Source organism: Somniosus microcephalus, chromosome 7, assembly GCF_052327205.1.
Source record: "Somniosus microcephalus isolate GS21.2 chromosome 7, FLI_Smic_1.0, whole genome shotgun sequence".
NCBI classification, from domain to species: Eukaryota; Metazoa; Chordata; class Chondrichthyes; order Squaliformes; family Somniosidae; genus Somniosus; species Somniosus microcephalus.
This window is the reverse complement of record NC_140993.1, coordinates 55,008,865-55,080,953: the sequence shown is the minus strand read 5'-3', so window position 1 is coordinate 55,080,953 and position 72,089 is coordinate 55,008,865.

Below are 72,089 nucleotides of genomic sequence, written 5' to 3'. Positions count from 1 at the left end.
GCGTGAGTACGGACGGTGTACTCACGCGTGGGCCCGTTGGAAGTGCCGGATTTCAGCATGCACAGCGCATGCGTGGGAAACCGGCATTTCCTCCAAGGGTTTCAGAGGTCCAACGCGTGCACACAGGACTCTGCGCGCACGCGTTGAACTTTCTTCCTTTTGACAGGTTTGCCCGTGTGCAAGGGCCTGAACTTTTTACACATATAAAAAGGAGGCGTAAGGACTGGATTGTTGAAGGTAAGTGGTCTATTATTTAAAATTATAACATTTTTTCCACAGCTTTATTGTTTTTAAGGACTTTACAGTAAGGTAAGTTTATTATTAGACCCGATTGCTTAAAAAATTATTTTTTGCAAAAATTTGATTAATTGTTTAAAATAGTTTTTTAAAGTTATTTATAGTTTATTTAATTATTGGGATTTTTTTAAAATTTTATTTAAAGTTAAACTAGTCTTTTGGGCGCCTGTACTTTTCATGAGCTTGACAGTTCTTACTATCAAACTCATGAATGAAGTTTCCCCTCCCCTGATTGGCTGCACAGTGCTCACCTGATCCCAGCCGGCACATCGCACTAACTACGCCACTGGATCAGGCAAGCACATCGCGCCGACATCTGAACCGGGCCAGTGACAGGAATTCCAAGCAGGCCCAGGCTTCAGATGTCGGCGCGCCGGGTGAGTGCACATCGGGGGCTTGCACGCGCGGCAAGCCCCCGATCCTAATTTCTGGCCCAATGTCTCTTCACTTCTCTTTTGTTCTCTCCCAGCCTGGCCTCTTAATCTATTTCATTTCCTGTGCTTCTTCAGTCTTGACAAAGGGTTTGACCCGAAACGTTGACTCTATTTTCTCTCCACGGATGTTGCCTGGCCTGCTGAGTTTTTCCAGCATTTTCTGTTGTTATTTCGGATTTCCAGCATCTGCAGTATTTTGCTATCGTACCAATGGTTAATGTCTTTCACCAAGGTAGCATCCTCCAGACTTGATGGTGACAGCTCATGTCTCTATATCTACACACAGCACAGAAGAAAAGTGCACCAGAGCTCTCGATTTACATAGCCTGTTCACAACCGATCATCACCTCTGTTCCACATACACTGAATTATAATAATCACCTCTGTTGGAAAGTCCAGATCACGGCCACTGCTTTCAATGCTTCTCAATGTTGAATAACAATAGGCGATTTGGTTGCAACAAAATTTAGTGGTCACCTTCAATTACTGAGAAACTGGCTTTTTCTCTTTCCCAGCCTACTCTTCCCTTCCTTATTGAAGGAACCACTATCTAAACATGCTGCAGCATTGCTCATTCACGTGCTTCCATAAGAACAGGAATAGGCCATTCAATCCCTTGATCCTGTTCTGCCATTCAGTTAGATCATGGCTGATCTGTACCTCCACCCCATTTAGCCACCTTTGCTCCGTATCGCTTAATACCCGTGGCTAGCAAAAATCTATCAGTTCTGACGAAAGGTCATCGAGCTGAAACGTTAACTCTGTTTCTCTCTCCACAGATGCTGCCTGGCCTGCTGAGTATTTCCAGCATTTTCTGTTTTTATTTCAAAAATCTACCAATCTCAGTCTTGAAAATTTCAATTGACTCAGCATTTACAGCCTTTTGGAGGAGCAAGTTCCAGAGTTCCAGAGTTCCACTATTCTTTGCATGAAAAAGTGCTTCCTGATTTCACTCCTAAATGGACCAGTTCTAATTTTAAGGTTATGCCCCCTTGTTCTGAATTCGCTCACCAGAGGAAATACTTTCTCTGTATTTACCCTATCAAATCACTTTATCATTTTAAACACCTTGATTAGATCAACCTCAGCCTTCCAAACCAAGGCCACGATTTTGCCAGCCGAGGCAGGTCTGGTGCGGGCGGGGTCGGTGTCGCGGTCCCAGCCCGCTGCCTACTGCAGCCTGCACTCTCCAAGCGATTTTTCATTGATTGGGCTTGTTAAGCCCGCCCTGCGAGGTACCCGGCCAATTAATAGGAGGCAGGTCTGATGACGTCATTTGATGAAGCGTCATCAGCCAATTTCCTTAAAGAAGCCATGTCCAAATTGATCTTGACAGTTCTGGTGTTAGTGTTCTACAGCATTGAGGTGCTGCAAACACTGACAAGCACTGCACAAAGGTGCATAGCTGCACCCAGGCTCTCCCATTACTCCCTCCAGGGAGGTCCTCTTCCTTTCCCATGGATGGAAGAGACCTCCCCAGGAGATCAACGCAGCTTGGTTGCACAGGAGGGCACAAGCAGGGATGTCATCAGGAGGACCATGCTGTGGTGGCGCAAGCCTTTCAATGATCTCAATAGATCACGAAATGTTACTGCCAAGCCACACTCAACCTCATCCTGCTGTGCCACTCATCACATCCCCAACACTCTGCCTTCCCTACCCTACTCCTACGCAAACTTACCTTGCACCTCCACCCATCCCTCTCTATCTACATTATCACTTCCCCATCTCACTATCCACCCCTCACATTCACCCTCAACCTACTGCAAGCATACCAACTAACAACACACAAGGGTAGGCACCTGGATGGTTTAACCAATGTTCATGTGAAGTTTCTGTTATTGTGTTGTCAAACAATGAAATCTATATTTTCAACACTTTACCTTATTGGACAGATCTGTGCTCACCTTTGGAATTGCCTTAGTGAGTTCCAGTGAATGTTGAGACATAACTCCACCCCTCCCCCCCCAATTGTGATGAGTGTGAAGGAATGGCTTGGACATTGTAGGGATGCTTTATGGTGCTGGTGTGGGATGGTGTCAACCTGGTGCATCATGTGGCAGCCAGGGTTTACAGGGTCAAGTGAAGTAAACCTAGCCATGGTGATGCCATCGCTGGCCTCCCGGGCAGCAATGTTGTCAGGTGTTGATGCCCTGTGTCCTGTGCAGCATCAGGTGATTGTGGAGAAGGACATCAAGGCAGCATTTGACCGAGTGTGGCATCAAGGGCTCCTAGTAAAATTGAAGTCAGTGGGAATCAGGGAAAACTCTCCACTGGCTGGAGTCATACCTAGCAAACAGGAAGATGGTTGTGGTTGTCAGAGGTCAATCATCTCAGCCCCAGGACATCGCTGCAGGAGTTCCTCAGGGCAGTGTCCTAGGCCCAACCATCTTCAGCTGCTTCATGAATGACCTTCCCTCCATCATAAGGTCAGAAGTGGGGATATTCGCTGATGATTGCACAGTGTTCAGTGCCATTTGCAACTCCTCGGATAATGAAGCAGTCCATGCCCGCATGCAGCAAGACCTGGATGACATTCAGGCTTAGGCTGATAAGTGGCAGGTAACATTCATGCCACACAAGTGCCAGGCAATGACTATCTCCAACAAGCGACCCTCTAATGACCGCCCCTTGGCATTTAATGGCATTATCATCACCGAATCCCCCACCATCAATATCCTTGGGGGTCGCCATTGACCAGAAACTTAACTGGATCAACCACATAAATACTGTGGCAACAAGAGCAGGCCAGAGGCTGGGCATTCTGTGGTGAATGTTTCACCTCCTGACTCCCCAAAGCCTTTCCACCATCTATGAGGCACAAGTCAGGAGTGTGATGGAATACACTCCAATTGCCTGGGCAAGTGTGTCAGCCAGTGGCTCAGTTGGTAGCACTCTCTAGGTGGGAGGGGCTAGGAGTGAACCAGGTGTTACTGGTTGCCTGATTGCAGCAGGGAGTTGGAGTGAGTTGGTAAAAAGTTGGTGGTGGGTTTTGGGGTTTTTGTTTTCAGGTTTTAGGACCTTTTTGGCCCACAAAAAACAGCCAGATGGCTGCTGAGGGGTCTGGAGTGCCGGGCCCCTCAGAGGACAGTGTTCCCAAGAGGAACTTAATTAGGGAAGAAACTGGTTGGAAGGGAAAGAAAAAGGCCCAAAGATTTGGGCCGGAACCCCAGGAGGTTTGGAAAAGAAAACACGGTGGTGGTTCAGTGCGAGGATAAGGAGATACGAGCTTGGGATATTATCCAAGCAGTACATGAGGACTGTGGCGAGGGAAGCTGCTTTGCCTGCCGACCAAAGCCGAATGTTGGGTTCGAGGAGATGGTCAGTGGCCGAGAGGAGGTGGAAAGACTTTTACTCAGTCTGAAAGTTGGCGATAAGTTCTTGGAGGTATCTCTGCTATATTCGGAAGAGGTGGTGGTCTCATTCTTAAACTTGCCAGTTTATATAGAGGACAAAGTGCAAATCAAAAAGTTGGAGTTGTGGGACATAACATAAGAACATAAGAAATAGGAGCAGGAGTAGGCCAATCGGCCCCTCGAGCCTGCTCCGCCATTCAATAAGACCATGGCTGATCTGATCCTAACCGCCAATCTACTATCACAGAACCATCTCCTGAATCTAACAGAATTAGACACACGAAATAGGAGCAGGATCAGGCTACACGGCCCCTGGGCCCGCTCCGCTACCCACAGGGCCATGACCGATCCGAACCTAGACTCATGTCCAAATTCCTGCCCGCTCCCCGTAACCCTTAATTCCCTTCACTTCTAGGAAACTGTCTATTTCTGTTTTAAATTTATGTAATGATGTAGCTTCTACAGCTTTTTGGGGCAGCATATTCCATGGACCTATCACCCTCTGAGTGAAGAAGTTCCTCCTCATCTCAGTTTTGAAAGAGTCATAGAGTCACAGAGTCATAGAGTTTTACAGCACAGAAAGAGGCCCTTCGGCCCATCGTGTCTGCGCCGCCCATCCCTCCCTGTCCAGTCTAATCCCATTTTCCAGCATTTGGTCCATAGCCTTGTATGCAATGGCATTTCAAGTGCTCATCCAAATGCTTCTTGAATGTTGTGAGGGTTCCTGCCTCTACCACCCTTTCAGGCAGTGAGTTCCAGCTTCCAACCACCCTCTGGGTGAAAAAGTTCCTCCTCAAATCCCCCCTAAATCTCCTGCCCCTTACCCTGAATCTGTGCCCCCTTGTTATTGACCCCCCTACTAAGGGGAAAAGTTCCTCTTTATCTACCCTATCTATGCCCCTCATCATTTTGTACACCTCAATCAGGTCCCCCCTCAGCCTTCTTTGCTCCAAGGAAAACAACCCCAGCCTGTCCAGTCTCTCTTCATAGCTGAGGCGCTCCATCCCAGGTAACATCCTGGTGAATCTTCTCTGCACCCTCTCCAAAGCAATCACATCCTTCCTATAGTGAGGCGACCAGAACTGCACACAGTACTCCAGCTGTGGCCTCACCAGCGTTTTGTACAGCTCCATCATAACCTCCCTGCTCTTATATTCTATGCCTCTGCTAATGAAGGCAAGTATCCCATAAGCCTTTTTAACCACCTTATCTACCTGTTCCGCTGCCTTCAGGGAATTATGTACATGTACACCAAGGTCCCTCTGACCCTCTGTACTTCCTAGGGTCCTACCACTCATTGTGTATTCCCTTGCCTTATTTGTCCGTCCAAAATGCATCACCTCGCACTTTTCAGGGTTAAATTCCATTTGCCACTTTTCCGCCCATCTGACCAACCCGTTAATATTGTCCTGTAGCCTGAGGCTTTCCTCCTCGCAATTTACCACCCCACCAATTTTCGTGTCATCCGCGAACTTACTGATCATACCCTTTACATTCTCATCCAAATCATTAATGTAGATCACAAACAGCAAGGGACCCAGCACCGATCCCTGAGGTACCCCACTGGACACAGGCTTCCAGTCACAAAAGCAACCTTCGACCATCACCCTCTGCCTCCTGCCACTCAGCCAGTTTAGGATCCAACGCGCCAAGGCCCCCTGGATCCCATGGGCTCTTACCTTCTTGACCAGTCTCCTATGCGGGACCTTGTCAAAAGCTTTACTGAAGTCCATGTAAACCACATCCACAGCATTTCCCTCATCCACACACCTAGTCACCCCCTCGAAAAATTCAATCAGATTGGTCAGACATGATTTACCCTTGACAAAGCCATGCTGACTATCCCCGATTAATCCTTGCCTCTCCAAGTGGAGACTAATTTTGTCCCTCAGAATTTTTTCCAATAATTTCCCTACCACAGATGTTAGGCTCACTGGCCTGTAATTCCCTGGTTTATCCCTGCTACCCTTCTTGAATAATGGTACTACATTAGCTGTTCTCCAGCCCTCTGGTACATCCCCTGTGGCCAGAGAGGTTCTGAAAATTTGTGTCAGAGCCCCTGCAATCTCCTCCTTTGCCTCACACAACAGCCTGGGATACATCTCGTCCGGGCCTGGGGATTTATCCACTTTTTGGCCTGCTAAAACCGCTAGTACCTCCTCCCTCTCGATGCTAATATGTTCAAGTATGTCACAGTCCCCTTGCCCGACTTCTATATCTACATCGTCTTTCTCCATAGTGAACACTGAGGCAAAAAATTCATTTAAAACCCCACCTACTTCATCTGGCTCTACACACAGCTTGCCACTTTGGTCCCTAATGGGCCCTACCCTTTCCCTGGTTATCCTCTTATAAGAGCAGCCTCTTATTCTAAGACTATGCCCCCTAGTTCTAGTTTCACCCATCATCGGGAACATCCTCCCCGCATCCACCTGATCCAACCCCTTCACAATCTTATATGTTTCAATAAGATCGCCTCTCATTCTTCTGAACTCCAATGAGTAGAGTCCCAATCTACTCAACCTCTCCTCATATGTCCATCCCCTCATCCCCGGGATTAACCGAGTGAACCTTCTTTGTACTGACTCGAGAGCAAGTATGTCTTTTCTTAAGTATGGACACCAAAACTGTATGCAGTATTCCAGGTGCGGTCTCACCAATACCTTGTACAACTGAAGCAATACCTCCCTATTTTTATATTCTATCCCCCTAGCAATGAAAGCCAACATTCCATTGGCCTTCTTAATCACTTGCTGCACCTGCATACTAACCTTTTGAGTTTCGTGCACCAGGACCCCCAGATCCCTTTGTACTTCAGTACTTTCCAGTTTCTTGCCATTAAGATAATAACTTGCTCTACGATTTTTCCTGCCAAAGTGCATAACCTCACACTTTCCAGTATTGTATTCCATCTGTCAAATCTCTCCCCACTTACTTAGCCTGTCGATGTCCCCTTGCAGGTTTTTTATGTCCTCCTCACTCACTACTTTCCCTCCCATCTTAGTATCATCTGCAAACTTTGATATGTTACACTCGGTCCCCTCCTCCAAATCGTTAATCTAGATTGTAAAGAGTTGGGGACCCAGCACTGACCCCTGCGGAACACCACTAGTTACTGATTGCCAGTCTGAGAATGAACCATTTATCCCAACTCTCTGCCTTCTGTTAGATAGCCAATCCTCTATCCATGCCAGAATATTACCCCCAATCCTGTGATTTTTTATCTTAAGCAATAATCTTTTGTGTGGCACCTTGTCAAATGCCTTTTGGAAGTCTAAATACACTATGTCCACTGGTTCCCCTTTATCCACCCTATATGTTACTTCCTCAAAGAACTCCAGCAAATTTGTCAAACATGACTCCCCCTTCATAAAACCGTGCTGACTTTGTCCTATTAAATTATGATTATCCAAATGTCCTGTTACTGTCTCCTTAATAATGGACTCCAAAATTTTACCTACCACAGATGTTAGGCTAACCGGTCTATAGTTTCCAGCCTTCTGTCTACTGCCCTTTTTAAACAAGGGTGTTACATTAGCAGTTTTCCAGTCTGCCAGGACCTTTGCTGAGTCCAGGGAGTTTTGGAAAATTATTACTAATGCATCCACAATCCCCACCGCCACTTCCCTCAAGACCCTAGGATGTAAGCCATCCGGTCCAGGTGATTTATCCGCCTTGAGTCCCATTATTTTACCGAGTACCACCTCCTTTGTGATTTTGATCGTGTTTAGCTCCTCCCCCCCCCCCCTATAGCCCCCTGTTTGTCCAGTGTTGGGATATTCTTAGTGTCCTCTACTGTAAAGACTGATACAAAATATTCATTCAGTGTTTTTGCCATCTCCATATTTCCCACCATTAATTTCCCGGTCTCATCCTCTAAGGGACCAACATTTACTTTAGCCACCCTTTTTCTTTTTATATAACTATAAAAACTCTTACTATCTGTTTTAAATTTTTTGCTAATTTACTTTCATAATCTATCTTCCCTTTCTTAATCAATCTTTTTGTTATTTTTTGCTGTCTTTTAAAGTTTTCCCAATCCTCTATCCTCCCACTAGATTTGGCTACCTTATATGCCCTTGTTTTTAGTCGAATACTATCCTTAATTTCTTTACTTAGCCATGGATGGCTGTCTTTTCTTTTACACCCTTTTCTTCTCAGTGGAATATATATTTTTTGGAAGTTGTAAAATAACTCCTTAAATGTACACCACTGATCATGTATCGTCTTACCCTTTAATCTGTTTTCCCAATCCACTCTACTCAATTCCGCTCTCATACCTTCATAGTCTCCTTTATTCAAGCTTAGCATGCTTGTTTGAGATCCAACCTTCTCACCCTCTAATTGAATATGGAATTCAACCATGTTATGGTCACTCATTCCAAGGGGATCCTTTACTAGGACATTTTTTAATTAATCCTGTCTCGTTACACAGGACCGCATCTAAGGTTGCTTGCCCCCTGGTCGGTTCAGTTACATACTGCTCAAGAAACGCATCCCTAATACACTCAATGAACTCATCCTCAAGGCAGCCCTGCCCAATTTGATTTGTCCAATTAATATGATAGTTAAAATCCCCCATAATTATAGATGTTCCCTTATTACAAGCCTCAACTATTTCCTGATTGATACTCCGTCCAACAGAGTTGCAACTGTTCGGAGGCCTATAGACTACGCCCACTAGTGTTTTTTTCCCCTTATCATTCCTTACCTCCACCCAAACTGTTTCATTATCCAGATCTTTTGACCCAATATCATTTCTCTGAATTACAGTGATTCCTTCCTTTATTAACATAGCTACCCCACCTCCCCTTCCTTCCTGCCTGTCCTTCCTGATCGTTAAATAACCTGGTATGTTTAATTCCCAGGCATTGTCACCCTGCAGACATGTTTCTGTAATGGCCACAAGATCATACCCATATGTAGTTATTTGTGCCATTAACTCCTCTATTTTGTTACGAATGCTACGTGCATTCAGATGGAGAACTTTCAAATATGTTTTGTGACACTTAGTTCCTGCTTTTGCCCTTTTTATTACTTTGCCTTTTACGTCATACCTTCTGCCCCTTCCTGACACACTCTGGTTTTTAATTTCCCCACTGCTACCTAAGTCTATGACCTTCTCTGTTGTCATTTTTATTATTTGCTCTCTAGGAACCTCCCCCCCACTAGTTAGTTTAAAGCCCTCTCTACAGCCCTAGTTATATGATCCGCCAGGACTCTAGTCCCAGCACTGGCCAAGTGAAGCCTGTCCCAACAGAACAGCTCCCTCCTGCCCCAGTACTGGTGCCAGTGTCCCAGGAAGCAAAACCCATTTCTCCCACACCAGTCTTTGAGACACGCATTAAAATTTGCTCAGCAATAAAGAGGAGGTACTATCCAGGAACACAGGTAGCAGATGGAACCCATTACGTAAAGGTGCAGTTCCCAGAGGGGGTGAGGTCATTACCGTACAGCGTGAAATTCGAGACACTGGAAGGAGTGCAGTACTTTTGAGTGCTGCATGATAACCAAGTGAAGGTTTGCTATTATTGTCTTGGACACGACCATCTTGTAAGAAACTGTCCAGACTTGTACTGTTATAATTGTGGCAAGTCTGGACACATCGCTCGGAGCTGCAAGGCGGTGAGCTGTGGGGTGTGTCACAAAGGCCCCACCCGCTGTGAGTGTGAGGCAGAAGGAAGCTCTATGAGTGATGAGGAGATGGGAGAAGGAGCAGGAGAGGTGAGTGGAACGGTCGGAGGAACGGAGCAGTCGGAGGACACAGCTGGTAAACTGAAGGAGAAAAGAGCACAAGAAGAGGCAGTAAATTGTGGAGCAGAGAACAGGATGGAGATGGCGGAAAACACACCAAGTACTGTGGAAAAGAATAAAGACAGCAGCAGGCAGCAAGGGTCGAGTGCAGACTCGAACCTTAATATGGTTCAGCTCTCCCTAAAGAATCTGGTGTCCATGGGGGGAGAGGAGGCGGGAGCGGGGTGCATGGTAAATGTAAGTACTCCAAAGAAAGACAGGAGTCGGACATCTTAGTGAGCAGAGGGGGCAAGACAAGGAGAGGGTGCAAGAGGCAGGAGCCTTAAAGGGGCAGCAAGACGGGATCGACGAGACAAAGACGCCAGAAGGGAACAATATAGGTGTGCCATTGTCCCATAGAGAGAAGGAACAGGAAGCAAGGGTCAGAGGTGGAGATGTGGTCGAAGGGAGCGGCACTTTTGGAGAAACCGCGATAGCAGGAAGACTCTCTATGGGAGATGATGTATCTGACGGGGAGCAGGATTATGTATCTGACGGGGAGCAGGCACAGAGGGTTGCAGAAGAGCTTGAGAGTGAGGAATTAGAGGGGGACAGAGACATGGAAGTCGGGGGTGGGGTGGCATCGTGTGGAAAGGGAAAGGTTAGTGAGGGGCAGAAGGAGGGAGAAAGGGAAGCTCCTGGGCCCAAACTTAATGCTAGGAAGAGGCTGAAACAGCAGGGAAGGTTCAAACAGGAGGTGAAAAAGATTCGGAGGCTGCAGGAAAAAGCAACAGCTGGCCGAAAAGTTGGGAAGGAGCATGTGAGGAGGGAAGGGCCAGAGATTAAATGATGGGGAGATTATCAGGCATACTTCCCCTCTTTGGAGCCATGATTACATTGGTCTTGATTAATGTGAACGGACTGAGGGGTGAGAAGAAATTGCAGCAGTTGTTGCAGGGTTTTAAAGGTACGGACTTGTTGTGTCTGCAAGAAACCTTTTGGGATGAGGATATCCTAGAAAGAGTTCAGAACGTTTGGAAGGGAGAGGTGTTTGCAAGTTGTGCAAACAATAACCGTAGAGCGGTGGCTGTTTTAGTGAGTCCGTCTATAAAAGAGAAAATTGCCTTGGTGGACAAGGACACTGAGGGGAGATTTTTATGGCTAAGGGTAAAAATGGAGGGATTTAATTGCGATCTCTTTAATATCTATGCACCGAATGACCATTGCAAGCGTTGCAAGTTTTTTCGGGGTTTATTCACTGAGGCGGCAGAGATGGAAAATCCTTGTATAGCGGGGGATTTCAATGTATTTTTATCTCGGATGGACATTTCAGCCCAGATGACCTTTAAGGATGATAACTCCAGAGGGATGATTGTAAAAATGATGGCAACTTTAAATTTGAGAGACTTATGGAGGGACCGGAACTCCATAAAAAGGGAGTTCACCAGATCAGGTTGGGTGGGTGATGTTTTAAAACAGAGCCGAATAGATTTTGTGTTAATGCGGGAAGGGTTAAGTTCTGAGGTGATGGAGATTTATTATAAAAAATTATTTTTTAGTGATCACTCGGCTTTGGTTCTTAGAATTAGGAACAGCAGAGTTAAGATCGGTTCAGGGGTGTGGATTTTAAACAATCAATACCTGAAAGAAATTGCTTATAAAGAAGGGATTATAAATATAATAAAGAATGCTCAGAAGGAACCTTTGTTCTTGAAAGAAAGAAGAGTTTGGTGGGACAATTTCAAATATGAGGTAAAAGTTTTTTCGGTAGGTTATGGGAAAAAGAGGGCGGCAGCTAACCGGCGTCGAGAAGAGAATATAAACAAAAGGTTTACGGATGTCTGTAAAGCAGTTGACGGAGAGGATAAGGGAGAGGAGACTAAGTTCCGGGTGCTAAAGGAAGTGTGGGAATTATTGCAAGCTGAAAAATACAAGGGGGCTGTTAGATCCATGTATCTTAATGTTGTGTCCTTCAATAATCAGACAACAGACTGCAGGGAACGATTCAACAGGTGTTTACTGAATGAGGGTTACTCTAGAACTAACTGTACAGATCACTACTCAGGGTTTATATACAGGTGTGGTCACTGCCGGTACTACAGTATACAGGAGCTGTAAAAAGTAGTTCTCCCCTTAAAGGTACATACATTACAATTCCTCCCCTTTTAGATTAACAGTACCATAACACTCATTTAACAATTAAATATCAAACTAATTACTGTAGTGTATGTGCCTTTAAGAGCCCCATGTGTACTGTAATGCCGGTAATGGCCACTCAGGCTATATAAGCCTGTATATTGTGTTGTATCAGTTAGTTCCCCTCCAGACTTTGTTTAGTAAACACCTATGAAACCAACTCCTGTCTTCAGTGTCTCTATCAACACACAGACACAACAGTGGCGACGAATTGGAAACGGACTTACCTGCAATTCGGCAGCACCTCAAGGACATCGATTCCTCTGGCGTCCAAAGTTGAAGAAAAATCAAGATAAAGAAAAAGCTGTGGTTTCACCAGCTAGCCAAGCTGGTGGCAGGTACTGCAATAATCCTTCCTGGGCGTCGGGCTGGGGCTCCAGCGGCTGGCTCTACAGCTAGGCCAAGCAGCGAAAGCGGAGGCAAGCAGTAACAGACGGGGAGGGAGCACTCGGGAGATGGCCGGCGCTGCAAGCAGGTCGGCGTTCAGACCTAGAGAGAGAGTCCGGCGGGAACGAGTCTCCAACTGTAAATAAATAAATAAAAAGAACGGAAACCGCGGGAAACAGCGTTGTCATCGGCAGCAGCGGTGGGGAAGCGCGGGAAGCGCCATATCTTTTCTAGGATGCCTAAGTCTGGCAATATTGATGCTTTTGATAACGAGATAGAGGATTGGACCACATATGTGGAAAGACTGGAGGTATATTGCACCGCAAATGGTATAAAAGATGAAAAAAAAGCTTCAGTACTGCTAAATCTAATGGGCGCAAAGACATACGGGCTGTTACGAAATTTAATCACTCCAGCCAAACCAAAGGACAAGAATTTTAAAGAAATTGTTGATACCCTACAGGAGCACTTAAACCCAACACCGCTGCTGATAGCGGAACGATTCAAATTCTTCAAGAGAAATCAACACAAGAATGAAAGTAACGCTGATTACCTCACCGAATTAAGAAAGCTATCAAAACACTGCCAATTCGGGGCAGGACTTGCAGATTATCTTCGAGACAAATTCGTCTGCGGTCTCTTAAATGAAGGAACACAGAAAAGGCTGCTTTCTGAAAAAGATTTAACACTGGACAAGGCTTTCAGTATGGCTATATCATACGAAGCAGCTGCAAGAGGAGCTGCAGAGATACAACAAAAGACACAGGACTTTGGCACCCATGAAATGACACAGGGTTTCGAGAGATGTTATCGCTGCGGCAGATCCACCCATGACCAGAGGGACTGCTGGTTCAAGGACAAATCATGCAGTCAATGCGGAAAGATTGGACACATTGCACGGGTATGCCGATCTGGACAAAAATAATCCACAGACAGGAAAAAAAAAATCAATAAAGAAAAGTACAGAAAGGTACAAATGATGACGGACAGTAGCTCCGAAGACCAGAAGAGCAATAGCGACTCCGGAAACAAGAGACTAAGCTGTCTCAAATTACATAATGTAATTGCCAAAGATGATTACCAGTCCATTTGGGTTACCCTCACGATAGCAGGGTCCCCAGTTAAAATGGAGCTAGATACAGGATCAGCTCTGACCGTCATAAATCGACGGGATTACGAGCGGCTATTTCCGCATATACCTTTAAAAGACACATCCATTATCTTGAAAACATATACGGGGCAGAAAGTATACCCCAAAGGAAAAATAAGGGTGCCTGTTGTATACAACGGCAAGGAAATTCAAAAGTTGTATTTATACATTCTACAAGATGGTGGTCCACCGCTGTTGGGACGTGAATGGATCAGGAAAATACGTTTAGACTGGCACTCCATTCAGGCACTGACGGTGACCAGTAAGAAAAAAACCGATGATGACGTCATACCTGAACGATTAAAAGACATCTTGGCCAACGCCAAAGAAGTGTTTCAAGAGAAACTAGGAACCTTGAAAGGCATCACCGCCTCAATTAAAGTGGAAGATGCAGCAATTCCCAAGTTTTTTAAGGCAAGACCGGTGTCATACGCAATTCATCCAGCAGTCGAGGCAGAGCTGGAGAATTTGGAAAAGGCAGGCGTATTATCCAAAATAGATTGGAGCGAGTGGGCAACACCCATCGTTCCAGTCATGAAGAAAGCATTGAATAATGATAAATCTGAAGAACAGAGAAAAATTTGCATCTGTGGAGACTTCAAGGTGACTGTAAACCCGGTCCTTCACACGGTACAGTATCCTTCCGAGGATAGAAGATATTTTCGCCTCACTATCCGGAGGGAGACGTTTCACCAAAATTGACTTGACACAGGCATATCTACAGATGGAGGTTGAAGAGGCCTCTAAAAAATATCTCACGATAAATACACACAAAGGTCTGTACCAGTACAATCGACTGGTTTTCGGAGTAGCATCCGCTCCAGCTATCTGGCAAAGAGCTATGGAGCAAGTCCTCCAAGGGATTCCGGGGACTCAATGCTACCTAGATGACACCCTTGTAACAGAAGAAAACGACAACGAGCACCGTGCCAATTTGGAGCAGGTGCTCATTAGGCTGAGAGAACAGGGCCTACGAGCAAATCGCCCCAAGTGCGAATTTTTCCAAAATCAAATATCATATTGTGGCCACATAATTAATAAGGAAGGGTTGCATAAGGCACCTGAAAAAATTGAAGCGGTCATAAAAGCCCCAGCACCTGAAAATGTTTCACAATTAAGGTCGTTCCTGGGATTAATAAATTATTATCATAAATTTTTACCGAACTTATCAACTCTTCTACACCCTCTTAATGAACTGCTACAAACAGGAGTAATTTGGAAATGGAGCGAAGACTGTAAACGTGCCTTCCATAAATGCAAAGACTTAATCACGTCCAAAGAAGTTTTGGCTCATTACAACCCATCACTGCCAATCAGACTGGCGTGCGATGCATCCCCTTACGGCGTAGGAGCAGTATTATCGCATAAATTCCCTGATGGCTCGGAACGGCCGATAGCTTTTGCGTCACGCTCATTGAACTCAGCTGAGCGTAACTATGCCCAAATCGACAGGGAAGCACTCAGCCTGGTATGGGGAGTGAAGAAATTCAACCATTACCTACACGGACAAAAATTTACCTTGTTGACTGACCATCAACCCCTCATCTCCATATTCAACCCTAAAAAGGGTGTTCCCATTATGACAGCGCAAAGGCTACAGAGGTGGTCCCTTTTTCTAGGGGCACACCAATACAACATAGAATACAAAGGATCAAAACAGCATGGGAATGCTGACGGGTTATCGCGCCTACCGTTGCCAACGTTAGAAGAAGCACCTACCGTAGACCCAGTGGAGATTTTCCACTCTACCATAGTCGAATGTCTACCAGTAACAAATTCTGCCATTGAAAGGGAAACTAGAAATGACCCGACTCTCTCACGAGTCTACGATTTAACAGTGAAGGGATGGCCAGCACATGGCGAACCACTGTTGCCAGCATTCTCGCAAAGAAGAGAACAGCTGTCAGTGTGCCGAGGAACCTTGATGTGTGGATCCAGAGTGGTGATTCCACCCAAACTCCAGGATAAAGTTCTAAAGGAGCTTCACGAGGGGCATCTGGGTGGAGTGAAAATGAAGAACCTAGCCAGGGTGTTTGTATGGTGGCCAGGTATCGATGGAGACATCAAAGAAATGACCAAGAACTGCCTAGGATGCCAGAAGGTCCAAAACGCTCCACCCCAAGCCCCTCTACATCCATGGGAGTGGCCCTCATCTCCCTGGCAAAGGGTACACATCAACTTTGCTGGTCCATTTATGGACTCAATGTTCTTAATCGCGGTTGATGCACACTCCAAGTGGCCGGAGGTAATAAAGATGTGCTCCACCACCACGGAAAAAACCATCACAGTATTAAGGTCCATATTTACCAGGAATGGGCTGCCGGAACAGATCTGTTCTGATAATGGACCGCAATTTGTGTCCGAAGAATTCAGGAAGTTCTTAAAAAAACAATGGGGTTAAGCACTACACGTCCGCCCCATACCATCCCGCCACCAATGGATTGGCTGAAAGGTTTGTCCAGACCTTCAAGAAGGCCATAAAGGCCATGGGTAATGAAGACATAAAACTTCAGCACAAGGTGGATAACTTCTTGTTCGCATACAGGAATGCAACACATATGGTTACAAACCAAACTCCCGCCATGATGTTCTTCAATAGAAGCCTAAGATGCCGGCTGGATTTGATCAAGCCCAACATCAGAAGGGACGTGGAGAACCGGCAATTTCAAGGCATGAATGAAAGGCCAACTAGAACCTTCCAGATAGGTCAACAAGTTTTGGCCCGGGACTACTGTACCGAGAAATGGCAGCCTGGAACTATCTGCACACGACTAGGACCGCTGATGTATACCATGGACATCGGAGAAAGCATAATAAGGCGCCATGCTGACCAAATCATAGAGTCATCCGAAAATGGACAACCTACACCAGAACTCTATACGCCTAACGATGAAGTAGAGATACCCATATCTGCCTCCGATCCAGTGATACTGGAACCCGATGAACCCGACACTGGCATTCAAGCCGAATCAGCCTTGCCAAAAGAACCTACTACACCACCAGAAACTACTACACCACCGAGGCGTTATCCGGACCGAGCCAGGAAGCCTCCAGAGAGACTGACTTATAATTAATTAACTGCTGCAATGTGTAGGTTATTTTTCTTGTACAGGTAGACTATCCTTTTTCCGAAAACCTCGGGACCAGCCGAGTTTCGGATAAAGGAGAATTTCGGATTTCGGAAGGTGGGTCGGCGGGGGTCCGCGGGGGGGTCGGCGGGGGGTCGTGCGCACGACTTACGCTGACGCTCAGCGTAAGTCAGTCGGGGTCGGCGGGGTCCGCGGGGGGGGTCGGCGGTTGTCGGGGCTGGCGGGGTCCGCGGGGGGGTCGGCGGTTGTCGGGGCTGGCGGGGTCGGCGGTTGTCGGGGCTGGCGGAATCCGCGGGGGGGTCGGCGGTTGTCGGGGCTGGCGGGGTCGGCGGTTGTCGGGGCTGGCGGGGTCGGCGGGGGGTCGTGCGCAAGACTTACCCTTTATCCGAACTTCCGCAACCGGAACCCTCTAAAAACCGAAGGTTTTTTCGTTCAGCGTAAGTCGTACGCACGACTTACGCTGAACGAAAAAACCTTCGGTTTTTAGAGGGTTTCGGTTTTCGAAAGTCCGGATAAAGGGTAGTCTACCTGTAACATGTAATTAATAATTACTTAAAATATTATGCACTGGTTGGCTAAAAGGGGAGGAATTGGAGTGTATGTGCCTTTAAGAGCCCCATGTCTACTGTAATGCCGGTAATGGCCACTCGGGCTATATAAGCCTGTATATTGTGTTGTATCAGTTAGTTCCCCTCCAGTCTTTGTTTAGTAAACACCTATGAAACCAACTCCTGTCTTCAGTGTCTCTATCAACACACAGACACAACAATTACAATTAACACATTTAACATGCAACATTAGCTGAAAATAGTCTATTTATAAATTCAGTCTTTGGGGAGGCTTCCTGATCCTTTCTGGATAGCGCCTTTCCCGAGTGTCTTGCTCTTGGTGCGGAGGCGATTCTGGCCCCCTGTCGTCGGTTGGTTCATCAGCTTCCGATGCTACTGTTTCTGGGGTAGATGCTACCTGTATGTCGGGTTCATCACCAGGTACGTATGGGCGAGGCATGGGGTTGACTTGTTCCTATGACGCCAGGATCTGGTCAGCATGGCGTCTCACGATGCTCTCCCCAACGTCCACTGTGTACATTAGTGGGCCCTGCCGTGTGCATATCGTTCCTGGCTGCCATTTTTCTGTTCGGTAGTCGCGGGCCAAGACTGGTTGCCCTACATTGAAGCTCCTTGTTGGCTTCTCATGGATGTGCTGGAATTGCTTACTCTCAACATCTCTTCGTACGTTTGGTCTGAGCAAATCCAGGCGAGATCTTAACCTTCGGTTAAAGAACATCATGGCTGGGGCCTGGTTGGTGACTGCATGTGTCGCATTCCGGTAGGCGAACAGGAAATTGTCCACCTTGTGCTGCAGCGGAATGTTGTCATTGAACATAGCCTTTATTGCCTTCTTAAAGGTTTGTACGAACCTCTCAGCCAATCCATTTGTTGCTGGATGATACCGGGCGGATGTGTAATGCCTTACCCCATTCCTTTTCATAAATCTTCGAAACTCTTCGGACACAAACTGTGGTCCGTTATCAGAGCAAATCTGCTCTGGCAAGCCGTTCCTGGCAAAAATGGTCCGTAGGACTGCAATAGTTTTCTCCGTGGTGGTGGAGGACATTTTGATCACCTCAGGCCATTTCGAGTGCGCATCCACGGCTATTAAAAACATTGAGTCCATGAATGGACCAGCAAAATCAATATGCACCCGTTGCCATGGAGATGAGGGCCACTCCCATGGGTGTAGAGGGGCATGTGGTGGTGCATTTTGGACCTTCTGGCATCCTGAGCAGCTCTTTGTCAGGTCCTCGATTTGCTGATCGATCCCCGGCCACCACACATAAGACCTAGCAAGGCTTTTCATTTTCACCCCTCCCAGATGACCTTCGTGAAGCTCATTGAGCACTCTCTCCCTTAACTTGGGTGGAATTACCACTCGAGATCCACACATCAAGGTCCCCTGGCATACTGAGAGCTGTTCTCTTCTGGATGAGAATGCTGGCAACAGTGAGTCGCCATGTGCTGGCCATCCCTTCACCGTCAATTCATATACCCGAGACAGTGTCGGGTCATTTCGGGTCTCCTTCTCTATACCAGCGTTAGTTACTGGCAAGCATTCAATTATAGTCGAATGAAATATTTTGACAGGATCCACTGCTGGTGCTTCCTCCGCAGTAGGCAGTGGCAGGCGTGATAGCCCATCAGCGTTTCCATGCTGTTTCGTGCCCTTATACTCGATTTCATATTGGTGCGCCCCTAGAAAAAGGGACCATCTTTGTAGCCGTTGCGCCGTCATCACCGGAACGCCCTTCTTTGGATTAAAGATGGAGACAAGTGGTTGCTGGTCAGTCAGCAAGGTGAACTTCTGCCCGTGCAGATAGTGATTGAACTTTTTCACTCGCCACACTCGGCTGCGGGCCTCCCTGTCAATCTGGGCGTAGTTACGCTCGGCTGAGGTTAGTGATTGTGACGCAAAGGCTATTGGCCTCTCTGAGCCGTCCGAGAATTTGTGCGACAGCACCGCTCCAATGCCGTAGGGTGACGCATCACATGCCAACCGAATTGGTAATGCCGGGTTGTAATGGGCCAATACCTCTTTCGATGTGATTAGTGTTTTGCTCTTCTGGAAAGCTCGTCTACATTCGTCACTCCACTTCCATGGCACCCCAGTTTGCAGTAGGGTGTTCAGTGGGTGTAGTATTGTAGACAAATTTGGTAAGAACTTATGGTAGTAGTTTACCAGCCCGAGGAACGACCTCAGTTGTGACACATTTTCCGGTGCTGGAGCCTTGAATACTGCCTCAATCTTCTCTGGGGACTTATGTAACCCCTCTTTATCGATAACGTGGCCACAATACGAGATCTGTTTTCTAAAAACCTCGCATTTGGGGCGGTTAGCTCGGAGCCCATATTCCTGCAATCTAGTGAGCACCTGCTCCAGGTTGGCAAGGTGATCACTGTCATTTTCGCCCGTGACCAGGATGTCGTCCAAATAACACTGGGTCCCTGGGATCCCTTGCAGGACTTGTTCCATTGCCCTCTGCCAAATAGCCGGAGCTGACGCTACCCCGAATACCAGCCGGTTGTATTGGTAGAGACCTTTATGGGTGTTAATTTGAGGTATTTTTTTGATGCTTCTTCTACCTCCATTTGCAGATACGCCTGGGTCAGATCAATCTTAGTGAAGCGTTTCCCTCCAGATAGCGAGGCGAAAATATCTTCAATCTGAGGAAGTGGATATTGTACGGTGTGAAGGACCGGGTTCACTGTTACCTTAAAGTCCCCACAGATGCGAACCTTCCTTGGTTCCCCAGGCGTGCTGCTCAACGACTTTTTCATCACAGGGACGATGGGTGTAGCCCACTCGCTCCAGCCTACCTTGGACAGTACACCTGAACGTTCCAGACTCTCCAGCTCTGCTTCGACGGCTGGGCGGATCGCATAAGGTACCGGTCTGGCCTTAAAACATTTTGGGCTTGCATTTTCTTCAATTTTAATCATCGCTGTCATGCCTTTTAGTGTTCCGAGTCCTTGCTGGAACACTTCTTTCGCGTCAGTTAGGATCTTTGACAGTCGCCCAGGTGTGACGTCGTCATCCTTTTTGTCAGCCACAGTCAGTGCCTGTATGGAATGCCAATCTAGCTGTATCTTCCGGATCCATTCACATCCTAGTAGTGGTGGTCCTCCATCTGGCAATACATATAGGTCCATTTTTGGTGTTTCCTTGCCGTTATATATAATGTTCACCCTTATTTTTCCTTTGGGGTAGACTTTTTGCCCCGTGTACGTCTTCAAGACAATCTTTGTATCTCTCAAGGGTATATGTGAGAATAGCCGCTTGTAGTCCCTTCGGTTTATGGCTGTTAGGGCTGATCCTGTGTCCAATTCCATTTTCACTTGGGCTCCTGCTATCTTGAGCGTGACCCAGAAGGTTTGGTGATCCTCCGTTTTGATCACATTATGTAGTTTCAGACAACCCAGCTCTTTGCTTCCGGAGTCTGTATCACTCTTCTGTTCGTCTGAACTACTCTCCGTCACCTTATGTACCTTCTTGTACTTCTCCTTTGGAGATTTCTTGCTGCTGGTTTTCTTTCTCGACCTGCAGACTCTTGCTATGTGTCCTACTTTTCCACACTGTCTGCAAACTGTGTCCTTGAACCAGCAATCATTATGGTCGTGTGTTGTTCTGCCGCAGCGATAGCACTTCACTGTTCCGTATGACATTTCATTTGTGCCATATTCTTGCAGTCTCCGTTGTATCTCTGCAGTGCCCCGTGCTGCTGCTTCGTGTGATACTGCAATGCTGAAAGCCTTGTCCAGCGTAAGATCCTTTTCTGATAGAAGCCGTTTCTGGGTTCCTTCACTTTGAAGCCCACACACAAACTTGTCCCTTAATGTATCTGCTAGTCCCATTCCAAACTGGCAGTGTTTCGATAGCTTGCGCAGTTCCGTTAAATACGCAGCATTACTTTCATCTTTATGCTGGTTCCTTTTGTGAAACTTAAATCTTTCTGCTATCAGCAGCGGTGTGGGGTTTAAGTGGTCCTGTAGGATTGACACTATGTTTTCAAAATCCTTTTCTACTGGCTTCTCTGGGGTTACTAGGTTTCGTAGTAAGCCATATGTTTTTGCACCCATTGAATTCAACAATACCAGCGCTTTCTTGTCATCTGGCACTTCATTCGCCTTGCAGTATACTACTATGCGTTCGACATATGTCGTCCAATCTTCAACTTCATTGTCGAACGCTGTGATACTGCCACTCTTCGGCATTTTTGGGTGTGGTTAGACTGGCTTAAAATGGCATCTCCCGCGCTTTCCTTTCTTCCCCACTGCGGCTTAAAATGGCATCTCCCGCGCTGCTGCCAATGCCGCTCTCGGCGGTCCTCGCGGCAAATGGCAGCGCCTCGCGTTTTCCTGTGTGCCTCTCTTCCCCGTTGACGCTGCTCGGCCCTTGAACACCGGCTGCGCTCTGCTCTCTCTCGTCTCTCTCCCCCGTTGACGCTGCTCGGCCCTTGAACACCGGCTGCACTCTGCTCTCTCTTGTCTCTCTCCCCCGTTGACGCTGCTCGGTCCTGAGCACCGGCTGCGCCCTGTGCGTTCTGCCCTCTCTCTCTCCCCCGTCGACGCTGCTCGGCCTTTATCTGTGCCGCTCGGTCGGGCTCTCGCCCGTCGCTGCCCAGGAAGGGTCTGCACAGTACCTGTTGCCAGCCCGTTTCGCTGGACCACCGTGACTGGAAAGCCATGCCTGGCTCTCGACAGCCTCCCCTGCGATGCTCAAATCTCTGCTGGATGACTGGGCGGTTGCCCGTGGTCGACGCCTGTGCTTCTGGACTCGACCTTCTTCCACCATTTACTGGTGTTATGTCCGCAGTTAAATTACTTTAAATACTATGTTCGACAGTTGTGTGAAGCTTTTTTGCTGGGTGGGGACCGAAGAGCGAGAATGGGAATCCTGTGGGACTCAATTTTGAGATGGGGATTGCAGGAGAGTCTGCCTGAGTCTAGTGGAGCAGCAATTAATTTAATGTTCAGTTTGGCTAGATTCGTGATTGTGCAAAGAAGGAATGCTCTGTTTTTTAAGGGGAGGAGAATCAATCTAAAAGAGTATTTTAAATATAAGCTGAAAGATCATTATAAGGCTCTGTGGATGTTTTATTCAGAAAGGAATTTAAGGATAGTATTTTACAACCAATTTTTAAAATACAATTGATTAATATATGTTACAGGAGACAACTTAAACTTCAGGTTTTGGTGTTAAAATGTGGTGGCGGAATGGCTGTGCAGAGTGGTGGAATTGATTTGTATCATACAATGAAATGATCACGATGTTGTAAATGTTCTTAATGTTCAATAAAGTATATTAATTTAAAAAAAGTTGGGAGCACCCTTGCCTCTGAGTCAACAGGTTGTGGGTTCAAGTCCCACTCATGAGACTTGAGCAGAAAAAAATCCAGCGTGACAGTCCAGTGCAGTACTGAGGGTGTGCTGCACTGTTGGCGGTGCTGTCTTTTGGATGAGATGTTAAACCGAGGCCCAGTCTGCTCTCTCAGGTAGATGTAAAAGATCATATGACACTATTTTGAAGAAAAGCAGGGGAGTTATCCCCGGTGTCCTAGCCAATATTTATCCCTCAATTAATATCACTAAAACAGATTATCTGGTCATTATCACATTGCTGTTTGTGTGAGCTTGCTGTGCACAAATTATCTGCCGTGTTTCCCACATTAGAACAGTGACTACACTTCAAAAAGTACTTCATTGGCTATAAAGCGCCTTAGGTGGTCATGAAAGGTGCTATATAAATGCAAGTCTTTCTTTCTTTTTAAAGGCTTGTGCACAAACCAGTTGCTTCCAGACATGGTTGGCCTTTCTCTTGGCATTGAGCATGACTGGGAGAATGAGCAGAGGCTATGCCGAGCAGGACAAATTGCTAGAAGAGGGGGGAGGAGGAGGAGAGGGAGAAGTGCTCTCAGCAGGAGGCCATATCCACAGAGGGTATTTAAGGAGCATATCTGTTGGAGAACAGATTGATGGAGTTCTGTAATGCCTTGGAAGCCCCTTTGCACACTGGTATCCGGAGCCATGATGGCAGCAGTCGAAGCTTCCATGGCAGCAAGCTAAGATTGCATGACAGGAGTCTGAGTTTCCACAGCAACACTCAGATGTTGGATGGATGCTGCTTGTACTGCAATGGAAGCTGAGACATCAGCCATCAGACACTGAAGAAATTGGCTCCACAGGTGCGTTGATGGAGGTGGGCTCTAAGCTCTGCGTAAAACCCTGTGCCAAGTTGGTGTTGGACTCCTCCATGCTCTTTGACAGTGAATGCAAGCTTTCTGTCTGGCTTTCCAGTGCACCAAGCATTTTGGTGTGTACACCCATCAGCCTTATTCTGTAGCCTGGCCCATTGAAGTCCTCATCTGAGTCCTCTACACAAAACTGATATGTGACCTCGCTCTTGGACAAGCTGACACCTGCGCAATCCTTTCCCCCCACCCTGGCTCCAGCGCACTTGTGCCCGGTGTCTCACCACGTGCAGATCCCACCTCTATTCTATCCTCTAAATTACACAGTGTCAGTATCTGAGCTGGTGGCTGCGACTGTTAAATCAAGTGATTGTGCCCCTTCATTTTCACTTTCTTCTGGTTCTTCCGCCACTGCCTGGGCAGGTTCCAGTTCTTGGGTGTGTGAAATAAAAAAAGAGACAAGGGTTAGGTTGTAGTGAGGAGTGGAGAAATTACAAAGTGCATGCTTACACCATCTGCAGCTTGTAAATCAGTAGAGATTGAGGGATGAGGGAAAAGTGGGATGAGAGAAAGAGGATTCGATATGCAGATACCCTAATCTTCAAAGGCTTCAACCCCGCTGGTGGCCACAGCCGCAGCAATGGCCTTTACCATAATGGCCAGCACTATCTCCTCCATGGGGGTTAAAACATGCAGGCACACCTATCCCCCTCCTGTTAATTCCTGCTGCTTCCTGTTGTGTTCCACCTTCTCCTGCAAGAAAGAGGGAAGTGTGTCAGTGAATGCTGTGCAATATGTTTGGGCAATGTGACTCTCATGGTTGAACAGCTGCACACTTTTAGATGTGGGTGCGAGGCTTGCAACAGTGCCATGTGAGTGAGGGTGAGGTAAAGCATATGAATGTTTGGTATGAGTCCGGATTGATAGAGATTGTTGGTAGGTGAGTGATGGGGGTGAAGTGAATTGAGCAGTGGATGAGGCTAGTGTTGCAGTTGGTAGGATATGACATTTGAAGATGCACTCACTGACCTTGACAACTCATATGAAATCATTAAACTTCTTCCTGCACTGCATTCAGGTCCTTGGGGTTACACTCCTGTCATTGATTTCCTTCACTATCTCTTGCCACTGCATATGTCTAGAGGGCCTCCAGCCCCTCCTGAGGGTGCAGGACATCTCTCCTTTTACCAACTCTTCCACCAAGACCTCCAGTGCATTGTATAAAACCCTTGGTGCATGCTCTCTCCCTTGGTCAGCCATTATTGATTCTTCCACAGCACATTATTCAGAATCATCTCAGCGCCACAATGCACCTCCCCTTTAAGAGATGCATCTGCAATATTTTGCTCTTGTATTAACTCCGTTTCTCTATCCACAGATGCTGCCTGACCTGCTAAGTATTTCAAGCATTTTCTGTTTTTATTTAAACTAACAGGAGGAGGAGACTCCATGAATATCCCCATCCTCAATGATGGTGGAGCCCAGCACGCGAGTGCAAAAGACAAAGCTGAAGCATTTGCAACCATCCTCAGCCAGAAGTGCCGAGTGGATGATTCATCTCAGCCTCCTCCTCCACCATCAAAGTAGCCAGTCTTCAGCCAATTCGATTCACTCCACGTGATATCAAGAAACGGCTAAGCATACTGGATACAGCAAAGGCTATGGGCCCTGACAACATCCTGGCCAAACTGTTCCAGTACAGCTACAACACTGACATCTACCCAACAATGTGGAAAACTGCCCAGGTATATCCTGTCCACAAAAAGCAGGACAAATCCAATCAGGCCAATTACCATCCCATCAGTCTACTCTCAATCATCAGCAAAGTGATGGAAGGTGTCGATGGCAATGCTATCAAGTGGCACTTACTCACCAATAACCTGCTCACTGATGCCCAGTTTGGGTTCCTCCAGGACCACTTGGCTCCAGACCTCATTACAGCCTTGGTCCAAACATGGACAAAAGAGCTGAATTCCAGAGATGAGATGAGGGTGACTACCCTTGACACCAAGGCAGCATTCGACTGAGTGTGGCATCAAGGACTCCAAGTAAAATTGAAGTCAATGGGAATCGGGGAAAACTCTCCACTGGCTGGAATCATACCTAACAAAAAGGAAGATGGTTGTGGTTGTCAGAAGTCAATCATCTCAGCCCCAGGACATCACTGCAGGAGTTCCTCATGGCAGTGTCCTAGGCCCAACCATCTTCTGCTGCTTCATCAATGACTTTCCCTCCATCATAAGGTCAGAAGTGAGGATGTTCGCTGATGACTGCACAGTGTTCAGTGCCATTCGCAACTCCTCAGATAATGAAGCCATCCATGCCCGCATGCAGCAAGACCTGGATGACATTCAGGCTTAGGCTGATAAGTGGCAAGTAACATTCGCGCCACACAAGTGCCAGGCAATGACCATCTCCAACAAGCGAGCATCTAATTACCGCCCCTTGACATTCAACGGCATTACCATCGCAGAATCCCCCACCATCAATATCCTTGGGGTCACCATTGACCAGAAACTTAACTGGACCAGCCACATAAATACTGTGGCAACAAGAGCAGGTCAGAGGCTTGGTATTCTGCGGTGAATGTTTCACCTCCTGACTCCCCAAAGCCTTTCCACCATCTACGAGGCACAAGTCAGGAGTGTGATGGAATACTCTCCAATTGCCTGGACAACTGTGACAGCTGTGGCTCAGTTGGGAGCACCCTTGCCTCTGAGGCAGGAGGTTGTGGGTTCAAGTCCCACTCATGAGACTTGAGCACAAAAAAATCCAGCCTCTCACTGCAGTGCAGTACTGAGGGTGTGCTGCACTGTTGGCGGTACTGTCTTTCAGATGAGATGTTAAACCAAGGCCCAGTCAGCTCTCTCAGGTGGATGTAAAAGATCCTATGACACTGTTTTGAAGAAGAGCAGGGGAGTTAGCCCCAGTGGCCTGGCCAATATTTATCCTTCAATTAACATCACTAAAACAGATTGCACCAGCCAGACTATTGAAACTTCTAACAAGTATGGAAAAGCACCCATATGTAAGTAGTTGATGATCCCTTTAAATAGCACTGGTGGGGGTTCCTTCATGCCATTGAACGCGTGCTGAGCTGTGGGAATTTAATAGAGGGCGTAGGCTGGAGCATGGAGCTCCAAAATGGCAGCGCTGGCGTCAAATCTGTGCTACACGCTGATTGACGTCATGATCTGTCTTTTCTGCATGCTGCTCGCGATCATTAGGTGCGCGCGCACTAACCCCTTCACAAATATGGCATCCAGTGCACTTCCCATCATAAGTGTGCATGTGCATCGTGGATGCCATTTTGGTAGATTAAGAGGCCTCGTAGCGCCCCAAAAATGCCTAATTTCGCCCCCAAAGAATTTTACCAGTGACTGAATCGGTCATCTTCCTTTAAGAAGCTGACTTGAGCAAACCAGATCCCAGGACTGTCATGCATCCATTTTGTATAATGCTGGCAGAGCTCGCTTAAAGTCACAAGATTCAGCATGGGACCTGTTTTAACTATTTTATCCATTTAAATGAGGCTCGCGCTTGGTGGTCATGCGGCCTAATTTTTCCCCCCAATCATACGGCACAAATTACAGCTGACAATGAATTGGGCACACAATTTTCTAGGCCCCTACTCATTGCCAGTGAGGCCCTGAGCTACCAGCAGTGCCTCACAAAATCAGTCCGAATATCGTTCGTTCCATTTCAGTCGAATGTAAATCAGCAGCTGGGTTCTACACCTGTGGAATTCCCTGCCACAGAGGGCTGTGAAGGCTAATTCAATAAATATTTTCAAGAGAGAATTGGATATATTTCTGAAGGCTAAGGGGATTAAGGGTTACGGAGAAAAGGCGGGGACGGGGTACTGAACTGGTAAGATCAGCTAAGATCTCAGACGAAGATCAGCCATGATCTCATTGAATGGCGGAGCAGGCTCGAAGGGCCGAATGGCCTACTCCTGTTCCTATCTCTATGTTTCTATGTTTCTATGTTACACAGTGCGCGGGAACATTGTTTTATCAGTGTACTGAAGTGTAATATTGAGAAGTCTACAAAAGACGTTTCCTCTTGCAAAAATGACCAAACGTCATCATGTTTCTCAGTTCTCCCCTCCTCCTCACTCGCAAAACAAAATCAAGAATGTGAGCTGACATTCTCCAGAAGTCTCTGGCATAAGATTAAGTTCCACATAATGAACACTATTTGATCTGCCCTAACGAGAGCCAGGGAATAGAGGCAATAGCACAATACCATGTCTGTTCTGTACAGTCATCTGAACCAATGAGTCAGACTAAAAAAAATCTCAAGTCACTTCATCAGTGGAAAAAAAAATAGAAAAATATGATTTTGCACGGGTTCTCTGACCAAGTGATTTAGCTTCATAAAGGGACAATGTCATTATTTTATCTCATTAAGTCTACTGTTTCATTTATATTCCCTGATTAAAGTTCTCAATGTGGCCAAAAGAAAAGTGCACTGTTTATTTCTTGAATTAGATTTTGTCTGCGTTATAGAGTCCAATGTTCTGTAAAAAACAATAGGCCAATGTTCTGTAAAAAACAATAGGCAGTCTTTATTTTATATAGATTCCTTCACCTGTATAAATGTATTCCTTACCATTATGTAACAATAACAGCTTTCATTTATATAGCACCTTTAACATAGAAAAAACGTAATCAGATGAAAATGAACATCAAACTGCAGAAAGGGTTATTAGGAGTGAACAAAAGCTTGGTCAAAGAGGTAGATTTTAAGGAGCGTCTTAAAGGAACACAGAGGCAGAGAGGATTAGAGAGGAAATTCCAGAGATTAGGACCTAGACGGCTGAAGGCACGGCTGTCAATGATGGGACGGAGAGAGTGGGGGATGCCCAACAGGCCAGAGTTGGAGAAACACAAAGTTCTCGGAGGGCTGTAAAGCTGGAGGAGGTTACAAAGATAGGGAGAGGTGAGGCCATGGAGAGTTTTGAGCAAGAGGACGAGAATTTTGAATTTTGGCATTGGAGGACCAGGAGCCAATGTAGGTCAGACAGCACAGGGATGATGGGTGAGCAGGACATGGTCTGGGATAGGATACTGGGAGAAGAGTTTTGGATGAGCTGACGTTTTTGGACGATGGAGGATGGGAGGCCGAACATTGGAAGAGACAAGCCTGGAGGTGACAATGGCATGGATCAGAGATCTGGCAGCAGCTGCGCTGAGGCAAGGGGATACAGCCGATGTTACGGAGGTGGAAGTAGTCGATTTATGAAGAAACACAGCAAAATTCACCAGTAGGAGATAGTGAGGGTTTAGAGCAAATATGTTCCCACAAAGAAAAAGGGTGAGACTCCCAAATCTAGAGCCCCTCTGGATGTCAAGGGACATACAGGGTAAGATAAGGTAAAAAAAGGGAAGCTTTGTCAGATACTGAGAGCTAAATACCGCAGAGAGCCTAGAGGAATATAGGAAGTGCAGGGGTGAAATTAAAAAAGAAATTAGGAAAGCACCCGGATCACCGATTGCAACCAAAGTGGAAACTCTACCCCCCTGTCTTTACCTTCAGGAATTTAACGTGGCAAATAGAGGGAAGAGGTAAATTACTTGTTGACTGTGAAAACAACCCTTGGGGTGAGGAGTCAGCCAATACAGTAGCAGTATCAGATATGTTACTAAGTCAATAAATGAAAATTAACGTTGTAATTTTCCAAAGCTGCTTTTCACCTTTAATAAATCTTTGGGGGAAAAATTCGGTATCGACCATTTTGGGCCGTTAATATTAGCCAGGTGCAAAATTTAATACCCGATGCAAATTATCGCCGGCGACCGGGAAATTCATCTCCAACACCCCTGGAGGGACTTGGAGCGCTAAATCAAGTGCTACACCCCCCTCTTAGGGTGCTAATGTTGAGGAACGGGGCGCTACCTGTAAGATTTGCAAAATTTCTGCATTTCCCCGAAGGCTGTTATTAATAAGCGGGACCCTGCGTGGACATTTTAAATCAAGAAGGGTACCCAAAATGGCATCCGTGCCTCGTGGCAGCAAGCCTGTGAGATTTTAAAATGGACTCTGCAACGCAGACAGCTTGTGGATCGAAACCAAGCTGTAGGCTTCTGTGAAGGGAGGCTTTGTATTTTGGAACCAGACAGGACTCTGAATTATGCATTAGACTGAATTGGAGACAAATCTGAATTCAGTTTAGGCCTATAGTTAAGGCCATCAAGCAGTCTGCATATATTATCAAAAACAGATTAACAGAGCCATTGAGACCGGACAAGCCCATTGAGGAACTTTCAGGACAATACAAGTCAATTATCGGGCCGATAGATGCGATTACCGGCCATCTAAAACCAGTTAGTATGGATTGCTACCATTATTTAAAATAGCCCGCCAAGATTAAAACAAAGGACTAACCTGATTTGGCAGGCAGATAAGGGTTTTCGACGAAGGTGTAGGGGTTTCGCAAAATCCCCTATTTCCCTGAAGATTGAAAATATTGGTCCACATCGTGGACGAAGAATTGGGTGATGTGACTTGTCTACAGTGTTTTAAAATGTGCCGAGAACCGCAAAAGACTGCTCTGAGATGGACAGAACGTGGACAACACCGGAGTTGAAGAGCTCCGTGGAAAACATTCACACACCTTAAGACAGTACTTTTATTAATAATTGTTCCCTGGAGTTTGGGCAATCACAAAAGGTTTTAAAATGGCCACAGAAAGCATTGGCCATGAAGAATGGGGCTTGGAAAAAAGCAGCGCGAGTTGTCTGTGTGAAAAAGTGGGAGGATACAGTGGCAGTCAAAGACCTGCCAATCAAACCCGGGAGTTTCCCTCGAAGCACTTGAAGTTGCTTATTTACTTAAGAGATTAGCCCATGTGAGAATAACCATAGGTCAATCGATTCGAAACTGCTTCTGTTTACACAGCCATTCAAAGCACTCACAGACAATGATGGACTGAAACCATGGAACGGATTTTGAATGGGAACAGTTTAAGCATTGAATGGGTTTAAATCACCCGTCATTCTGGACAATAGGGCTGTTGTATTCCCTTTTGTTTTAGCCCAGGTGTGCTCCGGATGTGGGCGGGAACATTTCGGCCCCACAGTGCAGACACATTAACCCATTCCAACCACTTTGAATTAGCGAATCACAGCGTTTCTTTTGTGTATTGGAACTTTTTGGGCGCGAATTTTCCAGACAGGCAAACAGCAGGGGGGCTCACCAGGTATATAAGATAGCTCCTGAGAAGCTATCATTCTCTTTTTACTTCCTGGGACCACAGGTGAGCTTCTCTCTCTCTCTCTTTCTCTCTCTCTCTCTCACTTCGCTGGACCCCAGGTGAGCAGAGTTTCTGACTCCTCAGCAAAGCAACCTAGTAAGGAGTTAGGGGATGGTGAATTAAGGGGCTATTGCTAAGATTGTTTAATTAACATTGTAGCCATTTAATCCCTCGTTTTTACCGTCTGCATTCCCCCATTTAAGCAATTTTACTGTAATTACTGTGTTCGTGTGGTATAGTTTATAATTTGATTGTAGTTCATTTAATTAATAAAACTTGATTTTTTCTCTCATCCAAACCACGTGTCCATTTTAATATAATTAATTATAAGTCCTTCAGTCAGAACTGGAAGGTGGGGTAGCGATTCGAAACCACGGTTTGAAAATTGGTTTATTGGAATTTGGTTTACAGTGTAGCAGCAGGCTGCCTGACCAGGTGAATTACCATAAACCAGGTAAAAGTTTGGAATTGGTCAGAGTGCAGGCAAAGGCTGCAAGACCAGGTAAATTACCTTAAACCAGTTAAAAGATGCCCCCTACAAAGGTATAATTGAAGGCCCCCTTGGGTAGCAAGGAGTTAGCTTCTTAGGTGTGTTCTTTGTTGGTTGGTGTGCTGGAGCTGCTGCTCTTCGGCCCCTCGCCCTCGTGGCTCCCGCTCTTTCCCCGTCCCACGCTTACCCCCTGGCCTTTGCCCGTGCCCTTTTCCCACTCCATCTGGAGCTAGCCCCGGCACCGGGTCGGGCGGACACGGACAATTCAGGCCAGGTGAGGCGGGACGCGACAAGGGGAGGAGGGAAGACCACCGGAGGGAAGACCGGTTGAAGAAGACCAACTGAGGAGATGAACTGAGGGGAGGTTTCGAATTATCGGGCCTTCAGCCTCGGCCGACCTGCGAATAACTGCACACCAACTCAATCTGGCGGCTGTTGACAAAGAATCATCCCTGCAAGGTAAAGTACCCAAACAGAGACTTTAACTTTGGGGTACTCGAACCTGGACAATGCCCTTGCAGCGCCTGGAGGCCACGTGACGACGGCAGGCTCCAGAGAGCACCAAGAGCGAAACCCGAACCCAACCGCTGTTTTAAGTCTAACAAACCTTTTGATTGGTGAGCATGAAGTTCTGACCCCTCATAGCTTAATCTAGTTAGGTATTGGGGGTGGGATAAGGATAAGGGGTTTGTTAATGGAAAGAAATGGCAGATCAATTAAATACATATTTTGGTTCTGTCTTCACAAAGGAGGACACAAATAACCTCCCAGAGATGTCAGGGAACATAGGGTCTGATGAAAGGGAGGAACTGAAAGAAATCAGTATTTGTAGGGAAATGGTGTTAGGGAAATTGATGGGATTGAAGGACGATAAATCCCCAGGGCCTGATAATCTACATCCTAGGGTACTTAAGGAAGTAGCCCTAGAAATAGTTGATGCTTTGCTGATCATCTTCCAGCATTCGATGGAATCTGGAACAGTACCCATGGATTGGAGGGTAGCTAATGTTACCCCACTATTCAAAAGAGGTGGTAGAGAGAAAACGGGGCATTACAGACCGGTAAGCATGACATCGGTAGTGGGGAAAATGCTAGAGTCCATTATAAAAGTTGTAACAGCAGAGCAGTTGGAAAACTGTGACAGGATCGGACAAAGTCAACATGGATTTACAAAAGGTAAATCGTGCTTGACTAATCTACTGGAATTTTTTGAGGATGTAACTGGTAAAATAGATAAGGGAGAACCAGTGGATGTGGTGTATTTGGACTTTCAGAAGGCTTTCGATAAGGTCCCACATAAGAGATTCGCGTGTAAGGTTAAGGCACATGGGATTGGGGGCAAGGTATTGACTTGGATAGAGAACTGGTTGGCAGACAGAAAGCAAAGAGTTGGAATAAACGGGTCTTTTTCCGAGTGGCAGGCAGTGACTAGTGGGGTACCGCAGGGGTCAGTCCTTGGACCCCAACTATTCACAATATATATTAATGATCTGGACAAAGGAACTAGATGTAATATCTCCAAATTTGCAGACGACACAAAGCTGGGAGGATGTCGAGAAACTCCAGGATGATTTGGACAGGTTGGGTGATTGGGCAAAAGCATGGCAGAAGCAATATAACGTGGATAAATGTGAGGTTATCCACTTTGGTGGCAAAAACAGGAAGGCAGATTATTGTCTGAATGGCAATAGATTGGGAGAAGGGGAAGTGCAACGAGACCTGGGTGTCCTTGTGCACCAGTCACTGAAGGTAAGCATGCAGGTGCAGCAGGCGGTTAAGAGGGCAAATGGCATGTTGGCCTTGGTAGCGAGAGGGTTTGAGTACAGGAACAATGATGTCTTGCTGCAGTTATACAGGGCCTTGGTGAGACCACATCTTGAGTATTGTGTGCAGTTTTGGTCGCCCTATCTGAGGAAGGATGTTCTTGCCATGGAAGGAGTTCAGCGAAGATTCACCAGGCTGATACCTGGGATGGCAGGAATGACCTATGCGGAGAGATTGGGTCGATTGGGCTTGTACTTGCTGGAGCTTAGTAGAATAAGAGGGGATCTCATTGAAACTTATAAAATTCTGACAGGACTGGACAGACTAGATACAGGAAGGATGTTCCCGATGGTCGGGGAGTCCAGAACCAGGGGTCACAGTCTAAGGATAAGGGGTAGGCCATTTAGGACAGAAATGAGGAGGAATTTCTTCACCCAGAGAGTGGTGAACCTGTGGAATTCCCTACCACAGAAGGCAGTAGAGGCCAATTCATTAAATATATTCAAGAAGGAGTTGGATATATTTCTTAAGGCTAAAGGGATCAAGGGGTATGGGGAGAAACCAGGGACCGGGTACTGAATTTGGATGATCAGCCATGATCTCATTGAATGGCGGAGCAGGCTCGAGGGGCCGAATGGCCTACTCCTGCTCCTATCTTCTATGTTTCCATGTTTCTGTGTTAAGATAGTTGTTTTCCCTTGATGTGCCGTGTGTTCCCCATTCCCTGTATAAGTATATAGTTATTATTATTCTTTTGCATTTGTATTTTTGCCTGTAGAAGTGTACGCTAGTAATCTTTCCCATAAGATTGTATCAAGTTTTTCCGCTTCAATAAAATCTTGGTTTTTGTTTACATCCAAACCACCTGTCTACTCGAGTCTTCTCTGTACCGCCGCCTTGTACCTAAGTCCAGTGTCTAGAACCCAGGGGCGTGGGAGCGATTTGAACCGCTCACAAAACAGTCAGGGGCATAACTGACTGGGCGTATGCATGCGCCAAACACCACCACACGGCCACCCTCTACAACCTCAGAGTGCTACTCAAGCTCAGGCGATGTCAATTACCTTGTGCTCAGACAGACTTGTGCCTTCCAGTTCTTAAAGGGGAGGGTCCATCTTGCTGCACAGCCTCACCCTGATCATTGCAGCATTTGACCTGGGCCTGCAAGGAGGTGCAAATCTTTACCAACGATTATCATGGCTGCTCAGAGGCCCGGGGAGAGAGCTCGCTGGTTTAGCGACCAGGCATTGGTGGCTCTGGTTGCGGCTGTGGAATGCCGACGGGCAGTGCGGTTTCCAGACACTGGCAGGAGGCCATTGCCCCGGGAGTTCACAAGGGTGTGGAGGGAGGTGGCCCATTACGTATCGTCCAGGAGCCTGGTCCAAAGGACTCACACCCAATGCCGCAAGAAGTTCAATGACCTCACTCGGGTGGTCAGGGTGAGTAGATGCATTAAATACCTCTACGTCCCACCATCTCAGCCTTACTCTGTGCACAGACGGTATAAAGTGCCAAATCCCCAACACTCACCCAACAGCTATGCCCATCTACTAAAAGTCACATCCACATCTCACACCTTGCAGACATTAATGGCTATTCAACTATGGTAGGCACATCTGTCAAACACATGGCTGCACACTCACTCACACACTGTCCTTTTTCTTGCAGGCCAAGCTTTCACATAACAGGAGGGAGTAACAACGCACGGGAGGAAGTCAGGCGGAGCTGCATCCCCTCACACAGCTGGAGGAACAAGTTCACAAACTAATCGTGAGCCATGTCGTGGGTGCCGTAGCAGTTGGAGAGGTCGACCCTCTTGGGGACAGCAATGGTATGTTCATCATGCCTCTCTCCTCTCTCATACCACTTCCCCCTAACAACACGAGCCTTTCCCACTTTCCATTTAACTATACTGTCTCTATTGCTCCTTGCTCACTTCCTGCCCCCTTGCCCTCACGTTAAAGCCACTCTTGTATCTTCCTGCTTTCAGATAGTGAGCCACCATCTGAACAGCCTGTCCCTCAGCCTCCCAGTGCCAATGACGCAGCAGAGGAGGAGGAACATGAAGCCGGAGCCTTTCTGCCTGCGTCTCCGGAGGGCGACACTTCCGACACTGGAGCCACGCATTCACTGGAGGGGAGCAGGGATTTGGCTCTGATGTGGGTGAAGCTCCGGGACCCAGCGAGCTGCAGCAATGCCATGGGGGAAGGGAAGCTCGGGGGCCATCTCCCCAGAGGGTGAGTGCGCGCACGATTTGAGCTGCACAGGACTCAGATGAGGACCGCGATATAGTGGTGATGAATACTCAGGACTCGATTATCATTGAGTCGGGCTTGGAGGCGTGCGGGAGGTTAAAATTGCAAAAACTGGTGGGCGGGGGGCGGGAGGCGGGACCCCCCCCCTGCCTGGTTTCCAACTCCGAGCAATTTTAACTCAGGCGTGTCTGATGGTCCCAACTCCGTCCCGCATCCAACAGGCGGGACTGGTCTTTAAGGCCCTTAATAACCACTAAATGGCCTCTATAATCCTATTTTAACAGGCCCTTGCAAATTTAACCCTTTTCCCACGTAAAACATGCCTGGTGGGAAAGGCGAATGTGAAACCTGGCGGGAGCACTATTGGATTGCTGACTATCAACTGCAGGTCAACCATTAAAGAGGAGATTTGATCAGCCATCATTTGCAGGTGGCAGGACTTAGGGGTCTCATGCCTGGGGCAACTTTTAGAAGGCTTAACCACACCTGTGGAAGGTTGGAGCCTCACACCCATCTCCAGTGTGGCCTCCTAGGAAACCCCTCTTGCCACCTTCACTCAGCGGTTCCTCAACGGCGGCATATACCAGAAGCATGGGAGCCATTTATTTCCTTCCCATCTGGGCATTAGAGGAGCTTGAGCACCAGCCACGGCACCAGCAGAACCAGGAACAACAGCAGCACCAGCAACATTAGCAGCAGCAGCAGAACCAGGAACAGCAACAGCACCAGCAACAGCAGCAGCAGCAGGAGCACCAGGCTGCTGCTCACCCACCTGAGGCTGCACAGGCCAGAAGGGGCCAGCGCCTGGAAGCCCATTGGCGCAGGAGATAACCCCAAACAGGGTCTACAGACGCAGGGTCACCTATCTCAACATGTCTGAGCAACAGTGCCAAAGGCGGCTCTGACTTTCGCGAGAGGTAGTGACTGACATCTGCGCAATGCTACAACAAGGCCTGCTGCCCAGAGGACCAGGTGGACAAACATTACCAGTGGCTGTCAAAGTCACCACCGCACTCAACGTTTTTGCCTCAGGCTCATTCCTGGGATCAGCAGCAGACATCAGCGGCATCTCCCAGGCGGCCGCACACACTTGCATCACGCAGGTATCCGATGCCCTCTTTGCCCTCGTGCACAATCACATCCATTTCACCAAGGATCAAGCAAGTGTCACGGCGCGTGCAGTTGGATTAGCTCATCTGGCAGGCTTTCCAAGGGTGCAAGGCATCGTTGACTGCGTACATGTGGCCCTTAAGGCACCCCATCGCAATCCAGGTATTTTTGTCAACCGCAAGGGCTTCCACTCCCTTAACGTTCAGCTGGTGTGTGACCACAAGAAGGAAATTTTGCATGCTTGTGCCATGTACCCTGGCAGTTGCGCCAGTCTAGTGTGCCTCCACTATTCAGTCCGCCAGACCAACTTAACGGATGGCAACTTGGAGACCTGAGGACCTGGCTAATGACGCTGTTGAGGAGACCATCCAATGAAGCTGAGGAGAGCTACAACTCCAGCCACATGTCCACCAGAGCCATAATCGAGCAAACCATCGGTTTGCTGAAGATGCGCTTCAGATGCCTGGATAGATCAGGTGGAGCCCTGCAGTAGTCAGCAGCCAGGGTCTCCAGAATCGTCGTGATTTGCTGTGCACTTCACAACATGGCACAGCGTCATGGTTTGCAGATTCCTGAGGACCAAGTGGCTCCTCACATATCCTCCTCAGATGAGGAGGAGGAGGAGGGCAAAAGCGAACATCCTGCAGAGGCCCATCAACCAGCGGCAGCATTACGCGAGAACATTGCTGCCCGGGATGCAAGGAGCACACTCATCCTGGCCAGATTTGCTAAGCCTAGTCAATCAAAAACTTATGCCTTGCAGCTTCTTACCATAGCATTGACAATGGCCAAGAACCAGAGGATTCCTAGCACTCCGACCACCATACTGACAGTTGCAAGTATTCCTAAGGTCTTAATGTGGAAGTCCCAATAGTGAAATGACAGACGCCACAACTGCAACATTTGCCATCAGATTTTTTATGTGCAATTACAACATAGAAACATAGAAACATAGAAGATAGGAGCAGGAGTAGGCCATTCGGCCCTTTGAGCCTGCTCCGCCATTCAATGAGGTCATGGCTGATCATCCAAATTCAGTACCCTGTCCCTGCCTTCTCCCCATATCCCTTGATCCCTTTAGCCTTAAGAAATATATCCAACTCCTTCTTGAATATATTTAATGAACTGGCCTCCACTGCCCTCTGTGGCAGAGAATTCCACAGGTTCACCACTCTCTGGGTGAAGAAATTCCTCCTCATTTCAATCCTAAATGGCTTACCGCTTATCCTTAGACTATGACCCCTGGTTCTGGACTCCCCGGCCATCAGAAACATCCTTCCTGCATCTAGTCTGTCCAGGCCTGACAGAATTTTATAGGTTTCGATGAGATCTCCTCTCAATCTTCTAAACTCCAGTGAGTATAAGCCCAATCGACACAATCTCTCCTCATACGTCATTCCTGCCATCCCAGGTATCAGCCTGGTGAATCTTCGCTGCACTCCTTCCATGGCAAGAACGTCCTTCCTCAGATAAGGCGACCAAAACTGCACACAATACTCAAGGTGCGGTCTCACCAAGGCCCTGTACAACTGCAGCAAGACATCCTTGTTCCTGTACTCGAACCCTCTTGCTACAAAGGCCAACATACCATTTGCCTTCTTAACCGCCTGCTGCACCTGCATGCTTACCTTCAGCAACTGGTGCACAAGAACACCCAGGTCTCTTTGCACTTCCCCTTCACCCAATCTATTGCCATTCAAAAAATAATCTGCCTTCCTGGTTTTGCCACCAAAGTGGATAACCTCACATTTATCCACATTATAGTGAATTTGCCATGTTTCTGCCCAATCACCCAACCTGTCCAAATCATATTGGAGTTTCACGACATCCTCCTCACAGCATACCCTCCCACCCAACTTTGTGTCGTCTGCAAATTTGGAGATATTACATCCAATTCCCTCGTCCAGATCATTAATATATATTGTGAACAGCTGGGGTCCTAGGACCGATCATTGCGGTACCACACTAGTCACTGCCTGCCACTCGGAAAAAGACCCGTTTATTCCAACTCATTGCTTTCTGTCCGCCAACCAGTTCCCTATCCAAGCCAATACCTTGCCCCCAATCCCATGTGACTTAATTTTGCACGCTAATCTCTTATGCGGGACCTTATCGAAAGCCTTCTGAAAGTCCAAATACACCACATCCACTGGTTCTCCCTTATCTATTTTACCAGTTACATCCTCAAAAAATTCCAGTAGATTAGTCAAGCATGATTTACCTTTTGTAAATCCATGTTGACTTTGTCCGATCCTGTCACTGCTTTCCAAGTGCTATGCTATTACATCTTTTATAATGGACTCTAGCATTTTCTCCACTACCGATGTCAGGCTTACCGGTCGATAAATCTCCGCTTTTTCTCTACCACCTTTTTTGAATAGTGGGGTAACATTAGCTACCCTCCAATCCATGGGTACTGTTCAGAGTCTATCGAGTTCTGGAAGATGACCAGCAATGCATCTATTATTTCTAGGGCCACTTCCTTAAGTACCCTAGGATGTAGATTATCAGGCCCTGGGGATTTATCGGCCTTCAGTCCCATCAATTTTCCTAACACCATTTCCCTACAAATACTGATTTCTTTCTGTTCCACCCTTTCATCAGACCCTATGTTCCCCGGCATCTCTGGGAGGTTATTTTGTGTCCTCCTTTGTGAAGACAGAACCAAAATATGTATTTAGTTGGTCTGCCATTTCTTTGTTCCCCATTATAAATTCCCCTGATTCTGACTGCAAAGGACCTACGCTTGACTTCACCAATCTTTTTCTCTTCACATATCTATAAAAGCTTTTACAGTCAGTTTTTATGTTCCCTGCAAGCTTACTCTCATAGTCTATTTTCCCTTTCTTAATTAATCCCTTTGTCCTCCTTTGTTGAATCCTAAACTGCTCCCAATCCTCAGGATTATTGCTTTTTCTGGCCAATTTATATGTCCTTTCCTTGGATCTTATGCTATCCCTAATTTCCCTTGTTAGCCACGGTTGAGTCACCTTTTTTGTTTTATTTTTATGCCAAACTGGGATGAACAAATTCTGTAGTTCATCCATTCGGTCTTTGAATGTTTGCCATTGCCTATCCACCGTCAACCCTTTGAGTGACATTCCCCAATCAATCCTACCCAACTCGCTCCTCAGACCATCGTAGTTTTCTTTATTTAAATTGAGGACCCTAGTCTCTGAGTCAACTACTTTATTCTCCATCTTAATGAAGAATTCGATCATATTATGATGGCATGATGGCATTTTTACACTTAACACAAAATTCCACCCAAGTGGCTACCCTTGTGACTACTTGTGCTTTTTCATCCTCTTACACGTGCTCCTACGTAGTGCTTCCCCTGTGGCTTCAGCAGATGTGGAGGCCCCTTGCTCACTTTGCTGCTGCTCCTGTCTCGATACCTTTGGCGAGCGTCTTCTGGGGTTGTGAGCCTGTGAGGGCTCATCAACAGTCTGCTGCTCCTGCGGCTGTGCAGGGGTTGAGGTGTCTATCTCACTTGGGTGTGGACTCCGGTGGGGCTCTGACTGAGGGCTCTGCAGTGGCATGGAAGTGTGAGCACTTGGAGAGGAGCCCCCACTTGCTTGAGGTATGCCACCAACCTCCCTCTCGTGGGTCAGGTCCCCCTCAGCGCCTGCAAGTGGCTGGAGAGCACCTTGCTGCACATCAGGAGGGCCTTGGGGACCCGTATCTGCAATGGCAGTCCTACTCAGAAGGACTTCTATGATGGTCCGGTTTCTCTGTTCAATAGGTGCCCATCGCTCCTCAAAAGATGTCATTCTATTCTAAACAATGACCATGCTTTACATACTGGCGACTAAGCTCCTCCATGGCCGTAGCTGTAATGTATATACCTTTAAGGGGGGAACTATCTTTTACAGCTCATGTATACTGCAGTACCGGCAGTGGCCACACCTGTATATAGCCCTGAGTAGTAATCTGTACAGATCAGTTCCAGTGTGAGCCACGTTGAGTAAACACCTGTTGTACCGTTCTCCTGCAGTCTGTGTCTTATTATACACGGACACAACATTGGCGACAAGGCAAGTTCGAACCTACCTGCAACTCTGCATCACCTCCCGGGGATTTTTTCCTGGAGATCAGTGGATTGGAGGTCAAGGCCAGAGACTCGGGCGTCGACCACGGGCAACCGCCCAGTCATCCAGCAGAGACTCGAAAATTGCGGGGGAGGCTGTCGAGAGCCAGGCTTGGCTTTCCAGTCGTGGTGGTCCAGCAAAACGGGCTGGCAACAGGTAGTGCGCAGACCCTTCCCGGACAGCGGCGGGCTAGAGACCGACCGAGCGGCACAGCAAAGGGCCGAGCAGTGTCGACGGGGGAGAGAGAGAGAGGGCAGAGTGCACAGGGCACAGCCGATGTTCAGGGGCCGAGCAGCGTTGAAGAGAGGGAGAGAGAGACGCGCAGAAACCCGCGAGGCGCCGCCATTGCCATGAGGACCGCTGAGAGCGGCGTTGGCAGCAGCGCAGGAGAAGCACGCGAAACCTACAGGGCGCTGCCATTGCCACGAGAACCGCCGGGAGCGGCGTTGGCAGCAGCGGGGGAGGAAGGAAAGCGCGGGAGATGCCATTTTAAGCCATTGGGAGATGCCATTTTAAACCACACCCAAAATGCCGAAGAGTGGCAGTATCACCGCATTTGACAATGAAGTCGAAGATTGGACTACATATGTCAAACGAATAGAGGTATACTGCAAGGCAAATGAGGTGTCAGATGACAAGAAAGCGTCGGTATTGTTAAATTTAATGGGTGCAAAGACATATGGTTTATTACGAAATCTAGTAACCCCAACGAAGCCAATGGAAAAGAGTTTTGAAGACATAGTAACGGTACTGTTAGAATAAAATTTTGCTGGAAAAGACACAAACAACAAATTCGCTGACTGGGACTAATTGAATCACTGCACAATGAGACATGCCACGCCAACGCATGGCTGGAACAAAGTTCATCTCGTGTCCTGTTATCACAGTCCCAAGAACTAACAAGGTTCACTGGTATCCTATTATCGAACTAATCACATTCCGCCGGTGACAAGGGACGAAACAAGACAAAACGAAGACCTTTCACAATCACTGAGAACTAACAAGGTTCACTGGTATCCCATTATCGAACTAATCACATCCCGCCGGTGACGCGGACAAAACAAGACGAAACGAAGACCTTTCGCAATCACTGAAGAGGCAGAATTGGCAACACGAGTGTGTAAACTCCTGACTGGAGGAAAATAACGATATGCGCTAATAAACGAATTGATTGGATGAATGTAAATGATCTAAAACCAACTTCTTGGAATTGTATATAAGCTCGGCACGTACTACAATCGAGGAGAAGGTGCTCTCGCAGACCGTGTGGTTGCAGACGCTTCTCCCAGAGCTCTGTCATTTAATAAAGTTGTCTCTCTTACTCAAAGTCTAGTTTCCGAGGAATCATTTTTCCTACAACAAATTGGCACTGCAAGCAGGGTGCCACGGAGCTGAACAGTCGCTCGAGTCAGTGACCAGGGTGAGTAGTCAGATTTTTGACCACCCATAAATCAGAGACACTCGACAAGGCGACTGAACGGCGAAGCGGCACCAAAACAAGGGCAGCACAGTGGCATAGTGGTTAGCACTGTTGCCTCACAGCGCCAGGGACCCGGGTTCAAATCCGGCCTCGGGTGACTGTCTGTGTGGAGTTTGCACATTCTCCCCGTGTTTGCGTGGGTTTCCTCCGGGTGCTCCGGTTTCCTCCCACAGTCCAAAGATGTGCGGGTTAGGTTGATTGGCCATGATAAAAAAAATTAAAAAAATTGGCCCTTAGTGTTAGGGGGATTAAATATGTGGGGTTATGGGGTTACGGGGATAGGGCTTGGGTGGGATGGCTGTCGGTGTAGGGACTGGGTGCTAGGGTTTGGATGATCAGCCATGATCTCGTTGAATGGCGGAGCAGGCTCGAAGGGCCGAATGGCCTACTCCTGCTCCTAGTTTCTATGTTTCTATAAAATGAATCTGGGACACAGACTGAGTGGGTAAGAGACACTACTTGATTTGTATTTGTGTATTTGTGTATTTGTATTTGTGTAATAGTAACTAAGAAAAACCTCGGACCAGGAGGACACTTGTCTCAGACACCTAGCCTCAGGCCGGTTGTTAAGAGGGCAAATGCCCCACGCGAAGGCCAGGACCATGAAGTAGGTGCCGCGACTCCAAGGTGTTCTAAAGTCGTGATACTAGTCCAGTATGATTCACATTTTTCTGCATTATATCATGTTGCTAAGTGAACTAGGAGATTATTAGTGTCGGTGTTGTAGGACCCTGATCAGGTAAACAGACACCGGGGAGGGGTAGAAACCCTGTCCAACAAGCAAGCGTTACACGTCCGGGCAGTTTTGAGAGAAAGACAAACCCGGACCTCTGAGAACGCTGGCATAGAGTGCGACAAGAAGCTCGGGTATTCTCGGAAGGAAAGAATAGGGGGGCTCTCTAAGGAACAGATCTCCAGACACGAAGGAACGATCGGTGAAGCAGCGGCGATGTCAGGTGAGGAAGTTAAGAGGGGACCTTCGGGCTCCCTCACATATTCTTATATGACAAACCAACAGTCGTTAATTAAGAAGATGCAGAAAGACGGTTGGGATGTGTCACAGACTTTAGAACTCCAGAGAAGCTGGTTGACTAAACAGACAAAGGATAAAACCAAGAAGGCAGGAATATAAGCATAGTAGTTGACGTCCTGTGGCCCCCATAAAAGGTAAAAGAGAGGGGAGAATTTATGTGTCTGCACTAGTAGGGGGCCGACAATGTGAAATGCTGGTGGACACAGGCGCATCAGTTTCCGTCACTAACCTCCCCCTCCCCACGACTAGTAAGTCAATACTCCTGCGAGGACTCAATGGCACTAAAGTGCCAGCTTATTTGAGCACCACGCAACTAGTGGAAATCGATAATATATACCTCCCCATGAAATTCTATGTGTGTAAAAATAATGAAGGTACAATATTAGGTAATGATATAATGAGGGAGTATAAAGCAATAATTGATTGTGACAAAGGAAAGTTAACATGGCCAAAGGCGGATGGCCGTAAGGAAAAGATTAGACAACTGGCAAATAACACTGGCACCCTTGGGGTGGCCACCGTAACTACCAGGGACTGGCATGAAGATACGGGAGGATACGGAGCCATTTGTGATTCCATGATTGGGGTATGGGCTGAAACAAAGTTAGATACAGGAAAAGCTAGTATCGACCCTATTAAGATTCCTGGACCAGAACACAAGCCACACCGCCAGTACCCAATAAAGGCGGAGGCCAGGAAGGCAGTCGTGGACATAGTGAAGGGGCTAGTAGAAAGGGGTGTCCTGAGAGAAACCACGAGCACTACTAATTCCCCCACATGGCCAGTAGAGAAACCTGATGGGAGCTATTGGTTGACTATAGACTACACGGCCCTCAACAAGGTCACTCCTAAATTACATCCCATCGTTGCCAGTCCCTCAACAATTTTGAATGGGCTATCCCCTGAACAGAAGATATTCACCGTTTTAGACATAGCTAACGGATTCTGGGCACTCCCATTAGATCCGGAATCACAAGAGAAATTTGCATTCACAGTAGGGGATAAACAATATACGTGGACCCGATTGCCACAGGGATTCCATAATAGCCCAGCTATTTTTCACCGCGTTATGAGTGATATCCTAAAACAGATAGAAGTACCTAAAGGAAGCACTATTTTGCAGTACGTCGACGACAAACTAATAGCCTCGGAAACGAAGGCAGACCATCTGGTGACCCTATATTTAGTACTAAGGGCCCTAGAGACGGCTGGCCTCAAGGTAAGCCCTAAAAAAGCACAGATAGGAAAAACTCAGGTCCTACACCTGGGACATCTAATCTCCCAAGGACTTAAAGAAATGCCACAGGACAGGAAACACGCTGTCCAGGGCATGCCGAGACCCGTAACAGTACACAGAGTCAGGAAGGTACTGGGGCTCTTTATCGAGTAGAAATTTTATCCCGGATTCGCTAAATTAGCAGAACCTATACAAAGATTAGTGAAAGGGGGTAAACCCACGTTGGAACCGATAGATTGGGGACCGGAACAAGAGGAAGCTTATACTCAACTAAAGTCTGAGCTAGTATCAGCCCCAGGGCTAGGACTGCCAGATATGAGTAAGGACTTCCACATACATTGCAACAATGAAGAAGGGTTTTACACAGCAGTAGTTACACAGGATCATGGGGATAAAAGAAGGCCCGTCGCCTACTATTCCACAGCGGAGGGACCGGTAGTCACAGGGCTCTCCCGGTGCATAGCTGCATTGGATTGTGCGGCTTGGGCAGTAAAGGTTAGTGAGCCAATAGTAATGACAGGAAACATTATATTGCACACTAAACACACTCTGGTAGAGATGCTGAATACCGGGAAATTAAGATCCGTCTCGAACATGAGACGTGCCAAGTGGGAGGCCGTCCTCCTCCCTCCGAGTAAAGCAGTAACCATTGTTAGAGATACGGGGGAGAACCCGGCAGAAGGAATACTGGGAACTGGGGAGCCCCACAACTGTGGGGACGTAGATATGAACCTGGAAGAAGATAGGATAAAAGACACCCCTTTAGCGACAGCGGAAGAGATGTTGTACGTAGATGGTTCACGCAAGTATATAGATGGGCTGCCCCGAACGGGGTGGGCAGTGGTTAATGGCGAATTAAAAACCGTAGAGTCAGGACGGATTGATGGAGGCCTATCGGCCCAAGTGGCAGAGCTAGTGGCTCTCACCAGGGCACTAGAGTTGTCAGAGAATAAAATCGTGAACATTTACACAGATAGTAGGTATGCCTTTGGGGTGGTCCACGATTATATGACTGCATGGGGTAGGAGGGGATTCATTACTACGGGAGGCAATCCCATAAAACACCAGCTGAGGATAGAAGCCCTCCTAGAAGCTAGCGACAAACCCCAACAGGTAGCAGTAATTAAGATTAAGGCACATCAGAGGGAACCGGACCGGACTAGCCCGGACTGGTTAAATCACCAGGGGAACCAGGCTGCGGACCAAGCAGCACAAAGGGCGCTAGAGCAAGAAAGGATCGAAGAAGTACCAATAGCCACTGTGAGCAGCTCCGAGGATGAGATAAGTATTGGCAAACTCCATGAGGACACCTCCGACGTCGGAAAAGGTACGTGGGAAGAACAAGGCGCAAAGCGGGGAAGCGATAATGTCTGGCGAAAGGATAACAGGGTAATGGCCTCCAAGTGCATTCAAAATACGTTATTAGAACTCCACCATGGGCTTGTACACTCAGGGAGAGAAGTGATGAGGGGAAGCCTCAGCAAAGAATGGTGGTGGAAGGGGATGGGAAGAGATATCGCGAGATACTGCCATCGATGTATCACCTGTGCGCAGTATAACACCGGGCGACCCATAAAGGTCAAAATGGGACATCGACCAAGGCCGCGAGGGCCCTGGGAGCACATACAAATAGACTTCACAGGTCCCCTTCCACCGTCACACGGCAAAACATATTGCCTCGTGGTCATAGACCAATTCACCCGCTGTGTAGAGGCTTTCCCCACGCGAAATTGCACCGCTTTGATCGTTGCCAGAGTCTCAGCTGAAGAAGTAATCCCCAGGTGGGGAATACCAATTCAAATGGACTCTGATCAAGGTACCCACTTTACCGGAAGTGTCATAAAAACGGTATGCCAATTAATGGGAATTAAACAAAAATTCCACATCCCATACCACCCTCAAAGTTCGGGCATGGTGGAACGAATGAACTGAACCCTTAAAAATGCATTGGCAAAGGCAATGCAGACGTCGGGGAAAACCTGGACTGAAGTATTTCCCATTATCCTAATGAAGCTGCGAGCCACTGAAAACCGAACGACAGGCTTGACCCCTTATGAATTGATGACAGGAAGGGCGATGCAATTGCCAGAAGGCATCATAACAGGTGGGGCCGATGTAGGCCCTTTAAAAGATAGACTAAAACGATACGTTCTGGAACTTAGCACTCAATTAAAGGAGATGCGAAAGAATGTCCGTGATAATCAGGAGGACAAGGATCGGGCACAAGAGCTCACAATGACGGCTTATGTTCCCTCAGCGGGTAGTAAAGTCATGGTGAAAACTCTGCCCAGCAAACCAGGGTTCGCCCCAAAATGGAGTGGGCCATATGAAATCATAATCAGTGGGGATACCTGTGCCTGTCTAGACATAACGGGTAAAGGAGTATGGAAGCATTGGACACAATTGAAAGTATATAAAGACAACTGACTGTCTACATTCTGAATCTGTTTTACAGGTGATCTGCATACCCTTTGCCATAAAATTCCTGTAAAGACTGGACTGTAGTGATATATTAATCATGTTTAGAGTATTATGGGTAATGGCGTTATTTTATATTGTCACGGGAAGCGCGGTACCCCATTTACGTAAAGAGAGAGGATTGCATGTAAATACCTTTCTGTATATGTCATATGTCTATGCGAAAAATAAATGGGCCAAAGCTCCTGCTGGGTGTGCGCCCATGTGCCCACCCATACGGGGGGAGGAATCCCATTAAGGCCTATTCCCTTTAAGGTAGAGGAGATGGTAGGGTGGTTATTATACTCTAATACCACCTGGAATAAGGAGGATACCATACAAACCCAAAATAGCTTGAATCCAGGTCAGCTGGAACATGAGTGGAAACAGGCAGGGTATAACCCCACGAACTTTAAAGGATGGTTTCATCCCCAGTACAATAATCGAAGGTATCCAGAAGAGCTATTAGTCAGCACAGGGGGAAAACTAAACAATGCAGAGGGGGAAGTCTGCTTGGTAAACTATGACGAGACAGGGTTAGTGGTTGGATGGAGTAAGTGCAAGTATAATTACACTTTAACCAAAACCAGTACTAAACCACCAGGTGCCCGAGAATGGCCCTACGTGGGAACGTTTAATTTATCCGAAGTGCTCAACCGGACTAGCAATCTACCCTGGAGGGGAATACCTGGGATCATGTACCAACTTTGGAACAAATTTGAGGCCTATAATAATACCTATTTCATTTGCGGATATAAGGCGTATCCATGGCTTCCACGAACCTGGACTGGATCATGCTATATAGGATATGTAGTACCATACATCCATCATATATCCTCCCTAACCCACCACTACGGGTACCAGTCATTATGGCAATCAGCCAAGCGTGTTAAGAGAGCTATTACGGAAACCGAAAGATTCTGGGCTATAGCATTCCCCTGGTACGGAACAGGAAAAATAGCAAGGGAATCCATAAACATGGCAGCAGTGCTTGAACAAATAGCCAACGATACGGCTGAGTCCCTGAGATAAATGAGTGCCGAAATGGTGGCGATCCGGACCACCGCCTTACAGAATAGGATGGCCCTAGATTATCTGTTGGCGGTGCAAGGAGGCACCTGTGCCCTGATTGGGACAGACTGCTGTACATATGTCCCAGATAGCTCCGAGAATATCACGAGCCTAGCAAATCATATCCAAGAAGAAATAAAGAAGCTCCATCAACCCACAAGCACAGGGTGGCTTGATTGGTTGCTAGGGAAAACCGGGTGGGGAGCGTGGATGATGCAAGGGATAATAATAATAGTTGTAATTTGTATGTTGATGTGTTGTGCGCTGAGCCTTATAAAGTTGTGTTGCCAAATTGCTATGAAAACCGTGATGCCGATCGCCTCTATCGAGGAGGAACACACCAACCTGCTACCAAGGGATGAAGAACACCAATACGACACTGTCAAAGGAGCAACCGAACCCCCGGACATAAGCCAGTGGCTGTAAGCACCGATGAGAGGGGGACCGAGGATGGTCATCTGGGAGCAAATGAATCATGCTCCAGGACCAAGAGGAGGGACTGTTAGAATAAAATTTTGCTGGAAAAGACACAAACAACAAATTCACTGACTGGGACTAATTGAATCACTGCACAATGAGACATGCCACGCCAACGCATGGCTGGAACAAAGTCCATCTCGTGTCCTGTTATCACAGTCCCAAGAACTAACAAGGTTCACTGGTATCCTATTATCGAACTAATCACATTCCGCCGGTGACAAGGGACGAAACAAGACGAAACGAAGGCCTTTCACAATCACTGAGAACTAACAAGGTTCACTGGTATCCCATTATCGAACTAATCACATCCCGCCGGTGACGCGGACGAAACAAGACGAAACGAAGATCTTTCGCAATCACTGAAGAGGCAGAATTGGCAACACGAGTGTGTAAACTCCTGACTGGAGGAAAATAACGATATGCGCTAATAAACGAATTGATTGGATGAATGTAAATGATCTAAAACCAACTTCTTGGAATTGTATAGAAGCTCGGCACGTACTACAATCGAGGAGAAGGTGCTCTCGCAGACCGCGTGGTTGCAGACGCTTCTCCCAGAGCTCTGTCATTTAATAAAGTTGTCTCTCTTACTCAAAGTCTAGTTTCCGAGGAATCATTTTTCCTACAACAATACTACAGGAACATTTCAACCCCACACCGCTGCTGATAGCAGAAAGATTCAAGTTTCACAAACGGAACCAGCATAAGCAATGCTGATTATTTAACAGAACTGCGCAAACTATCGAAACACTGCCAGTTTGGAGCGGGACTGGCAGATACGTTAAGGGACAAGTTTGTGTGTGGGCTTCAAAGTGAAGGAACCCAGAAACGGCTTTTATCTGAAAAGGACCTTACGCTGGAAAAGGCTTTCAGCATTGCGGTATCATATGAAGCAGCAGCACGGGGCGCTGCAGAGATACAACAGAGACCGCAAGAATATGGCACAAACGAAATGTCATATGGAACAGAGAAGTGCTATCAATGCGGCAGAACAACACACGACCAGAATGATTCCTGGTTCAAAGATAAAGTGTGCAGACAGTGTGGAAAAGTAGGACGCATAGCACGAGTCTGCAGGTCGGGAAAGAAAACCAGCAATAAGAAACCTACCAAAGAAAAGTACAAGAAGGTACATAAGATGACGGAGAATAGTTCAGACGAACAAAAGAGTGATAACGAATCAGAAAGCAGGGAACTGAGTTGTCTGAAACTACATAATGTGATCACAATGGAGGATCACGGAACCATTTGGGTCACTCTCAAGATAGCAGGAGTCCAGGTAAAGATGGAATTGGACACAGGATCAGCCCTAACAGTCATAAACCGACGGGACTATGAGCGGCTATTCTCAAACATACCCTTGAGACACAAAAATTATTTTGAAGACGTACACGGGGCAAAAAGTCTACCTCAAAGGAAAAATAAGGGTGACCGTTATATATAATGGTAAGGAAACACCAAAACTAGACCTGTATGTATTGCAAGATGGAGGACCACCATTACTGGGACGTGAATGGATCCGGAAAATACAACTGGATTGGCATTCCATACAGGCACTGACTGTGGCTGACAAAAAGGATGACGACGTCACACCTGGGCAACTGTCAAAGATCCTAACTGACGCAAAAGAAGTGTTCCAGCAAGGACTCAGAACACTAAAAGGCATGACAGCGACGATTAAAATTGAAGAAAACGCAAGCCCAAAATTTTTTAAGGCCAGACCGGTACCTTATGCAATCCGCCCAGCCGTCGAAGCACAGCTGGAGAGTCTGGAACGTTCAGGTGTACTGTCCAAGGTAGACTGGAGCGAGTGGGCTACACCCATCGTCCCTGTGATGAAAAAGTCGTTGAGCAGCACGCCTGGGGAACCAAGGAAGGTTCGCATCTGTGGGGACTTTAAGGTAACAGTGAGCCCGGTCCTTCACACCGTACAATATCCACTTCCGCGGATTGAAGATATTTTCGCCTCACTATCCGGAGGGAAATGCTTCACTAAGATTGATCTGGCCCAGGCGTATCTGCAAATGGAGGTAGAAGAAGCATCAAAAAAATACCTCACAATCAACACCCATAAAGGTCTCTACCAATACAACCGTCTGGTATTCGGGGTAGCATCAGCTCCGGCTATTTGGCAGAGGGCAATGGAACAAGTCCTGCAAGGGATCCCAGGGACCCAGTGTTATTTGGATGACATCCTGGTCACGGGCGAAAATGACAGTGATCACCTTGCCAACCTGGAGGAGGTGCTCACGAGATTGCAGGAATATGGGCTCCGAGCTAACCGCCCCAAATGCGAGTTTTTTAGAAAACAAATCTCGTATTGTGGCCACGTTATCGATAAAAAGGGGTTACATAAGTCCCCAGAGAAGATTGAGGCAGTAGTCAAGGCTCCAGCACCGGAAAATGTGTCACAACTGAGGTCGTTCCTCGGGCTGGTAAACTACTACCATAAGTTCTTGCCAAATTTGTCTACAATACTACACCCACTGAACACCCTACTGCAAACTGGGGTGCCATGGAAGTGGAGTGACGAATGTAGACGAGCTTTCCAGAAGAGCAAAACACTAATCACATCGAAAGAGGTATTGGCCCATTACAACCCAGCATTACCAATTCAGTTGGCATGTGATGCGTCACCCTACGGCATTGGAGCGGTGCTGTCGCACAAATTCTCGGACGGCTCAGAGAGGCCAATAGCCTTTGCGTCACGATCACTAACCTCAGCCGAGCGTAACTACGCCCAGATTGACAGGGAGGCCCTCAGCCTAGTGTGGGGAGTGTAAAAGTTCAATCACTATCTGCACGGGCAGAAATTCACCTTGCTGACTGATCACCAGCCTCTTGTCTCCATTTTTAATCCGAAGAAGGGCGTTCCGGTGATGACTGCGCAACGACTACAAAGATGGTCACTTTTTCTAGGGGCGCACCACTATGAGATTGAATATAAGGGCACGAAACAGCATGGAAATGCTGATGGGCTATCACGCCTGCCACTGCCTACTGCGGAGGAAGCACCAGCAGTGGATCCTGTCGAAATATTCCATTCGACTATAGTTGAATACCTACCGGTAATTAACGCTTGTATTGAAAAGGAAACCCGAAATGACCCGACACTGTCTCGGGTATATGATTTGACGGTGAAGGGATGGCCAGCACATGGCGACTCACTGTTGCCAGCATTCTCGACAAGGAGAGAACAGCTGTCAGTGTGCCGGGGGACCTTGATGTGTGGATCCCGAGTGGTAATTCCACCCAAGTTAAGGGATAGAGTGCTCAATGAGCTTCATGAGGGTCATCTGGGAGGGGTAAAAATGAAAAGCCTAGCCAGGGCTTATGTGTGGTGGTCAGGAATCGATAAACAAATCGAGGACCTGACCAAGAGTTGCTCAGGATGCCAGAAAGTCCAAAATGCACCACCACAGGCCCCTCTACACCCATGGGAGTGGCCCTCATCTCCATGGCAACGGGTGCATATTGATTTTGCTGGTCCATTCATGGACTCAATGTTTTTAATAGCCGTGGATGCGCACTCGAAATGGCCTGAGGTCATCAAAATGTCCTCCACCACCACGGAGAAAACTATTGCAGTCCTACGGACCATTTTTGCCAGGAATGGCTTGCCAGAACAGATTTGCTCCGACAACGGACCACAGTTTGTGTCCGAAGAGTTCCGGAGGTTCTTGAAAAAGAATGGGGTAAGGCATTACACATCCGCCCCGTATCATCCAACCACAAATGGATTGGCTGAGAGGTTCGTGCAAACCTTTAAGAAGGCAATAAAGGCTATGTACAATGACAACATTCCGCTGCAGCACAAGGTGGACAATTTCCTGTTCGCCTACCGGAATGCGACACATGCAGTCACCAACCAGGCCCCAGCCATGATGTTCTTTAACCGAAGGTTAAGATCTCGCCTGGATTTGCTCAGACCAAACGTACGAAGAGATGTTGAGAGTAAGCAATTCCAGCACATCCATGAGAAGCCAACAAGGAGCTTCAATGTAGGGCAACCAGTCTTGGCCCGCGACTACCGAACAGAAAAATGGCAGCCAGGAACGATATGCACACGGCAGGGCCCACTAATGTACACAGTGGACGTTGGGGAGAGCATCGTGAGACGCCATGCTGACCAGATCCTAGAGTCACAGGAACAAGTCAACCCCATGCCTCGCCCATACGCACCTGGTGATGAACCCGACGTACAGGTCGCATCTACCCCAGAAACAGTAGCATCGGAAGCTGATGAACCAACTGACGACAGGGGGCCAGAATCGCCTCCGCACCAAGAGCAAGACACTCGGGAAAGGCACTATCCAGAAAGGATCAGGAAGCCTCCCCAAAGACTGAATATATAAATAGACTATTCTCAGCTAATGTTGCATGTTAAAAGTGTTAATTGTAATTAGTTTGATATTTAATTGTTAAATGAGTGTTATGGTACTGTTAATCTAAAAGGGGAGGAATTGTAATGTATATACCTTTAAAGGGGGAACTATCTTTTACAGCTCATGTATACTGCAGTACCGGCAGTGACCACACCTGTATACAGTACTGAGTAGTAATCTGTACAGATCAGTTCTAGTGTGAGCCACATTGAGTAAACACCTGTTGTACCATTCTCCTGCAGTCTGTGTCTTATTATACACGGACACAACACTCGGACAGATGAATGTATGAGAATTGCTCCCGGAATACCCTGAGAGGGTAAGGTCTCATGTGCAGAGCCCTGTTGGCCCTCTTCCCTCTCGCCATGTTATCCACTCTATCTCCGCCTCTGCTACCTCTGACAGTGAAGCTGGAGGGCGAGGCCCCGTGCTGGTACAATCTTTTAAATGTGGTAGCAATAAAGCTTACAGAAATGGGAACCTGAAAAGTTCTTGCTGACGACCAAAACTCCTTCACGCAGGAAACCGTCAAATTTCTCCAGACACCTCCCTCTCTCAACCTGCGAATGCAGGATTGATTGCCAACAAGAAAAAGCAGGAAGCGCACGCCTTTAAATATCGCTCCCCCAGCTCCCAGCTGACTGCAAACCGTCCCCCTCTACCTGTCGTTCCTAGTGCCAGGCGCTGAGGCAGGGGGCGAGAATCAATTTCCGGTTCGGGGTGATGCGCGCTTCGATGACGTCCCGATGTCCGGGTGCAGGAGATCGTGGTAGTAGTGTTTAGCGCCACCGCAAACTGCCAGGTCATTTTCGCAGGCGGTGGTAAAATCGCCGCGCTCGGGTGGTAAGTCATTAGTGCCCCGCTAGCGCCCCCCGGAGGCCTTAATGAGTGAACAACCAGATTATTCCCCCTTTGTGTATAATGTAAAAAAGAATGGTATAATGTAAGTTACAGTCAAATTAAATCCATACCACAGGTCTTCAACTTAAAAAGTATAAAGTCAATGGAGGCGCCTTTAAATCGCACTCCCCCAGCTCCCAGCCGACTACAAACCGTCCCCCTCTACCTGTCGTTCCTAGTGCCAGGCGCTGAGGCAGGGGGCGGGAATCAATTTCCGGTTCGGGGTGATGCGCGCTTCGATGATGTCACGATCTTTGGGCGCAGGAGATCATGGTGGTAGTGTTTAGCGCCACCACAAACTGCTAGGTCAATTTTGCGGACAGCACTAAAATCGCCATGCTCAAGCGGGAAGTCGTTAGCGGACCGTTAGCGCCCCCGGAGGCACTAACGGGAGGTGCTAACCAACCGAATTTTCCCCCCTTTGTGTATAATGTAAAACACAGTGGTATAATGTAAAACACAGTGGTATAATGTAAATTACAGTGGTATAATGTAAAACACAGTGGTATAATGTAAAACACAGTGGTATAATGTAAAATACAGTGGTATATTGTAAAACACAGTGGTGTAATGTAAAACGCAGTGGTATAATGTAAAACACAGTGGTGTAATGTAAAACACAATGGTGTAATGTAAAACACAGTGGTATAATGTAAAACACAGTGGTATAATGTAAAACACAGTGGTATAATGTAAAACACAGTGGTATAATGTAAAATACAGTGGTATATTGTAAAACACAGTGGTGTAATGTAAAACGCAGTGGTATAATGTAAAACACAGTGGTATAATGTAAAACACAGTGGTGTAATGTAAAACACAGTGGTATAATGTAAAACACAGTGGTGTAATGTAAAACACAATGGTGTAATGTAAAACACAGTGGTATAATGTAAAACACAGTGGTATAATGTAAATTACAGTGGTATAATGTAAAACACAGTGGTATAATGTAAAACACAGTGGTATAATGTAAAACACAGTGGTGTAATGTAAAACACAGTGGTGTAATGTAAAACACAGTGGTATAATGTAAAACACAGTGGTGTAATGTAAAACACAGTGGTATAATGTAAAACACAGTGGTGTAATGTAAAACACAGTGGTGTAATGTAAAACACAATGGTGTAATGTAAAACACAGTGGTGTAATGTAAAACACAGTGGTATAATGTAAAACACAGTGGTATAATGTAAATTACAGTGGTATAATGTAAAACACAGTGGTATAATGTAAAACACAGTGGTATAATGTAAAACACAGTGGTATAATGTAAATTACAGTCCAATTAAATCCGTACCACAGGTTTTTAACTTAAAAAGTATAAAGTCAAACACTTTTATGAAAGCACAGAGGTTTTCTTTAAATCTCTCACATTTTGAGGGCACAATCTTAAATTAAAATTGTAATATATGTGGGTACAATAAATCAATGTCAGAGACACGTTAAGGTGCTTGTTTACTAGGCCAGAGCGAACTGAGCATGCTCAAACTAAACCATGTGACAAACCATGTGATAATACATTAAACTGCTTTCCCCTTAAAAAAAATGTACATATTCCCCTCTCAAATACAACAAAACAAGGTCTCGCCTTTCCCAGCATTACATGTACCACATAACAAAAACTCCTGACTTTTTTTCTTTTAAATCAACTACAAATGCTGCAAAAGTACTACAAATCCAGTTTAATAAGAGGTTTACGGAGCCTTCCTGATATCCTTACAAAAGGTTTTGGTGTTGAACCAATTCTCAGGCTGTTTTGTTCTGGATCTGAACTCAAAGATGATCCTGTTTCTAACTCAGATTTGTTTGAACCTGGTACTTCAGTTTACATAGGATATAAGGCTCAGAAACAGGCCATTCGGCACAATCAGTCCATTCCGGTGTTTATGCTCCACTCGAGCCTCCTCCCGTCTTTCCTCATCTAAATCTATCAGCATAACCCTCTATTCCCTTCTCCTTCATATGTTCATCTAGCCTCTCCTTAGATGCATCTATACTATTCGCTTCAACCACTCCCTGTGGTAGCGAGTTCCACATTCTCACCACTCTTTGGGTAAAGATGTTTCTTCTGAATTCCCTATTGGATTTCTTGGTTGTTGTGTATTTTGAATGTTGTATTTGAATTGTCCCACATAGCTTACCGTAGTTGTGATGTGCAATGCACTATGGGAAATAGAGTGCATTGGGTTGAGAAGATTCTCTTGAAAGTGATGACTGTTAACTGAACTTTTTCCTGCGTACTCTTTTAATTGTTATACAAGCAAGGTTATTAAACTCTTGAGATTTAACAAAAGTGGCGACGAGGACGTCTGAACTTACATGGCTCAGCTGTGTGGAAGATAGTCGGGTTTTACGTGTTTAAAACTGTTATTTTTGCCGTGGACAGTTAATTAAAGTGAGGCTGCCTCGAGGATAAAGGAGCTTGCAATGGCGGGAAGACGAGACAGCGTATAAGGTACTAACGACTTGAGGAAGGGGAGGAAAAGCAGTGAGTAAATCGGGAAGGACATTTATTCAACTGTGAACCGATCTGTGAATTGAAGCACTAAATAACTGATAGTGATTTTAGTTGAGTTCAACATTGGAAGGATCCTTAGTGAATGATAATTAGGAGCCTGAGAGAAGAAAAATGGCTGGAATTATCGGTAACAATGGACTGTTTGATGAGAATGTCGAACAATGGAGTTCATACACAGAACGATTTGAATACTTCACACAAGCAAATGACATTGGAGGGAACAAAGTAGTACCTACATTGTTAAGTGTGATGGGACCAAAGACTTTCAATCTTTTGCATACTTTAGTGCATCCAGATAAACCAGGGACTAAACAATATAGCGAAATTGTGGAGATACTGAAAGGGCATTTTTCACCCAAACCCCTAGTCATAGCTGAGAGGTTTAGGTTCCACAGGCATAACCAGGAAGAAGGAGAAACAGTGACCATGTTTGTAGCTGCACTAAAAAGACTATCAGAGCACTGTGAGTTTAATGACGTGCTAAATGATACTATAAGAGATAGGCTAGTGTGTGGTATGAGAACTGAAGCCATACAGAAGAGACTATTAACAGAGAGTAATCTGACTCTACAAAAGGCCATTGAAATCATTATTTCCATGGAATTGGCAGCTAAGGAAGCTCAACAGTTGGGTGCAACAGAAAAAATGCACAAAGTAAGAACAGAGAGCCAAGGGCCATGCTTCCATTGTGGCAAAACGGGGCATCTTGCGTCTGCATGCTGGTGTGTGGACATGGATTGCCACAGCTGTGGTAAAAAGGGACATATTCAGCGCGCATGCAGAAATAAAAAGGACACAGAGAAAACGTCAAAGACGGAAGGAAGAAAAAAACATTCAGACAAAAGACAAAGAACAGGACAAAACAGAGGCAAGTGACACTTCAGAGGAGGAACTATCACTGAACGTGCTGACTGTAGCTGGGGATTCGCATGGCTACTGGGTCTCACCCTTGCTAGAGGGGCAGCCTGTGCGAATGCAGATCGATACCGCGGCAGCAGTATCTCTTATGCCAGAGACAGTCTACAAAAAGACATTAAAGCACCTCCCACTTCAGCCAGCTAACATAGCGTTAAAGACATATACCAGTGAAAGAGTAACCGTGAGAGGTATCACTGAGGTCACAGTTCAGTTGAATGGACAAACTAGGAAGTTACCACTCTACGTAGTTAAAGGAGACTACCCCTCCCTGCTGGGACGTTCATGGATGGAGAGAATAAAATTAGACTGGTCATCAGTCTACATGATGTCACACAATGATCCAGGCTTACCCGCCATCTTAAAGAAACATGCAGAAGTCTTTAATGGAGAACTGGGTAACATGAAAGATATTACTGTGAAGCTTCGTATTAAGCAGGATAGCAAACCCAAGTTCATGAAGACACGACCCGTACCTTATGCCATCAGACCAAAAGTCGAGGCTGACTTAGAAGCCCTAGTTGAAAGCGCAGTACGAGAACCAGTCAGCGTGAGTGAATGGGCAACGCCCATCGTACCAGTGCTCAAGAAAGGGGGTGGAGTTAGGATATGTGGAGATTTTAAAGTAACTGTTAACCCTGTATTGTCAGTGGAGCAATATCCACTTCCCCATATTGATGATTTGTTTGCGGGACTTGCTGGGGGCCAGAAGTTTAGCACAATCGACCTCTGTCAAGCCTATCTGCAAATGCATGTGGATGAACAGTCACGAGAAATGCTGACTATTGTGACGCACAAGGGCCTATTTAGGTATCGTCGACTTCCTTTCGGAATTACATCAGCTCCAGCGCTTTTCCAACATGCTATGGACCAGATCCTTAGTGGATTGCCTGGAGTCCAGTGCTACTTAGATGATATCTTAGTTACTGGGTGTGATGACCAAGACCATCTGCGTAACTTGGATGCAACGCTACAGAGACTGAGGGATTACGGACTCAGAGTTCGCAGGGATAAATGCAACTTTTTTCAGGCATCAGTTGAGTACCTCGGTCATGTGATCGATGCCACAGGCCTTCACAAGGCACCGTCCAAGACCAAGGCAATCGTGGATGCCCCAGCACCTGAAAATATCAGCCAGCTGCGTTCTTTTCTAGGGTTACTGAACTACTATGGACGGCTCATACCGAACCTAGCCTCGATGCTGAGGCCGCTGCATTGGTTGCTATGTAAAGACAAGAAGTGGGAATGGACTAACAAGTGCCAGGAGGCATTCATGACAGCAAAGGACATGCTCCTGAAGTCAGAGGCTTTGACGCATTTTAACCCTTCATTACCAATACAGTTAGCTTGCGATGCATCGTCATATGGTGTGGGAGCGGTCGTTTCTCATATCATGCCAAACGGAGAAGAGAAGCCGATAGCATTCGCATCTAGGACTTTGAACAGAGCTGAAACTAACTACGCCCAAATAGAACGAGAAGCACCGAGCATCGTTTTTGGCGTCCGCAAGTTTCACCAATATTTGTACGGGAGACAGTTCACCCTACTAACAGATCACCGCCCTCTCACGACCATCTTCGGGCCACATACAGGGATTCCGTCACTTGCTGCGAGCAGAATGCAAAGGTGGGCGCTGCTGTTGTCTGCACACACCTTTGACATTAGATATCGCAAGTCTGACCTGCACGGCAATGCCGACGGTCTTTCCAGGTTGCCGCTGCCTGTCACCAAGCCTATGACGCGTAGCGTGGACATCTGCTATTTTAGGCAGGTGGAGAACGCGCCTGTTACTTCGACACAGGTCCGACGAAACACCAGAAATGACCCAGTGTTGTCTGCAGTGCTGGACATTATTGTCAAGGGCAAGCTTGACAGCGATCACCCAAACCTGAAACCATATCTCTTAAGGAGAAATGAACTGTCGGTACAGTCTGGATGTTTGCTGTGAGGAAGGAGAGTGGTTATTCCACCATCGCTACGGAAACCAGTGTTACAGCAACTACACTGCGGAATGGTTCGTATGAAAGAAATAGCGAGGAGCTACTTCTGGTGGCCGGGTATGGATGGACAGATTGAGGACAAAGCTAAAACCTGTTCCTCATGTCAGAGAGTTCGTAATGTGTCACAGCTTGCACCTCTTCACCCCTGGGACTTTCCGGAGGAAGCATGGCACCGCACTCATGTAGGCTTTGCAGGTCCATTCGAGGAGAGAATGTTACTGATGGCTGTTGACATGCTCAGTAAGTGGCCAGAGGTTGCTATAATGAGGTCCACCACCGCTGAGAAGACCATCGAGAAGTTAGGTGAGGTGTTCAGCCGATTTGGATCTCCAATGCAACTTGTCTCAGACAACGGTCCACAGTGGGTATCACAAGAAATGGCTACATTCCTGCAAGTGAATGCCGTACAACATATCAGGGCTGCACCATACCACCCTGCGACCAATGGTCTAGCTGAGAGGTTTCTCCAGACCATGAAACACTCTCTAAAGGCATCGCGAGGCCAGGGAACGCTTCATCAGTGCCTGAATAGTTTCCTGTTGAGTTACAGGAACACACCACATGCGACCACAAAAGCCTCACCTGCCACTCTACTGCTCAAAAGAGAGCTATGAACCAACTTCGACCGCTGAAACCGTCAAAGGTGAAAGACGTGGTACAGTATCAGCAGGACAAGCAGATCAAGCGACATGAACAACGCTCCAAAGACAGAGTCTTCAGTCCAGGTGAACATGTGTTGGCACGGAACTACAGTGGTGGACCTAAGTGGGTTCCTGCTACTGTCATTGCACAGACTGGTCCAGTATCTGTAAGGGATTTTCCTTGAGAGATGTCCCTGAGGTTTCTCTCTCTAGAGGCCTCTCTCTCTTGCACAGTAAAACCTTGAGTGGTTCGACCCACTCGCCCCTTAGATTCTATACTCTGGACTTAGGGGCAGGAACTACAATGTAGAGAAAACTCTTGTAGACCAAGTTTGATGAAACAAAATTAAATTTTATTGCATAAGGAAAAATATCAAATCAAATGCAAGCAGATAAGAGAGTACATGGGAGGGAAAAACACAAACAAATCATAACGACACAATACTAACTAAGGCAAATACAGGCATCTTATACTCTACAAAAATCATCATGAAATAAGGAAACACACGGAATATCGAGGGACAACAACTCATGTTAATTGTACCCTTAAATCCACCCCCTTAAACCTATCTAGATCTGATTGTGAAGGGCCAGAAACATGCTCACCGATCCAACTAGGAAGTGCAAGGTTTTGAACCAGTCTGCGTTTGATCCTTTCAGGCGTTCCGTCTCCACGTGGATCGTGGAGCCCCTGCGAGCTGCGCCACACCTCTCTCCTGAGGTGGGGGTCGGGGGCGGCTGGACACCGGCTGGTTCTGGATGTCGGCGGGGTCGGGGATCGTCGGCTCGACCCTGGTCAGAGGAGCCTTGGGCTGGCTCCCATCGCTTCTTCAGTTCGTTTTTGTCTCTTCTCCCAAGTTGGGTCGATGGCCTCTCATTCCGGCAACGGCCCGGGGATGGTCGATGATCTCCCGATGTTTTCCCCGGGGCGGCACGCCGGCTTCGAAACGGCCTTCTTGATGTTGGCTTGATTCTTCTTCCTCCTCCGATGGTGGAGAGGAGTTTGCTGATCTTCTCCCGAAGCGACTCCTCTTCACCCACTGCCACTCGGTCGTGTGTCTCTCTCCGAGTGTGTGTCTGCCGTGTCTTCCGTTTGAGTCCTCTCCGTGTCCGTACCACTCCAACCCCTCCAGTTATACCTTTCTTCAGGAGTCTCCACTTCCCGCCCAAAATCAGGTTAGTCTTTGTTTAACTTTTAGCGGGCTGGGAGCACAGCGGGGTAGTTATTATATTTTAAAATGTTTTAGATGGCCGGTAAATGCCCATCTCTGGCCTGGAATGACCTTCATTGTTTTGAATGTCCTGCTGATCTTGTTATCTAGTCCTTGGTGCTGTTCTCATGAATATGAAATTGTCCCCTTTTGTCTGGGTCAACATTTAGATGGCCTCTGTCTCCAGGCCGATCTTGACTGGATCTGCATCTAATCCATATGTATATGTGTGGGTCTCGTTTCGTTATCTCAGAAACGGCTTCCAGAACTTACTGTGGGTTGAATCCACAAAGCTGTCTGAGGATTCGCAGGAACCATTTTAACGTGTCCCAATAAGCCGGTCACATGGTATGGCGGCCATTTTGTATGCCCCTTTTTCTGGGCTTCTTTTAAAACAGTCTTTAAAATCATGGCCTCTTCTGCCATTTGAGCCTTATTAATACAAAGTCCAATTTTGCGAATCCTACATATCCTACACTGTACAGACAACCGAAGACGTTGTCTGGAAGAGACACACTGATCCGCTTCTACGAAGTGCAGCAACACCCACTGAACCACCAACAGCAGTTTATCTGCCATTGGGTGACGCTGTGGGTCATCCGCCTTCTACACCGAGAGGCTCACCTTCTGAGGAAGCAGCCACTTCAGCCCCTATCTCATCAGCAAGGGAGACCTGTATACAGGCACCTCAGCCGCTTACACCTGTGTTGATGTCACCTGTGAGAGACAATGAACTGGAGAGCCAGGTTGACCGCTGGTATCCTACCAGAGAGCGGTGGGCCCCTATACGTTTGAACTTATAGTTCAGAGGCTTATCCTTTATCTGGGGCAGAATAATCCCCATGGGTATAGTCATGGTTGGAGGAAGTCTACTCTCACTCCCAGGTTATTGTGTTTTAAAAATGTTGTGGCTCTACTGGGACATCTAATGTAAGAGGGGAGGAGATGTTGTGTATTTTGAATGTTGTATTTGAATTGTCCCACATAGCTTACTGTAGTTGTGATGTGCAATGCACTATGGGAAATAGAGTGCATTGGGTTGAGAAGATTCTCTGGAAAGTGATGGCTGTTAACTGAACTCTGTCTCCTGCATACTCTTTTAAATTGTTATACAAGCAAGGTTATTAAACTCTTGAGATTTAACATTGGTGACTATCTTATATTGATGGCCTCTGGTTATGCTGTTCCCCACAAGTGGAAACATTCTCTCTGTATCCACTCTATCAAAATCTTTCATAATTTTATAGACCTTTACTAGGCCACCCCTCAGCCTTCTTTTTTCAAGAGAAAAGAGTCCCAGCCTGTTCATCCTTTCCTGATATGTATACCCTCGCATTTCTGGTATCATCCTTGTAAATCTTCTCTGCACCCTCTCCAGTGCCTCTATATCCTTTTTATAATATGGCAACCAGAACTGCACGCAGTACTCTAAGTGTGGGCTAACCAAGGTTCAATACAGGTTCAGCATACCTTCCCTACTTTTCAATTCTATTCCTCGAGAAATAAACCCTAGTGCTTGGTTTGCATTTTTAATGGCCTTGCTAACCTGTGACGCAACTTTTAGTGATTTGTGTATTTGTACTCCGAGATCCCTTTGTTCCTCAACCCCACCTAGACTCGCACCCTCCAAGTGATAAGTCACCTCCCTACTCTTCCTACCAAAATGTAATACCTCACATTTGTTTGTGTTGAACTTCATTTGCCAATTATTTGCCCATTCTGCACGTTTATTAATGTCCTTCTGTAATTTGTTGCAGTCCTCCTGAGTATTGACTATCCCCCCAATTTGGTATCCACAAATTTAGAAATTGTGTTTTTGATTCCAAAGTCTAAATCGTTAATGTAAATTGTAAACAGCAGTGGTCCCAGCACTGATCCTTGTGGAACACCACTTCCCACCTTCTGCCACTGTGAATAGCTACCCTTTAATCCCACTCTCTGCTTTCTGTCTTGAAGCCAGGCAGCAATCCATTTTGCTACTTGCCCCCTGACTCCACATTCTCTGACCTTATTCATTATTCTATTATGGGGTACCTTATCAAAGGCCTTTTGAAAATCTAGATAAATAACATCTACTGCATTACCATTGTCTACTCTCTCTGTTACCATTTCAGTTTCTGAAGTCTGAACTGAGTCCTTTTGAGTCTCAACTGTAATCTCAGTTGCATTCACGGGAAAGTCTTTTGTCAACTGCACCTAGCGTGAAAATCTCACCTTTACTCCCAACACGAGTCTTCATGTGGCAACCTGGACAAGGCATCTGCGATTGTGTTTTGCTTTAAAGCGCGATATTCAATCGTGTAGTCATATTGTGACAACTACACAGCCCAGTGTTGCATTCTTGATGTGGCCATTGCAGGGATGGCAGATTTGGGCCCCAATATTGCTAGGAACGGTTTGTGATCGGTTATCAGGGTAAACTTTCTGTCAATCAAGAACTGTTGGAATTTCTTGATTCTAAACACTATGGTGAGTGCTTCCTTTTCAATTTGCGTGTAGTTTGCAAACGCGATTGGTTTCTCTTGGCCGTCATCCATTATGTGGCTTATGACAGCACCCACACCATAGCTGGAAGCATCACACGCTAACTTAAGCTCACGTTCTGTGTCATAGTGCACAAGTAGAGCATCGCTAGAGATACTTCTCTTACAAGCGTCATAAGCTTCCTGTTGCGCTTTTGTCCACTTCCACTGGACATCCTTCTTGAGGAGCTTGTGCAATGGAGCTAACATGGTCGTTAACTCAGGTAATAAATGTGCGTAGTACTGGACCATTCCTAGGAAATATCTTAACTCAGACATGTTCTGTGGCTTTGGAGCATTGATGACAGCATCAACCTTTTCCTTAACTGGTTGCAAGCCATTTGCATCAACTTTCAGACCAAGGTACATAACCTCGGGCTGCAGAAAAGCACATTTGCCCCTTTTCAATTTGGAATTCAACCTTTGAAATACTAAATCTAACACTTCTAGATTTTCTTCCTCATTGCTTGTTGCGATCAGCACATCGCCTTGATTGCATAAGCTATTTGGAATTCCTTGCAAAATGTTATCCATCGTAGCCGGGAAGATTTTGGGGGAGGACTTTACACCATACGGCAGCTTGGTGTCTGAGTCCAGTCCCTTGTGTGTGTTGATGTGAGATACTGTTGACTCTTTTTGTCAACATTCAGCTGAGTGTAAGCGTGCGACAGGTCAAGCTTGGAGAAAACCTTTGACCCAGAGAGTGCTGCATACAAATCTTGCGATACAGGTAACGGGTACTGCTCATCGTCAACTGTTTGGTTGATAGTAACTTTGTAGTCACCGCACAAGCGTACAGTTGTATCTGCTTTGGGCACTACCACAATCGGGTGTCAGTTTTTACTAGCACCCCGCTCTCTCTCAGTTTCTCTAGCTCTTCCTCCACCTGACTTTTCAATGCATAGGGCATCGACCTTGCCTTACAATGGACAGGCTTCGCATTGGACTTGATGCGGATATGTGCATCATACCCAGTGATGCCCTCATAACTGTCTGTGAACATGCTTTTATACTTGTTCAGCATTGTGTCGAGTCGCTTCTTTGAAGCATCTACACTGAAGATATTTTTCCAGTCTACTTTTAACTTTCTCAACCAGTCTTTACCCATGAGCGTTGGCCTGTTGTTGTAGCTCGTTACAATAATAGGCAGCTTTACTGACTGGCCATTGTGCTGAACTGTACATTCCATTTGTTTACATGTCTCTAGGATTTCTCCGGAGTAGGTTTTTAACTCTACGGTACTCTTTGTAAGTGGTATTTGATTAAACTTACTCTCATATGTGTCCTTACTCATGATAGAGCAGTCCAACACCATGTCGATAGGCATATCAATATACAGGTCATTGATTAAAAGTTTGTACGGATGTCTTTCTCACACTTGCTGGCATTGCTGCTTGTGGCATAGATACTGTAGATGCCTAATTCTTCAACATCAGGTGTGTTCACTTCAATACTGTGAATTCCTCCCTTTTGTTGTTGCTGCTTTGCATTGCCACTAGAATGGTTCTTACTTCCTGCTTTAGATCTAGCTCGGCAAGTGTTGAAATATGGCCTTGCTTCTGGCAATGAAAACACTTCGCATTTCTATATTGGCAGGACTGTGGTGAGTAATTTCCATTGCAGCAATAACAATTCACTGAACTGCTCTCACTGACATGCTTTTGACTCAGTCTCACAACTTTAGGTTTGGCGGTGGCTTTGTGACTGTAGACCTCAGCTGCACTAGTCACTTGAGTTGGACAGCGCTCCCTAGCATTCTTAGATGCCATCTCCATAGATAGGGCAATTTTGCACGCTATGTCAAATGTTAGGTTCGGAGTGTTCAGTAATGTGGACCGTGTGCGCTCATCCACCAGTCCACACACAAACTTATCTCACAACACACAATCCAAAAATGTGCCAAAGTTACAATGCAAAGACAAGTTTTTAAGAGCTACAATGTACTCACTGATGGTTTCACTTTGTTTTTGGTATCTGGTACCAAAGTTATAGCTCTGTGCTATTTCTAATGGCTTTGGTTTGAAATGGTCCTCGCGTTTTCTCGACAATGTCTTCAAGCGACACATCCTTCGCTTTCCCTGGCGAGAGTAGGTTTGTCAATGTTCCGTAGACATTTGGCCCAATCTCCGTTAGAAAAATTGATTTTTTACGTTTCCAAATTATTTTATTTTGAGCTTGAACATTCTCATCTGCAACTTCGGTCTCAATAATGTTATTGGCCTTAAAAAACATCTCCATCTGCTCAATGTAAGAACTGAATGGTTCTCGAGCTCGGCCATACATGCTGGGGCTTCCAATAAGTCCCGTAGGTGCGGCCATGATTGTCCCGATCCCATTGAACAGTGACTCAGCACGCTACCTGTGTACCTGTGAGAATCAGCGCCACTGTTGCCGTGTATACATACACGCGAAGGCAAAGCACAGACAATTCTGCATCAGCATTAACAGTAAAGCATCACAAAAAATTCAGTTTAAATGTCACAATCTCACCTTAAACTTTTCGACTCAAAGGTTGGACACTGTATCCTTCCATGATCCCTAAAAATGGCTTTGGGATCCCATTCTCGTCACAAAAAATGTAATATATGTGAGTAGAACAAATGAAGGACAGAGACATGATGAGTTGCTAGTCAAGGTCAGGGGTGGTACCAGAGGGCTGGGGAATTGCAAATGTTCCACCTGTTGTGTCCGTCAGTAGTAAGACACAGGACTACAGGAGAACGGTACAACAGGTGTTTACTCAACGTGGCTCAATCTGGAACTGAACATTACAGATTACTACTCAGTGCTATATACAGGTGTGGTCACTGCCGGTACTACAGTATACATGAGCTGTAAAAAGTAGTTCCCCCCCTTAAAGGTATATACATTACAATTCCTCCCCTTTTAGATTAACAGTACCATAACACTCATTTAACAATTAAATATCAAACTAATTACAATTAACACTTCTAACATACAACGTTAGCTGAAAATAGTCCATTTATATATTCAGTCTTTGGGGAGGCTTCCTGATCCTTTCTGGATAGCGCCTTTCCCGAGTGTCTCGCTCTTGGTGCGGAGGCGATTCTGGCCCCCTGTCGTCGGTTGGGTCATCAGCTACCGATGCTACTGTTTCTGGGGTAGATGCGACCTGTACGTCGGGTTCCTCACCAGGTACGTATGGGCGAGGCATGGGGTTGACTTGTTCCTGTGACTCTAGGATCTGGTCAGCATGGCGTCTCACGATGTTCTCCCCAACGTCCACTGTGTACATTAGTGGGCCCTGCCGTGTGCATATCGTTCCTGGCTGCCATTTTTCTGTTCGGTAGTCGCAGGCCAAGACTGGTTGCCCTACATTGAAGCTCCTTGTTGGCTTCTCATGGATGTGCTGGAATTGCTTACTCTCAACATCTCTTCGTACGTTTGGTCTGAGCAAATCCAGGCGAGATCTTAACCTTCGGTTAAAGAACATCATGGCCGGGGCCTGGTTGGTGACTGCATGTGTCGCATTCCGGTAGGCGAACAGGAAATTGTCCACCTTATGCTGCAGCGGAATGTTGTCATTGTACATAGCCTTTATTGCCTTCTTAAAGGTTTGTACGAACCTCTCAGCCAATCCATTTGTGGCTGGATGATACGGGGCGGATGTGTAATGCCTTACCCCATTCTTCTTCATAAACCTCCGGAACTCTTCGGACACAAACTGTGGTCTGTTAACGGAGCAAATCTGTTCTGGCAAGCCGTTCCTGGCAAAAATGGTCCGTAGGACTGCAATAGTTTTCTCCGTGGTGGTGGAGGACATTTTGATGACCTCAGGCCATTTCGAGTGCGCATCCAGGCTATTAAAAACATTGAGTCCATGAATGGACCAGCAAAATCAATATGCACCCGTTGCCATGGAGATGAAGGCCACTCCCATGAGTGTAGAGGGGCATGTGGTGGTGCATTTTGGACTTTCTGGCATCCTGAGCAGCTCTTGGTCAGGTCCTCGATTTGTTTATCAATTCCCAGCCACCACACATCAGCCCTGGCAAGGCTTTTCATTTTTACCCCTCCCAGATGACCCTCATGAAGCTCATTGAGCACTCTATCCCTTAACTCGGGATCCACACATCAAGGTCCCCCGGCACACTGACAGCTGTTCTCTTCTTGTCGAGAATGCTGGCAACAGTGAGTCGCCATGTGCTGGCCATCCCTTCACCGTCAAATCATATACCCGAGACAGTGTCGGGTCATTTCGGGTCTCCTTTTCTATACGAGCGTTAGTTACCGGTAGGTATTCAACTATAGTCGACGGGAGGCGCGAGCGGGAAGCTTGAAAAAGCTTCAGAGACCCAGGTAAGGCCTCAGACTGCGGGTGTCGGCGGGAGGCGCGAGCGGGACCTTGAAAAAGCTTCAGAGACCAGGTAAGGCCTCAGACCGTGGGTGTCGGCGGGAGGCGTGAGCGGGAAGCTTGCAAAAGCTTCAGAGACCCAGGTAAGGCCTCAGACCGCGGGTGTCGGCGGGAGGCGCGAGCGGGAAGCTTGAAAAAGCTTCAGAGACCAGGTAAGGCCTCAGACCGTGGGTGTCGGCGGGAGGCGCGAGCGGGAAGCTTGAAAAAGCTTCAGAGACCAGGTAAGGCCTCAGACCGCAGGTGTCGGCGGGAGGCGCGAGCGGGAAGCTTGAAAAAGCTTCAGAGACCAGGTAAGGCCTCAGACCGCGGGTGTCGGCGGGAGGCGCGAGCGGGAAGCTTGAAAAAGCTTCAGAGACCAGGTAAGGCCTCAGACCGCGGGTGTCGGCGGGAGGCGCGAGCGGGAAGCTTGAAAAAGCTTCAGAGACCAGGTAAGGCCTCAGGCCGCGGGTGTCGGCGGGAGGCGCGAGCGGGAAGCTTGAAAAAGCTTCAGAGACCAGGTAAGGCCTCAGACCGCGGGTGTTGGCAGGAGGCGCGAGCGGGAAGCTTGAAAAAGCTTCAGAGACCAGGTAAGGCCTCAGACCGCGGGTGTCGGCGGGAGGCGCGAGCGGGAAGCTTGAAAAAGCTTCAGAGACCAGGTAAGGCCTCAGGCCGCGGGTGTCGGCGGGAGGCGCGAGCGGGACCTTGAAAAAGCTTCAGAGACCAGGTAAGGCGTACCAGTCTCCAGTCTCAGACCTCAGAGGGAAGGAAAGAGGTCAAAAGTAATCCAAGTGTGACGTCACCAGAAAGCAGGTAAGTGATTGGTTGGTGAGTATTTCTCTCTTTTGAAGCTTAAACTCTGTGGTTTCTAGAATCGGGGCAGAGGGTATTTAAGAATAATATTAATAAATTTAATTAATTACATAGAATGGGAGAACAGGTGATGTGTTGCTGCTGCAATATGTGGGAGCTGGTGGACACCATTGATGCTCACAGTGATCACATTTGCAGTAAGTGTTGGCTGCTCGAGGAATTCCGGCTCCATGTTGAAGAGCTGGAGTCCGAGCTTCAAACACTGAGACACATCAGGAAGGGGGAGAGTTACCTGGACTCTGTGTATCAGGAGGTAGTCACACCAATTAGATTAATTAATTCAGATGTAGTCCGTGGCCAGGGTCAGGATGGTGTGACTAGAAGTGAGGCAGGTACGGGGATCCAGGAGGTAGTGTTGGAGGAGCCGCAGCCCTTGCTCTTGTCCAACAGGTTTGAGGCTCTTACTCCCTGTGAGGATGGGAACGGGGACTGCGGGGAGGATGAGCAACCCGGCCACAGCACCGTGGAGCGGGGGGCCATTCAAGTGGGGGGAGTTAAAAGAAATGTTGTAGTGGTAGGGGATAGTATCGTTAGGGGGATAGATAGAGTTCTTTGCAGCCAAGAGCGAGAGTCCCGAAGGCTGTGTTGCCTGCCCGGTGCCAGGGTTAAGGATATCTCCTCTGGACTGGAGAGAAACTTGGAGTGGGAGGGGGAGGATCCAGTTGTCGTGGCCCATGTTGGTACCAACGACATGGATAGGACAAGGAAGGAGGTTCTGCTGAGGGAGTTTGAGCAGCTAGGGGCCAAATTAAAAAGCAGAACCACAAGGGTAATAATCTCTGGATTACTACCTGAGCCACGTGCAAATTTGGCTAGGGTAAACAAAATTAGAGAGTTAAATACGTGGCTCAAAGCCTGGTGTGGGAGAAATGGGTTTTGCTTCCTGGGACACTGGCATCAGTACTGGGACAGGAGAGAGCTGTTCCGTTGGGACGGACTTCACTTGGCCAGTGCTGGGACTAGAGTCCTGGCGAATCGAATAACTAGGGCTGTAGAGAGGGCTTTAAACTAATTAGTGGGGGGGAGGTTTTAAGAGAGCGAAAAATAAAAATGACAGCAGAGAAGGCAATAGAGCAAGGTAGCAGTGGGGGAATTAAAAACCAGAGCGTGTCAGGAAGGGACAGAATGTATAATGATAAAGGTAAAGTAGTAAAAGGGGTAAAAGCAGGAATAAATTGTCAGAAAACATATTTGAAAGTTCTTTATCTGAATGCACGCAGCATTCGTAACAAAATTGACGAGTTGACGGTACAAATAACTACACATGGGTATGATCTGGTGGCGATTACGGAAACATGGCTGCAAGATAATCAGGACTGGGAACTAAACATACAAGTGTATTTGACAATTAGGAAGGACAGACAGGAAGGAAAGGGAGGTGGGGTTGCTATGTTAATCAAGGATGGAATCACTGCAATAGTGAGAAATGATATTGGGTCAAAGGATCAGGATAGTGAAACAGTTTGGGTGGAGATAAGGAATAAGAAGGGGAAAAAGTCACTAGTGGGTGTAGTCTATAGGCCTCCTAACAGTGGCAACTTTGTTGGTCGGAGTATAAATCAGGAAATAGTTGGGGCTTGTAATAAGGGAACAGCTATAATCATGGGGGATTTTAACTTTCATATTGACTGGACTAATCAAATTGGGCATGGCAGCCTTGAGGAAGAGTTCATAGAGTGTATTAGGGACGGGTTCCTTGAGCAGTATGTAACTGAACCAACCAGGGGGCAGGCAATCTTAGATCTGGTCCTGTGTAATGAAACAGGATTTATAAAAAATGTCCTAGTAAAGGATCCCCTTGGAATGAGTGACCATAATGTGGTTGAATTCCAAATTCAGTTTGAGGGTGAGAGAGTTGGATCTCAAACCAGCATACTGAGCTTAAATAAAGGAGACTATGAAGGTATGAGAGTAGAATTGACTAAAGTGGACTGGGAAAACAGATTAAAGTGTAAGACGGTACAAGAGCAGTGGTCTACATTCAAGGAGGTATTTCACATCTTTCAAGATAAATATGAGGAAAAAGGGGAGTAAAAGAAAAGACAGCCATCCGTGGCTTAGTAAAGTAATAAAGGATAGTATCCGACTGAAAACAAGGGCATATAAAGTAGCCAAATCTAGTGGGAGGATAGAAGATTGGGAAGCATTTAAAAGCCAGCAAACAATAACTAAAAGATTAATTAAGAAAGGGAAGATAGATTATGAAAGTAAACTAGCAAAAAATATAAAAACAGATAGCAAGAGTTTCTACAGCTATATAAAAAGAAAAAGGGTGGCTAAAGTGAACGTTGGTCCCTTAGAGGATGGGACCGGGAAACTAGTGGTGGGGAATGTGGAGATGGCAAAGACGCTGAACAAATATTTTGTATCAGTCTTTACAGTAGAGGACACTAAAAATATCCCAACACTGGACAAACAAGGGGCAATGGGGGGGGAGGAGCTAAAGACGATTAAAATCACTAAGGAGATGGTACTCAGTAAAATAATGGGACTTAAGGCGGATAAATCCCCCGGACCTGATGGCCTAAATCCTAGGGTCTTGAGAGAAGTGGCGGTAGGGATTGTGGATGCATTGGTGATTATTTTCCATAACTCCCTGGACTCAGGAAAGGTCCCGGCAGATTGGAAAACTGCTAATGTAACACCCTTATTTAAGAAGGGAAGTGGACAAAAAGCTGGAAACTATAGACCAGTTAGCCTAACATCTGTGGTTGGCAAAATGTTGGAGTCCATTATTAAGGAAACAGTAACAGAGCATTTGGATAAACATAATTTAATAGGACAGAGTCAGCATGGTTTTATGAAGGGGAAGTCATGTTTGACAAATTTGCTCGAATTCTTTGAGGATGTAACATACAGGGTGGATAAAGGGGAACCAGTGGATGTAGTGTATTTGGACTTCCAAAAGGCATTTGACAAGGTTCCACACAAAAGATTACTGATCAAGATAAGAAATCACGGGATTGGGGGTAATATACTGGCATGGGTGGAAGATTGGCTATCTAACAGAAAACAAAGAGTTGGGATAAATGGTTCATTCTCGGGCTGGCAATCAGTAACTAGTGGTGTTCCGCAGGGGTCAGTGCTGGGACCCCAACTCTTTACAATCTATATTAACGATTTGGAGGAAGGGACCGAGTGCAACATATCCAAGTTTGCCGATGATACAAAGATGGGAGGGAAAGCAATGAGTGAGGAGGACATTAAAAACCTGCAAAAGGGCATAGACAGGCTAAGTGAGTGGGCAGAAATTTGGCAGATGCAATATAATGTTGGAAAGTGTGAGGTTATGCACTTTGGCAGAAAAAATCAAAGAGCAAGTTATTATCTAAATGGAGAGAAACTGCAAAGTGCTACAGTACAAAGGGATCTGGGGGTCCTGGTGCATGAAACACAAAAAGTTAGTATGCGGGTGCAGCAGGTGATCAGGAAGGCCGATGGAATCTTGGCTTTTATTGCAAGGGGGATGGAGTATAAAAAAAGGGAAGTCTTGCTGCAGTTATACAGGGTATTGGTGAGGCCACACCTGGAATACTGCGTGCAGTTTTGGTTTCCATATTTAAGAAAAGATATACTTGCACTCGAGGCGGTTCAGAGAAAGTTCACTCGGTTGATTCCGGAGATGAGGGGGTTGACTTATGAGGAAAGGTTGAGTAG